This window comes from Coptis chinensis, chromosome 7 (assembly GCF_015680905.1).
Source record: "Coptis chinensis isolate HL-2020 chromosome 7, ASM1568090v1, whole genome shotgun sequence".
Taxonomy (NCBI): domain Eukaryota; kingdom Viridiplantae; phylum Streptophyta; class Magnoliopsida; order Ranunculales; family Ranunculaceae; genus Coptis; species Coptis chinensis.
The window spans coordinates 7,202,325-7,274,413 of record NC_141462.1 but is presented as its reverse complement, the minus strand read 5'-3'; the positions used below and the strand labels follow the sequence as shown (position 1 = coordinate 7,274,413).

Sequence of the window (72,089 nt, the reverse complement as noted above, 5' to 3'; positions counted from 1 at the left end):
CAACTTTGATTTTTCAAGTTTTTCGTGTTCTAACTTGTTATATACACCTAACATGCGTAAAACAAGACGTTATTCATAAGCCGAAGCAAGGACGCAATTAGGTATTCCTTTCTTCCACACCTCGCATCTCCTGTTAGAGGTTTATACTAGTATATTAGGATTGTTTGGAGTGTTGACGTAATTAGCTAAGTTTGGTTTTAGCCTTGTATGAGATTAAGGTCTGGTCGAACAAAAACACCGAGCATAATTACACATCAACATCAACAAGCACGCCTATCTAGTATACCACTCATTGCACCTCTAGCTACTATTCCACATACTCTACCTGACACAATGCCCGACGAAGGAGAAACTCCTCTCTCGGACTTTTATAAAGCCTTGAGCGATAGCCCCAAATCTTGCATCGTTCTAGTAGACCCTGTGGGGGATTTCCGAATTCCCCCAAATATTTTTAATTTGTTACCCGTTTTTCACGGTTTAGACCATGAAAAACCTTATTAGCACATGCATAGGATTGAACAAGTCCTAATAACATTCCACCATCCTACGGTTGGTGCGGAACAAATTAAACTCGTGGTATTCCCTTTCACCTTAGCCGATAAAGGCGTCTTGGTTAACCTGCCTGCCTTTAATTCTATGGACTCGTGGGCTAAACTTGTTCAAATGTTTATGGAACATTTTTACCCACCCGTAAAGACGGATGAGATGCTTTCCAAGATCCATTTCTTTCGACAAAGTCCTCATGAATCATTTTCAAAGGCTTGGAATCGTTTCACCGATCTCCTTATAGAGTGTCCACATCATAACTTAGCGAAAGACACGTTAGTTCGTGCCTTTTTCAAAGGACTTCTATACCACCATAAAGAAGTCCTAGACATAATGAATGGGGGTAGTTTCTTAAGCAAAGGAGCCTCGGAGGCTTATAAATTTTTAGAGGATCAAACTAAGCGAAATAACAACCGGGGGGTGATGATATCCACCACTCCGCTAGTTCATCAAATACGCTTAAGGTCGCCGGTATGTTTGAAATTAAACACGATCCCGAGCTTAAAACTCTAATCGAATCACTCACTAAAAGGTAGAGGTCATTTCTGTTCAACAAAAGCCTATCCCCGTCATGAGCGTAAATTCAAATCCATGTAGTTTCTGTTGAGCCCCGAGCATCCCGACTCCCACATCGTCTATATAGCCTATGAACAGGCTTGTTCCATTAATAGTGAACCTAACGCCCTTGGAGACAAAATCCCAACTTCGGTTGGAGAAATAACCAACACGCCACACCTCCGTGGTACAATAATCAATATGTTAGGCCAACGCACGGTTTTAACCAAGTTCCACCACGAAGGAGGACGGTCGGGGTAATTTTAATAATTATAACAACCAAGTGCAACCTCGACAAAGTCAAACACAAGGTCAAGGTAGTTATAATAATTATAATGCTAATAGAGGTATCGTTCGGTAAATAATAATTATCAAAATCCACCCATAAATAATTCACGTGAAATAGTTCCAAATACACCACCCGTGACTACTACACCCACACAACCGGATCGTCTTGACACCTTCATAAAAGTGAGCCAAAACTTTTCCAAACCATGGCTCAATCTAACCAACAAATTTCTACAATCCGTTAATAATTTAACCCAACAAATTGGCTCAAGATAAAGCCCAACCCAAAGGTACACCGGTCGAAATACCTAATCCTAAAACAACAAACACGTCTTTGAGGTAACCGATAATACTAGTAATGAATATGAAAATGTAGGTGAGCTAAAGGCCATCACCACTCTCCGCTCGGGCAGAGTGGTTGATAACAAAGTAACTATGCCTATAGTTACCCCACCATAACCCTACACCTCGCTATTTTACTAGATACCAAATAGAAACCGAAGAGCCTACAACCGTAGAGGTACCCGGCCACAACACAACCTAAGAAACGAAAAGCCACGGTTAAACATCCGGTGATACCATTGCTAAATATAGACGAAACCACCGTTTCCACAAAAATTAGCCGTGTTAACTAGGGATACTAATTACTAATTAGGAGATTAGGGGCGTTTTCAAGAATCTAACTATAAATCTTCCCTTCCTCGAAGCTATTAAAAGCTACCACACCATGCTAAGTTTCTTAAGGAGTTGTGTACTACTAGGCGTAGGACCAATATACCAAAAGACGCCTTTTAACGAACAACTCTCAACTCTATCGGAACATAATGGAATTGTTAAGTACAAGGACCCCGGTCGTCCCTATCATCGCATAATGCACCTTAGGAGATTCTTATACGACGACGACACGTTATTAGACACGGGGGCTAGTGTTAACTTACTCCCCGTTTTATTTGTATAGACAAATAGGTCTAGGACGATATGCAACCCACTAAAATGACGCGTTGCAATTAGTCGATCGGTCTATTAAGTATCCTAAGGTGTGGTCGAAAATGTGCTTGGTAAAAGTTCGTGGATTTTTACTATCCGGCTGATTTTGTCATCCTCGATACGTAAGTCGTTATCGACTCGTCCCGATCATCTTAGGGCGCCCTTTCCCCGGCAACTGCCAATGCGCTCATTGATTGTCGCGATGGTTCAATGTCCATATCTTTTGGCCATCTTGCTGTTGAAGTCAATGTTTTTAAAACAAAGACACGCAGCTTACCCGATTCGCCTATGGATGGAGAGGTTAGCATGATCGAGCTTTGCTCGAGATTATTTCAACAACACGCTCCCTCGATAATCATATGCCCAAATTTCTTTCCTTTGGAAGTTCAGACTCCAACATTTTCATCCCTACACTAGTCGATACACATATTACGGATGAGGATGAGATAGATGACTTTCTCAAAGATGTAGAGGACTATCATAGTAACGAGGATATGACCAATCTAGATGAGGAATTGATGAGTTTCTTATAGCGGTGATGATTCACCCTATCAAGAACTACTTTGCACAACATCCACCTCGACTCCCCTTCCACCCTTTCAAAGGAATCTCGAAGTTTGCACTCGATCCTTTTGTTTCTTCTACAGGCTTCATAATTTTTAAATCCACCTAATAAACAAATACTTGGAAGAACAAAGCATTTGACACCTTCATTTTCGTGACTTGAAACAATCCCTACACACACCATGAATGAGTTTTGTGCTAAAACCACATCCTCATTGTTTACATGCTGTCCTTCTACAACTTATCCATATCCACCATATTCTCCACAACCATTCACTTTTCCACACTTATTTACTAGAACACCCTCTCGTTCAAAAATGAAAAAGAAGGTGCATGTTAGGTTACGTAATAGGGTTATCTGACTTTGCTTTCATTTCACTAGGTTGCGTCATAGGAAATCTTGGTGCTTGATTGTGTTTGGATATATTTTCTATGATATTTATTTATGGAATAATCCACAACTATTTCGGTTGTTGATATATGATAAACTGCATGTTCATACATATGTTTAGATAAAGTCTCGAGTATCTGACTATAAATGACTCAACTTTTGTGTTTGGTGCATTTCCTTTCATTTCCATATATTGGTGAGTGCACCATTAAGGTAACCGGGCCCTCCCTATGGAGTGTGTGGCTGTAAAGTACCGGATCCTAAGTCCACGCTTAACATAATTCACGCTTTCTACTCTTGCATGTTTTCTCGGATTTTTGAGTCATGTTTCTCTATGGGGTGAATTATATCTTTCTTGTTTATTGTTTTTCATTATAAAAGTATATATATATATATATATATATATATATATATATATATATATATATATAAACATAGTAATCTAGGAAGTCTCGAAATCGACTTTAAAAAGACCCATCATAAAAAACAAATTTTCTAAGCTTTGTTGTAAAAAATTTGTTTGGGGTGGGGTGTTAAATGTTCCGCCCCTAGAATGTTTTATGTCCCATTAGAGTTGCTTAGGCCGTTTAATTGTATTTCGATCCGGGTTGACATAATCATGAATTTATAGTTCATCCTTCGCATAACGTACGTCATGCACGCACTTCGAGGTGTTTTCCACTATCTTATATGTCATTCATGGTCGGAATAGAGTGTTTTATGGATCATTGGATTGGAAATTCTCTCCTGATCATTTCCATATCTCATTCGCAAAAATCGGACCGTAACAACGGCAATTTTGATTTGAAGTTTCGCGAAAAATCGAAAAATTCAAAAATTTCGAATTAGGCTTGGGCCCAACCAGCCGCAGACCGGCAAAAGACCCGCTCCCCTTACCTTTGCCCCAACAATCGATTCATCCTTCCAAACCGCCATTAACGCCCACCAAAGCTCCAAAACCTAAAAAAAAAAAAAACCAAATTAACCCACGCGGTTCAAATCCACTTCCAATCTAATCTAAAATCTTTCCACCACCACCTCCACCAAATTAAATCATAAAAACCACCGGAAATAAAAAATTGAACTGCCGATCTACCACCACACCACCACCACTGTTTGCTTCAAGTCGGTCGATTCAAATTCCAACACCACATTCCATTTAAACCCCCACTACATTCCAAACACTAAAATGGCTCAACAACGCCGAATTTTGCGGAGCAAGCTTTTATCGACCACTTCGCTACCGCTTTTACGGTGACAAAATGATCGATAGAGAGATCGAATAGCTTGTGGTACTCGACCGAAGCCTTTTACCACGGCGACTTAGTCGACGGTTCTACAACACGGGGAGTTGGAGGGGACTAGAATTTTGTTATGGTGGCGAAGAGAAGGAAGGAAGTAAGCACGGGTTTGTTGGCGAGATTCTAGGCATTCCGCCTAGAATCCATCCGATGTCATGTTACAGAGTCCCAATATAATGGGGTAGAGCCGTTGATGCACGTGGATGCTTACCGAAGGAACTACAATGCGAGATCGCATTATGTTCGCCAGCATCCTCGAAACCAACCACCGGTGGCTGCGGCTCGATGGATTGGTCGGAACGTCCCGGCAAGGAGAAGGTCGGCGACATCGGTTTGAATCCCTCCACATTTTATGGATACTCCATGAGCAGAAGTACGAAGTTCTCAGATCTTGGAGTTTTTGCTTAGCATGATTAGGGGAGTAGGGAAGGCTATTGCACCTCTCCCCGTGTTGATAACCAAGATCATCTTTTGAAGTTGAGAGCTCCCGATCATCGATAGGTCTTACATCACCCCCGCACCAAATCCTCGCGATCTATAAGGATTATGTCCAACGAGTTTGGAGGTTGCCTGAGGATAGGGTAGAGGGCGAGGAGGATGGGGAAATGAAAATGCCGAGGAGGATGGGGAAATGAGAATGCCTCGGAGGATGAGGAGGACTTGACTTGTTTTGATCGCGGATGCCCGGAGAGGTGTTGGTCGGATGCGTAACGCATGGCCATAATTTATCGTGGGCATCGCGTTAAAACACTATATCGCGAAGACCTCGGACTCGATAAGCTACTATCCATCATAACTTCGAGATCCGATCCCAGCGGGAGGACAAGCGGTGGGAACAGATGAGGGTCGAGCTAGAAGCTCAGCCCGATTCGGGCCGACATGCTTGCACGATTCCCACCTCACGGGGGATTCTCCTTCCGAGGACACACCATCGAGGCACGAAGTCGCCGCCCGAAGGGCGATCTAATGGTGTCGCCCATCGGGGAGCTCGGGAGCCATCTCCTGAAGCGTGTGCCCTCCGCTACCGATGATCGGAGTGGTTAGGGATAGTATCGTTTGATGTTTTTATTTGTTGTTTCATTATTGTTATTTATTTTAATATAAGTTTTATTTCCGTAATTTGCATTTTATAGTGAAATGTACTTGAATGAAAATTTTAATATAATGCGGTTATTTTCATTGTATGGTGGTTGTTTAATATTGATCCCACCTTCCCAAATTGTTTGGGGGTGGTGTTATCTATTCCAAAGATGATTTTTATATGGCCCTCGCCTTAGAATTTATTATGAGTCAAGGTGAAAATATGGCCGTTTAAGCATATCTATGAATAAGTATCATGGTAGGATGAAATCTCGATTAAATAGGTAGATTCTATCATAAATTCAACCTAAAAGATACTAGGTTTGTTTTAGAATCAAGAAAATGAGTTGTTTCCGTTTTGGGTTTGGAAATTTTGGTATTTTCTGAACCGCCCGAAAAACTTTTTGCCAACTTCCCCGATCCGTTTTAGCAACTTAAAACCTATATAAACTTCATACATTCTACACTCACAACTCACACTACACCTAACCTCCATCACTCACCTTTCACTCCCACGATTCCCACGCTTTCATCTCATTTTCCGATTTTCAAGATTCTCGAGAGCGGCGCTGCTCCAGAGGAGCCGGCGCACTTTCAGCGCTCTACAATTTTTCAGAATTTTTGTCGAGCGCGCACTCATGCCAAGGTGAGCGCGACCAGGCCAAACACCGGACTTCAAAATCTTCTTGAGCGACTCTTCAAGTAAGCCGACTTCCGCTGGACTGGACCAGAAAAATCCAATTTGTCTCATGGGTTGTTCCCGGATCATTCGCAGCTATTTCAGAGCATAATCTTGAGATGACATCTCCTACATTGATACCGAACAGTCTTTTCAAGATTTGTTCCAAAGCACTACTTAAGGTGCTTGGTTTCACGGAGCGATCACATATGTAGGCGGGAACCGCTTTATGGTAAGACCTCGATGCACTTTATTCTCCAACACTAGCATCTTATTTTTACGATAACTGCATTTTCTTTAAGAGACCGGATGGAGAACAAGTGTTCTCCATCAACATCGATAATGAACCAATGGAAATTACCAGGTTCTTGCTAGCATTTGTGCTTGGACTTGCTATGCCCACTGAAATACAAGACCCATGGTGTTATTGGGTAGATAATATGTATGTCTACACTTATATGAGATTTTGCATGAGTCGTATGGCGCAGCATTTTCCGTGATAGAGGACCAAGGGGAATATAACGTCGCTTTGGTAGCTTGTCTATGAACATAGGAACTGTTATGTTTTGGATTATGCTAAATATTTTAGGGGAATGATGTTTTTCTTCCTCGTGAATGATGCCACTTGCGTCTTCCTTGCTTTAGCCACTGGACGTATGTGTCATGACCTTCCCGAACCTTGATGTCTAGTTTAGCTCGATCCCATAGCATGAGGCATAAGTACCCTCTTATGCCTGTTCTAATTTCCCCGTATTATGCTATGTTTCTTTTCCTGTTTTTGTACACGCTTTCACGGATTGGATTACGGTCGACAATCGCATCGACCCACCAATAGTATTATTCGATCTTTCCGCGTAATGACTTGGCAAGGGGTGGAGGATACAACCTCATCGGTTGCACCCTACACCCGTCGGACTAAGTGGCTCTTAATAGGTTAGCAATAATAGATGATAAATGGCGGAAGCCCGACAAATTATCATGGCATGGCAGACGCCTGGGAACCTCACTTCTTTATAGAAGAAGAGGATGAGGAAGATGATGAGTAATGCGGAAGATAAGGTCAGTTTTAATTCTAGTTAGTGTCTGCTTATGTCCCAAGCAATTTCATTCTTGTTAACCCCATAATGGGTAGAACTTCAGATAGAGTTCGTCGCTTTTATTTCCTATATTAGTACGTTCTAGCTTTGTTTTGCGGATGTTCCCGAATTTCACGCGTTTGATGGTATTTTTCCTACCCTCTTTATTTAAAATACTTTGAGGAAAAAGCATGTTTATTGTTTGGGGGGCATAGAAACACGTGTAATTAAGGCATCTGTTAGGATATAGATATGTATAATATGCATTTGTTTTCTAGTCAAAATTTCAAAAAAAAATTCAAAAATATAAATAAATAAGTTCATGCTATACACTTAGGAATATTGGTATTATTTTCCTTCTCTATGATCTTAATAATCTAGAAGTCTCACGTTGCTTTTGCATTAGAATAATTTTTAGAAACTTAGGTTAATATATAGGTAATAATATTTGCATCTATCTATAAATATATTACATGAGTATCGATGATTGTTAGCAATAAGTTTCAAAATCTAGGCTAGAGTACTTATTCTAAAATCCTGTGAGAATATAGCCTAAAGCCTTACATGAGCCAAACATTTGAGAAATGACACAAGGGAGAAGTAAAATCCGGATAGAGAAATCACACGCCCACTTGCTTGATCACTAAACCATATCCTAAGCGAGAATTTAGGCCCTCTTTGGATCGATATAGCCAGAAATTCAACCCTATGAATTATTTTCCGCTAGTCACCCTCCTCGAGCCTTTCTTTAGCCTTTCATAAACCATAAATCTTTTTACCCTATTACAAAAAACAAAACAAAATAAAAAAAATTAAACCTACCCAATTTAGATAAGTTTGATAATAGAATGAGGAAGAAAGAAGAAGAAGAGAAAACCTCGTGTATACAAAAAGTTAGTTAATTGCTTCCGAAAATAAAGAAAAGAAGTTTCCATCCAAAGAAAAGAAAAATAAAAATAGAAATAAAATAAAAACTCCAAAATAGAATAAAAAGGAGTCAAAAGCCAAAGAAAAAGAAAAAAAAAAAAAATATGGCTAAGGATGGAAACAAAGTATAGAAGCAAAAGAAAATAACAAGGTTTTCTAAGTTACATAATATGAAGACTCTATTATCTCGACTTGTCTTTTTTGAATATCCATTTCCTTCCTTCTTAAACCATCTCCTAATCCCCAACACCTAATAAAGACCTCTAGCTCAATTAGGAATAGGTTAGTGTGATAGTAAGTGGCGATGTGTTTGATCGACTCAGCTTCCTTGTTGTCATTGAGATTGTAAGGTAAAGTGTGCCCACCGCACAATGGAGTAAATAAAACTTGAGTGGAAAAATCGAGTGTGTCAGATCTTGACTATTATTGTGAGAACCTACTTAAGGACGCTTATTCCGAATTTCGTAAACTAACCCTGCTAGGCATTTCATAGTATTACTCATTGTGTATATGTTTATTGTGGATGATTGATTATTATGCATATATTAGCTTAGGTTTCACTTGATTACTCTATATGCATTGCTAGTGAGAGGAATAGTTAATTTAGAGCATGAATAAGGAAACAATAGTTTTATTTCTTAGTCGCTGTAGTATAGATGAAGTTTATGAGTACCTTCACCGGAAAAACTCTCAAGAGGTTATAACTCGTCCCACTAGGGAATTCCTAGTGGTTTAAGGCCTTGTTGCATATGGTCAATGCAATCGCGACTCAAAAAACGGTAGTTAGAACTCCATTTTTGGTCACTTATTCTAATTTCGCCTTTCTTTGCTTGAGGACAAGCAAAATGCTGTTTGGGGTGGTTTGATAAGAGCCCAAAATTGTAGTTTTAACCCCGAATAGTCATACTATTAGACCAATTATGTGAGTAATAATTAAGAGTTAACACCGACACGTGTTTTATGCATTTCAGCTTCAAAGTCCATTATGTGCGAAATGTGTCACTTTAGCGAGATAAAGGAGCAAAGGTCGGTTACTAAGGAGTTCCGTGATTAAAGGCCAAGATTCAAGAAGACAAAGCCTTTCTAAAGCCCTATCAAAAGCTGAAAAGTCGACGGGGCGTAAACATCACACAAGTCGTCACAGAACTTCCGGGCGTCGAGATTGGACTCGGACCTCGGAATGGGGCCTACCTTATGTCAAAACGACCGCTCGGAAAAGACCTTTCCAATGGTTTAAGCCTTGATCCAATCAGAAGAGTAGAAGTGGACGAAAAGTCTGTTGAAGACAACTACAGCTGAAGAGGCCTTTTTTGAATTTGAAAGAATTGGGTTTTGGGCCTGATTCTCTGGCCCAAAACATGGCTCCAAGCCCATACACGATTTTTGGATCTGAAAGTATAAAAACCAAAGCTTAACTCTTTGTTAATGGTAGGTAGTTAGACCTAAAACTATAGATAATTATAGATCTAGTTTTCATGTAATAAAATTAAGTTTAGTTTTAAATTCAATTCTTGTTTTAGATTAAACTCTTAGAATCATTATTCTTAATTAGTTTGATAAATAAAATAGCTATTTGTCAATTTCAATTCGGTCATTTACAATTGTTTAGATCTAGTTCCATGTTAAATTAATTACTTTAGAACAAGTAGATTATTAATTTAGTATTTGAATCATTGTTTTATTATTCATTAGATTAAGAAAATAGTGTTCTCCATAAGTTAGTTTCATTTCTATTAATTGTTTAATTTCAATTCGTAGATTCAATTAATTGTCATTATTAGTTTAATTCAATTATTGCATTAGTAGTTTTGAATTGGGTTTAAACAAGCAAAGTTTCAATCTTTATATCATGTCTTGTTTGAGTTCCATTGGGAATGATAGTGTGATGATTCTCGGCTAAACCTCCATTGAGGGGGTTGAGAAGCCTTGATGAAAGCTTGATTCCGATTATCGTAGAGTCGTCGTAATTTCCTTTCCACTCTAGAAACGATTAGTTTACCATGAGAATGGGTTTAATCGTTCACATACTAGTTATGAATTGGTAGAAATATCATGTGTAATTAGGGATTAGGAGTAACCATATTGTTCTCGCTAAACAGTTCAATCCGGATTCTGACGATTAAATCGATTAGTAGGATTAAGTCGAGTTAAGGTGGAATCAATCCCCCTCTAACTCCTTATCATAGAATCAACATAGCATTCCCAGAGTTGTTCTAATAGTCGACTAGTTGCATTTTGTGGGTAGTTGCATCGTAGTCTAGTTGCCACTTCAGTAAATCTCTCATTAGACTTTTTGAGTTAAGAGTACTTATACGTAGAGAACACAAAGATGGAAGGACTAGGAGTGGAACGAACTTCCTACTCCACTATATCTCATAGGATTGAGAGTAGAATTCTTTGATAAACTAGGCACGTAACATAGTTTTAGTTTACTTACGTTATGAGTTTCATCGTTCATTTCGTAGGTAAACTTTTATAATTTTATGTTTTATCAGTAACTCATAATCTTTTCTTCTTACCGTTCTCCTCTTTTTTGAAGTATTCCCTTCTTCCTCCGTATCACTATTACTATCTTCATCTTCTATGATTATTCGCTTATTCCTAGTAATATTGTTTTGGTATTTGATTTTATTTTGTCTAATTAATTGTTCACTCATAACTTTAAATTCTTTAGTTCGCTTTTTCTCCACACCTTTTTTATTGTTTTTCCTTTCTACAACTTTACAACTCTCATCTTCATCCTCTCCTTCAACACTTCCTTTTTCTTCTCCCTCATCACTTTTTTCTTCACTCTCTTGCCCTTCACTCCCATCCTCTTTTTCCGCCTCTTCCTCCACCTCACATAGAAAGTCCACAATATCATATGGGAAACTTAGGTCAAATACTTCAGATGGTATTTTTCCATGGAAGTAAAATTTTAAGTTATCTTGTGTTTTGCTATCCATGTCTACCATATCAATTGGCGGATTTTTTTCTACAAATACCACCAACAACATAAACACAATTAGTAGTTAAGTTATTACAAAATATTCCTTTCCTAACACAAACATAATATCACCTATACGTAAACACAATACAGTTACTTACCTATAAAATTGTTTGGAACGTCCCTTCCTGTCGTGTTCCACTTCCCTCGTATGCGATACGGATAATCTTCCCAATGCTTGTAGCTATCCGGAAGACCACTAAACCTCTCCCTTCTATTTTAAAAGTGCACGCCAAGCAGTATGAAATTGTCTTTCAGAGTGACACGAGGCCTTGCAATTGCGTAAAGCTCTTGACACCCAAATCTTCGTTTGTATCGTAATTGTAATCTTCGCATCCTTGAAATTATTAACCAAAACAGAACTGACATCTGTGCAGGTGTAACATGCCACCATTCTAAGATCTTTGCAACGATATTATCCAAAGGAAATTTCAACCCATATGATAATTGGTGTCATGTTGCTACTACTTCATCTTCTTTGATTTTTTGTAAAACATTTTTCACACTGTTCACATTGAATTCTTATAATGCAAACCGTTTTTTCATCTCTATTATTGAAGTCTTTCTTAGTTGACCTCGTATGTATAGAGTACCTTTTATTTTGGTCCATTTTCGTTAAAGTTGAATTCTCACAATTATTGTATTAAGTTGTCGCTTCTAATTTGTTCACTCAGATTATTTAATCTCACCTTCCTATTGTTTTTAAATTCCTTCACTGCGTTTTATCCATATTTCGTACCTTCTTTTTTATAATGATGGCATCTTTTGTTTGAGTTAGACTAGAACAATAAGTCTGTTTCCCTCGTGAAATAGGACTCTTAAATTCGAACCGTTTCGCACACTTTTTTCTTGGTTTTCTAATCAACATATAATTTGTCACATATGGGTCCTCCCACCATTCCTTCCGCTTTTTTAGAACAGTAAAATCGCCCACACATTCCTTATGACCAAAACTTTGACTTTTCTCAAAAAGTGAAATCGCAAGTGCAAAGTGTGAAAGTTGTATTTGCTCTAAACTAGGCCGGTCTAATATATTTTGTCTCTTCTTAACCAAAACCAACATACAACAAGCCGGTCATACTATATCTATCACTACCCCATTTCAAGACAATAAAGTGTGGCACGTCCCACTTCCTTAGATATATATTATAGCTCTACCCGACAATAAAGTGTGGCACGTCACACTTCCTTAGATATATATTATAGCTCTACCCTCTTGGCTCTATTTTTTGAGCATTCACAGAGTTTCCAATATTTGTAAAACTCTTTGACTAATTACGAAAAAGTAAGAGACTAATATAGAAAAATCAGACAATTGACAATCACATGACCCAAGTTTTTTCTAAACTCTATTACTAATTACATATATTATAGCTCTACCCTCTTGGCTCTATTTTTTGAGCATTCACAGAGTCTCCAATATTTGTAAAACTCTTTGGTTAATTACGAAAAAGTAAGAGACTAATATAGAAAAATCAGACAATTGACAATTACATAGACTCCAGTTTTTTCTAAACTCTATTACTAATTACGGAAAAATATGATATAAAAAAGGAAACAATCTCATCTAGAGTTTCATAGATTCTCCAACTTTTCCTAAACACTATAGCTAATTACGAAAAAATAGAAGACAAAAAAACTAAATTGCTAAAAATAATAGTTTCCACCGAAAATGATTTTCCTAAAACTCTTACGTCACAAAAAATAGTTTCCACACTAATCTTAGGTGAAGTTTAACATAATAAAATTTCTTTATAGAAAAAACAATGAAATAACGAATGAAAAAATGAATTGAGTTGCTCTAAACATTTACTTTATACATTTGTTAATCTCACATGATTTGGGACAAAAAAAAATAAAATAAAAGTCAACTAATCATAAAATAAGTAACAGTTAATGCGCCCAAAACTAAGTGGATAACAAATAAAATTGTATTGTATAAACTATATGTCTATATGGGCCTAAACAAATAAACTTGGATAGATTTAATGCACCATCCACTTTGGGATTTATACATTTAGTCATCGTTAAGGATTTCAAAAACCACAGTAATTACGACATATTCCAATTAAATTTATGAATTTATATTTTTTTTTTCAACACTATAATGTAATTTCCAATTATATATATATATATACCAAACCAAAACAAATTCCAATGGAAAATTAAATTATACAAAAAATAACATCACAAAACATATAATAGAAAATTTTTGCATTCATCCTAATGCAAGCTCACATGTATATAAAAAATAAAAAATAACGCAAACCAATAATGACAAATATTTTAAAATATATATAATACTACATGAAACTAAGTTCAAATAACAATTAATGGGAAATCGAAAATTGGATGCAAATACATCGAACTAACCTCAAATAATATTTAACGGAAAATCAGAAATTGGATGCAAATGCAAACATTAAACTAATCTTAAAATGTAATTAATGGAAATCGGACTATGGATACAACTGCATTAAACTAACCTCAAAAAATAATTAACATAAAAATCAAAACTTGGATGCAAATACATCGAATTAACATAAAAAATAATTGTCGGAAATCAAAAATTGGTTGGAAATGCATTGAACTAACCCTCAATGATTAAATTAATGGAAAATCGAAAACTGGATGCAACTGTATTGAACTAACATCAAAGAAAAATTAACTATAAATTGGGAACAGGAAATTCATAGAATTAATCTTAAATAATAATTAATGGGAAATCGGAAACCGGATGCAAGCTCAGATGAACTAATCTAAAAAAATAAATTGGATGCAAATGCATTGAATTAACATCAATAAATAATTAATGGAAAATTGAAAACTGGATGCAAATTCATTGAACTAACCTCAAACAATAATTAACGGGGAATCGGAAACTAGATGTCAATGCAACCTTATTGAATAATAAATGAGAAATAAAAATCTGGATGCAAATGCATTAAAATAATCTCAAAGAATAATTAACGGGAAATCGGAAATTGGATGCAAATGCATTGAACTGACCTCGAAGAACAATTAATAGGAAATTGTAAATTTGATGTAAATGCATTGAACTAACCTCAAAAAATAAATAACGGGAAATCAGAAACTATATGCAACTGCATTGAACTAACATCAAAAAATAAATAATGGAATTGAAAATAAAAAACTGGATGCAAATGGATTGAACTAACCTCAAAACATAGTTGTGTTATATGTTGTGGGAATGTCTCGATAAGTATAGTTTTGCATTTAAAATAGTGTTTATTTTATCTATTTTCGTATGGTTGAGAACGCCTTGCTATTCAAGTAGCCCCATTATGAACTTCGCCTTATTAGGCAATCTCACAAAACTTTAATCAAACTTCTATTATTAAACAACAAAATGAAGTTGAAGGGTTTTATCAAGGATGAGGTTTTTTTTTTTAATGGATAATGGGCTTTTCACGTTATAAGAAATTTGGACGAGTTATCAATATAATATTCATATATAATAGTCTCCATATATAGTTGCAAATATTTTTCGAATAATTAATATAACATCACATGTTAAGAGATAATATTTAAAGATCCCACATAGTGAGTCATGTATAATTTAAAGAATAATTAACGGAAATCGAACTAGATAATTTTTATGATCCCACATAGTAAATGAAACATAATTTATTTTTATATCCTGTTTGAAGTTGGTATTACACACCACATTGGATAATTAAAAGAAAATTAAAAACTGGATTCAAATACATTGAATTGAGTTCAAAGAGTAATTAATGAAATTGGAAATTTTATGCAAATACAATAAACCCGGACTCAAAAAGTAATTAACTAAAAATCGAAACTAGATGTAATCGCATTAAACTAACGCCGAGAATAACTAACGAAAATTAGAAATTGGGTGCAAATCCTTGAAAAAATATTTAACAGAAATTGGAAACAATATGTAAATACATCAAACAAACTTCAAATAATAATTAACGGAAATTTGAAACCGGATGCAAATGCATTGAACTAATATAAAAAATAATTAATGAAAATTAAAAACCGAATGCAAATCTGCGTTGAACTAACCTCATAGAATAATTGGTGGGAAATCGAAACTAGATGCAAATGCATTGAAATTAAATAACCTCACGTAATAGTTAACGAAAAATCAGAAACCGAATGTAATTAAATCAAACTAACCTCAAAGCATAAATAATAAAAACTAGATGCAAATATATTGAACTAACCTCAAAGAGTTATTAACGGAAGTCGAAACTCAGATGCAAATACAATGAACTAATCTCAAAGACTAATTAACTAAACATTGAAAAATGGATGCAACCGCTATGAACTAATCTCAATGAATAATTAACGGAAATCATAAATTTTGATACAACTACATTAAACTAACCTCAAAAATGATTAATGAGAAATCAAAAACTTGATGCAAATGCATTGAACTAACCTCAAAAGAGCAATTAACTAGAAATCGAAAATTGGATGCAACTACATTGAGCTAACCTCAAATAATAATTAACTAAAAATCGAAAACTTGATGCAATTGCATTAAACTAAAATTAGAGATTAACTAATGGTAAATCAGAATTTGGATGTAATATCTTGAGGAATATTTAACGGAAAATCAGAAACTTGATACAAATGCATTGAAATAACCTCAAATGATAGTTAACAAGAAATAAGAAATCGGATGTAACTGGTCTAACTAACTTCAAAGTATAAATAACTAGAAATTTGAAACTAGATGCAAATGCATTGAACATCGAACTAACCTCTAAAAATAATTAACTGAAAATCAGAAACTTGATGCAGATGTATTGAACTAATATGAAATAGTAATTAATGAGAAATTGGAATCTGGATGGAAATGCAATGAACTAATCTTAAAAACTAATTAATGAAACATCAAAAACTAAATGCAACTGCACTAAATTAACCTTAATGAATAACTAACGAGAAATCATAAACCTGATACAATAACCGCAACCCAATTAACCTCAAAGAATAATTAACGGAAAATCGAAAACTTGATGCAACTGCATTGAACTAACCTCAAAGAATAAGTAATGGGAAATCGGAAACTAGATACAATAACTACATTGAACTAACCTCAATGAATAATTAACAGAAAATCAGAAACTTGATGCAAATGCATTGAACTAACCTCGAAACATAGTTGTATTATTTGTAGAGGGAATATAATGTCTCGATAAGTATAGTTTTGCATTTTAAATAATATTTATCATAATTATTTTATTATGATTGAGAGTGTCTTGCTATTCAAGTAGTTTCAATATCATTTTCGCCACATTGAACATTCTCATCAAACTTCAATTATTAAAAGAAGTCGATAGGTTTTATCAAGGTTTGGTGTTTTCTTTTTATTGAGAGTTGTGCAAGAAATTTAAATTAGTGATTAATATAATTTTCATATATATCTTATAGCTTTGTATAATTACTAATATTTTTTAGAATAATTTAATATAACGGCACCCGTTCGTAAGACGGGTTTGAAAACTAGTCCTATCCAAGTTTAAAAACTCAATACCGGCCGGCTGGCTCTACAATTCTTTTACCTATTTACTTTTTTCCTTCTTATTTTTATGACCAAACAAATTCCAAACTTCTGCTAATAATTTCTGCTAAAAATTTCCGCCAATAATTTTCACTTTTATTTATGCCAATAATTTTCACTTTTATTTCCGCCTATTTCACCAATAACTTCCGCCAAAAATTTCTGCTAAATTTTTTTTGCTAATTATTTTCGCCACGACTTTCCGCCAATTATTTCCGCCAATAAACTTCCGTCAATAACTTCCGCCAAAAATTTCTGCTAAAAAAATTTCGGTAATTATTTCCGCCACGCCCTTCCGCCAATAATTTTTGCCAACACTTTCCGCCAATTATTTCTGCCAATTATTTTCGCCAATAACTTCCGCTTTTCCGCCAATTTTCGCTTAATTTTCATAATAACTTCCGCCCTTCCACCATTTTTTTAATTATTACTCACAATAATTTTCGCTAATTATTTCCGTCTTTTGTCGCTAATAATTTTCGTCTCCTATCATCGCCTGCTATCGCCTTTGACAATGAGATTACACACGCCAATACTTGATAACATTTATTCAATTTTAATTTTTTTTCTTTTAAATCGATGCTCTTCCATTCTTTTTTCTATATTAACTTCTTTGCCACATGGGCTTTGCCCATCCACCAAAGAGAGGGTGATGTATAGACCCCCACTTTGTGGCTCATTAACCCACGGATCTAGCCCAAGGGTTTAATCCTAGCTACACCTAATAAATGGTCTATTTATAAATATGTTCAGGTTCATTATTCTAAAATATAAGGATAGATGTTCAAAGAGATAAAAAAAAATTTGACAAACAAACACAGTTCTCTTAGGACTCAGTCTCTACCAATTCATAAAAAAACATTCTCTCTTACAATAAGGAACTACGTTGAAACTTGATCCCTAGATAATAGATCTTGGGTACGTAGGCAGCCATTATTTGGTTCAATTTCATCTCCCCCAACATCAAATTCCTCTGTTTCTTAGTGCGTTCTTTACCATTGCTCTCATTGTGTTGAAGCAGGTTACTGCCGAAATAATATATATACAAAAATATGCATTAATTCTCAAAAATCATTCATAATTTAATTACATATTAATGAAAATTAAATAATGAAATATATCTTTATCGAATGAATCAATATGACAGCTAATCCTTCTCTTTTTAGTCATTTATTTTAGGTAGCTGGGATGATAGATGAGATTTTAGATCAGTTTTGGATTGGATTCTTCACAAACAACTTGTATGCAAAATATTAAATATTTCATGAATTTATTTATCAAAAAAACATATTTAAAAAAATATATATGTATTAATTCTCAAAAACCACCCATAATTCAATTACATATCAATGAAAATTAAATAATAAAACTTATATTTATCGAATAAATCAATATGACGGCTAATCCTTCTCTTTTTAGTCGTTTATTTTAAGTTTTTGGGATAATTAAACTTATTTTAAAACAAGTTATATAGGTCACGGGTTGATGACCCGACCTATTAGCCGATAACTAATCGGGTCTACTAACGGGGTTACTCAGGTTAACATATGTGACCCTAACCCAACCCATTTATTTGACGGGTTCGGCGGGTCAACCCTTAAATGACCCAAAAGCCTTTTTCCCCCAATCTAAACCTGCTAATTTCGTATCAGGTTAGCGGGTCGTGTACAAAACTGTCACCCCTACTATTATGTATGAATGAGGTGTTTCACAAAAGTACTTTGATATGGATTTAAAGAAAACAATCGATCCAATGATCAACACTCACAAATATAATTTTCGAAGGCAAACTTTAGTGAAACACTTCTTCCATAGGTGATTCAACATAAATTATTTCATGACAAATAAAAACAAAAATCTAAATAGCACAAATGCTTGGGCTAGAGAAGGAAGAGATAAAAACTAAGTGTTTGGTGTGATTAAATCACATTCCTTGGATTAAATTTTATTGGCCGTCAAGATGACGACACATGGACACCACGTTTTCTTGGGGTGCACCATCTACTTAATGGCAATTTTGTAAATCCAATGTTTGCCAAAGATTCCTTGTATAGGACGGTGACGCATATTATTTTGATCCACTTTTAGTTTCATATAGTCAAGTAGTATTTTGGCAATTCATTGTAAATAAGGGTAAATATGACATTTCATAACTCAAACAACATGATCACAGTCAAAGGTAGTGAACTTCGGTCATGTTGTGAGTCTTTGGTGGAGGAGTCTTAGTGAAGAACTAAATAGTGAAGAACTTGGAGGAGGAGTCTAAATAGTGAAGAACTAAGGGGAAGTCGTTTTAGCAAACTTGCCAAGGGGTAAGTCTTAAAAAATGTTTTTTTACCCACTAGGTTACTAGAGCTACCCAACCTGGTAAATATTTAAGGGCGTGTCACCGGGGGGGGGGGGGTTCATCATGGGGATATCACTCTTTTTGTAAGATATTAGTATTTTGCCCCTGCCCCGCGGCATTGTTTAAAATAAACCCAAAAGAACTCTTGCCCCACCAAACTTTAGAGCCCACCTGATGTAACAAAGCCTAGCCTACCTGATAGCCTTTGATGACCAAATCAGCAAGAATTCAGTACTCTCTTGTGCAGTTGTGCTCAAATGGCAAACTGCACCCTTAGGCCCCACACCACTTTTCCTTATAGAAAATAAATAAATCCCTATTTACAAATGGACAAATTATTATATCATATTTTTCTTCACGTAAAGCAACCAAATTAGTAAATTTGACCACTTTTTCTTGAAGCTCCCAAATGTTGAAGGAGCCATAACTGCTACAATTTCTACTCCTATTAGATTATTTTATTTTCCTAAGTTGGACAACTCCCAGTGATACAACTTGGTAGCTTTGTTTCGATTCGTCTTTTCAAATATAAGTGATGTGTTGTGAGCCATGAATCTTGAAAAAAATACAAATATTAATAGTAAAGCAAGTATTTCCATTAATAATAAAGCATCACAAGACATATGTTATGTTATGTTATGTTATGTTATGTTATGATTTTTTATTTGTAAATTTTTTACTCTCTAAAGCAACACTTGCTAGAGAAAAACATAACTCGTAACAATTTACAAGTTCCTATAATTCTAGTGCACTTGATACTATTTGAACTAAAGTAAATATATGCATTTTTTTTTTTAACAAAATCCAATTTTTAATAAAGTAAGCCATCATATCATATCACTCGTATATGTCTATGGATATATCCTTAACAAAATCTAATTAACAAAAAAGTTTTCAGAATCCTAAACAATTGGGTAAACCATCTCCGAATACATACCCGCAACCCTTGTATATATCTCTGGATACATCATTAACAAAAAAGTTTTCAAAACCCTAAACAATTGGGTAAATCATCACCAAATACATACCCGCAACCTCATGTGGATATTTCACGTATGGGTAAATCATATGAATTTTCATCAGACCTCTTATTCCCCAATCCTCTCCAAAAGTATTTTGCTGAACTAATATTGACTTTTAGAGTCTCTAATAATATCATACTCTACTATAAGTGATACAACTAGGTAGTTTTGTTTCGATGAATCTTTTCAAATATAAGTGATGTGTTGTGAGCCATGAATCTTGAAAAAAATACAAATATGAATAGTAAATAAAGCAAGTATTCCCATTAACAATAAAGCACCACAAAACATACGTTATGTTATGTTATGTTATGTTATGTTATGTTATGATCTTTTATTTGTAATTTTTTTACTCTCTAAAGCAACACTCGCTAGAGAAAAACATAACTTGTAACAATTTACAAGTTCCTATAATTCTAGTGCACTTGATACTATTTGAACTAAAGTAAATATTTGCATTTTTTTTTTAACAAAATCCAATTTTTAATAAAGTAAGCCATCATATCATATTACTCATATATGTCTATGGATACATCCTTAACAAAATCTAATTAACAAAAAAGTTTTCAGAACCCTAACCAATTGGGTAAACCATCTCCTAATACATACCAAAACCCTCGAATATGTCTCTGGATACATCATTAACAAAATCTAATTAACAAAAAAGTTTTCAGAACCCTAAACAATTGGGTAAATCATCACCAAATACGTACCAGCAACCCCATGTGGATATTTCTCATATGGGTAAACCATATGAATTTTCATCATACCTCTTATTCCCTAATCCTCTCCAAAAGTATTTTGCGCGAACTAATATTGACTTTTAGAGTCTCTAATAATATCATACTCTACTATCATTAATTGGTGGTCCCAATTAGGGTTATAATTCACACTATCGTTGCCCTCATATATCTCACAGTGGTAGTTATCATGATGGATGTCCGAAGAATCCACGGCGACTAAAACGGGGCCATTTTGAAGAGCAAGTATAATTCTCAACACCGAAGGAGAGTCGTAAACATAGTCCTTGATTAAAACCCTCGATTTCAACATATTTTTTTGATGACCACAAATATACTTATTAAGTTGCACCCAAGCTAAATTGATGGAAAGACGAGTAAGTTGATCTTTTTAACATTAGTCATTTTCGTAATATTGCCAAATATAATTGTCAAGACTCAAGACGGTGTTTATATATCTTGATTATTCATCCTCACTTCAATTCTTATGTTGTTGAAGAAGTTAAACACGTTAGTGTGTACGAATATGGCTAAATTCGCATAAATTTACTCACTCAAAATAAGTACCGGCGTGTTTCTATGTCAAAACAATCACTTCTATATGCCAATTGATTATCCATTTTGTTTTTCTTCACAATTAGCATTAAAATTATTTATATGGACGAAACCATTAGGTAAAATCATCTTAATGAGTTGTTAAATATCAACTCAAAATAAGTACTGGTGTGTTTCTATGTCAAAACAATCACTTCTATATGCCAATTGATTCCCCATTTTGTTTTTCTTCACAATTAGCATTAAAATTCTTTATATAGACGGAACCACCATTAGGTAAAATCATCTTAATGAGTTGTTAAAGATCAACTCAAAATAAGTACCGGTGTGTTTCTATGTCAAAACAATCACTTCTATATGCCAATTGATTATCCATTTTGGTTTTCTTCACAATTAGCATTAAAATTCTTTATATGGACAGAAACCATTAGGTAAAATCATCTTAACTAGTTGTTAAAGATCAACGGGTGCTTAGTCAACAATATATATTGATATTACACCAAGACTGTTATTTGGTAATACAAGATTAGTATTTCACTGCTTGGTATCATCTATTTCATAAAATTTTATATTAAAATTATTATATTCAAACTAATTTTGCAATTATTAGTTATGCTTAGAAAGGATTCCATACGGCCCATTATGTAACATTAAAATTTTTAAATGAGAGAGCAATTAAATCTATGGCAGTGAACTTCAACCTTTCAATTTTTGCCATTATATATGGTTAGGGAGGGAGTTGGCTCTGCATTTCGATTGTCCCTTCTCTTAGCGTAACCTGCTAGAGGGACTACCGGCTTACATAGTGCAAGCAATTTCATTCAGAGTTTCAAATCAAACCAATTATACAACCCTTTCGAAAGTTCTATGACTAATAATTCTACAAGAAAGACAAATTCATGAGGCCCATGAATCTACTAGGTATAAAGGCATGAAGGAACCTCTTCCAAAGTGTATTGCATCACTAGATTGTGAACTCGCTCAAGTTTCAATTTTAATAATGGTTGATTAAGCAGGAGAAACAAATAAAATATATAGTAACACAATAGTACCTTTTTAGCACCATCAATGAGTATATATATAACAAAAAGAAACCCATAAATATCAAAATGCTAAAAAAATCTCAAATCAATGATTCCCTCACGCGCCTCAACGTGTAAGACCGTACGTGTGAAAATATCTCACGCGTGTCACGTGATCAATGAAGTGAAACAAAGAAACACTCAAAAAGAAAAAACTGTTAAAACTGTTAAAACCTTTTCTTCGGTTTCACACTTTCACTGATCACAGCCCAAGAAAGAGGTCTCGACTTAACCAGGTAATCTTAGTGACCAAGTTTCGATTTTTTCTTTTCTTCCATAATCTTGAAACGATATATTGTTTTAAATTTCGATATATATATTAATTGCAGATGTTAAAGAGAAAAGAAGAAGACGGGTTTGAAGTTGGTGAAGGGAGAAAGAAGAATTATTATGCCAAGGAAAAGAAAATGATGGCATTTCATTTAGCAAGTATACCGAAACCGCAAGACGAGTTTAATATCTTTGTTAATAATTCGAATCAGCCGTTTGAACATGTTTGGTTGCAGAGGACTGATGATGGAACTAGACCTGTTCATCCTTTGGTATGCATTGATTTAGAGTTTTACTATAGACTATTTTACATGCTGTCAGTTACTTTGGAGTCTTGAATTGTTTTTGGCTAAAAAAATGAGAGAGATGTTGTTTCAACATAAAAAACATTTTTTTGACATATAGATAAAAAGCTACGTTTAGGATATATCACATACAATGTGTTTGTGTGTGTCTGATACGGTTGTCAGATTTGAGCACCTCATCCTCTCAAGGTAATGGTTGTTGCGCACTTGCGCTCACGCCACATAATATAGTGCTGCTTCTGTTCATTCTTGGTTTAGTGGTGTGTTGTACATGTGTACTTTTGCGTTGAATATTACTTTATTCTTCTCTGGTGGTTGTTTCTTGAGGAATTATATTTGTTGTATTTCGTGCTTTGTGATAAACAGTTCATCTTTATATGCAGGAAAACCTATCTGGGTCGGATTTTGTTGATAAAAATGTGGGATCAATTGAGCCAGTAAAATCACTTCCTTTGGAGAAATCTCCATTCAAGCTCGTGGAAGAAGTCAGAGAATTAAAGCACTTAGCCGCTAAGTTACGCTCTGTGGATGAGTTTGCGGTACTTACTTACATCAAGATGATTAACAGTTAGCTAGCTTTGTGTTATTTATCTTTATAGTTAAAAGTAACGGGGACACATTTAACCTCCGGGATGTGGAGTTTAGTATCTGCTTCGTCCAGAATTTAGTCAGATTGGAAGTCTATATTATCCATCAAGGAACCTCATCCTAGTTGATAGTATTTTCCTTAAGAGCGTCAATGTAAATTTAGCTTGTGAGAAGCCTTTATGATGATTTTATCCGAGGAAACCATTGAAGTCAGTACATGCCTAAATAATTATGAGTGTAAAGGAGACTGTACTTCCCAAATAATTTGCCCGTTAGCATGTTATTCAATGTAATATAGCTCGTGACGGTTTTGTCCAGTTTGATGTTGGTCATACAGTAGTTCAAAAGATAAATTTTAGTTTTAAGATCACGATTGAAATGACCTTTTCTTGCATTATTCACTTTAGTCATCTTGTTTGGTATAGGTTGATTTGGAGCATAATCAATACCGATCCTTTCAAGGACTGACCTGCTTGATGCAAATTTCTACTAGAACGGAGGATTATGTCATAGATACACTAAAACTTCGTGTTCATATTGGCCCATACCTCAGGGACGTCTTTAAAGACCCCTCTAAAAGGAAGGTTAAATCTCTTTACTTTTGCCTTTCCTTTACTTGTATCTGTGGTATGGTTACACTTACCTGACATGTAATGTATACACTTTTATATTAGGTCATGCATGGAGCAGATCGTGATATAGTGTGGCTTCAACGAGATTTTGGTATATATGTCTCTGCAATTTGTTCGACACTCACCAGGTTTTTCCTTGCACGAATTATAGAAAAAGAATATTTTTTTCTAATATCAACATTGTTTTTAGAACATAAATACTTTCGGTTCAGATGGTGGGGTGGTTGAGAGGTGTTCTAACATTGTACACCTTATCGTGGCATTCATTTGATTACTAGCTATTCATACTTTTTAAAAGTTCGCCCCCGTTGTTAAAATTGCATGTGTTACCCATACCAAATGTTTTTCAATATTGTCTGTCTGAATATTTTCATTTTGGTATATGTTTTTCCCCATCTAGGTGTCCCTCATGGTCAATTTTATTACTCATGGCCTTCTTCGCACATGACTTTGTTGAATTGTAAATGCACGTGAAGTAGTGGTTTCCATGGGCTTTTAATTGCCGACTTCATTTAAATGCTTAGTCAAATAAATCATGTTTCACAAGCCCAACATCAGAGTAAAGGCGTAAGCACTAGTGAAAGAAACATTGTGTCTGCTCACCTGGACAGGCTTACCTGTATAGACGTCCATTCTTAGGGTTTAACAATTACATTTAGCAATGACTTGCACATATGATCTGTATTGACTGCATGAATTGCCGACGATTGCTTTTACGTTTTAGTTCTTCATTTCTATTTCCTTATCACGCTTTTTGTAGTGCGATTTGTTCACACACTGTAGTACCGAAATAGGATGCACCTTCACTTGGTTTACATGTAAATTCAAAGACTAGATCCATTATCTTACCTATTTGAGTCTCCAGTTGTTTTGTTTTGTACGAAGTGAGATCATTCAAGCAGTACATTAGTTACACAGGAAAGCGATACCTTCATGGCTTGTTAACATTGTCCTTTGTCATTTGCAAAAGATATGCCTGGTCACATGCTTCATGGCTAGTCATGTGTAATAGGCAACCCTTGTATTCAACTGATTCTGTTTCTTGTCATCGACGTCCTCCTAATCGTTCTTATTTGTATCTGAGTTGCTATTCTGCTTACTTTATGACCAAAAGGAACATATTCTCATGTGTGCTTTTGGGACTTTGGACATTTCCCCCCTCTTTATAAAACGAAAATTCTGAATAATCTTGGGAATGATATTGATTGGCTTGTTGGATCCATAGGCCTCAAGGGTGTTGGATTTGGAGAGAAACAGCCTAGAGTATCTTCTACTTTACTTTTGTGGAGTTATTGTTAACAAAGAGTAAGTTATTTTCTGTCATGGGCATGTTTTAGGAGATTCCTTTTCCTGTTAACTTTCTGCATTCTGTTTCTCTAATACATCATGCAAATTTTGTAAAATTGACAAGCTATACTTCTTGCAGTTACCAGAATGCAGATTGGAGGCTCTTGGCCTCTTCCTGATGATATGCTCAAGTAATAATCTCAAATGTGCTTTATGATATATTTTCTCTAGTTTTGTTTGGTTGCCTACGTGCTCATTTTAGAGATCACTAATAAGTAGTCATCAATCTTGACAGATATGCTAGGGAAGATACCCATTATCTGTTGTACATGTATGATCTAATGAGAAGACGACTGTTTTCAGCATCTATTGGTTCTAAAGAGGGTAATGATCTTCTGTTAGAGGTATAGTCTTTGTAGACCTTGTGCTTCATTTATTAGTAAAGAATATGTGCAGGTTACTTGCCTTTGGTATGCTTTTGTTGTTTGGGGTGATTATCCTCTTGTCTTCAAAATTGTAGTCGCGTTCAATTCCTCCTGGGTATAGACCACACTGTTTTAATCATGTTAGGATTACATAGAAATAGTAATGGATAAACTTGCCACATGGTGATAGTAGTAATGGCTTCGCTAACTATTTGAATCAATGATCTAAAACTCTGATAGTAGTAGGAAACTTTCAAATTTTAATGATCAAAAAGACAATTCACAAGATATTGAGTAATATAAGTTGGCGGATTTATCTTCTGAAAGACTGAAACATCAGCCTTATGTCTTACTTGTAAGTGGTAGATCCTGTTCATTTAAACATTTTATCTTTATATCCATTTTCTTGTTTTATTGATTTTGAAATTCTTTGATGTGTGATCTTATGAAGTACTAATAGTTGTCGTCTTTCTTTGCAAATAAGCTTTATTTCTGTGTATAGTTTTGTTAGTGGAATCAATGATAGATTTCCTTTCCTTTCCAAGAAATTACACAGACATGCATACAATTTTTCCGCTAAAATTTAGATGTACAAGAATTTTCTTCTGTATATGAATTTTTGCATGTCATTAAATTTCCTTGTGCCTTACAGGTCTATAGGCACAGTTATGACGTATGCTTGCAACTTTATGAGAAAGAGCTCCTGACAAATATGTCATATCTTTACATATATGGGTATGTTGCTCTTAGTTCCTAAGTGTAATCTGTAAGTTAAGCATGGAAATGATCAGGATTTGTTGTGGTTAATGTTTCATCCTTATTGCTTATTTAAATACTCATTTTTCAGACTGTATTATTTTGTAATTTTGATGACAGGGTACAAGAGGCCAATTTCAGTTCGCACCAACTTTCTATTGTTGCTGTAAGTTTTAAACTTCCTTATCTCGTTATTGTGCCTGTAAAAACACGAGGAATAAGTTGTAGTTGGATTCAGACAGTAGGTCGGAAGAATATATCCTACCTGTCGACATATACTAGAACTTGTGCTCAGGGATCAATGTGGAACTGGAAAAGTGAATAAACTGTTAGGCCCAAGTGGATGAATTTCGATGCTAGGTGTTTGCAAATGATATTAGGGATATCTTAAGGAAGTTGCTTTTATATGCGTATTTTTTCATATAGGGTGATATTGCAGGGGCTTTGTGAATGGAGAGACACTGTTGCCCGTGCAGAGGATGAAAGTACTGGCTACATATTGCCGAACAAAACTATACTTGAGATTGGTATTGGGAAATTCATGCAATCTGTCGATAATTCCATCCATACTAATTTTAAATTAATTATGATCAGTACTTAACTTACCTCCATTTTTCCATGCTTTTAGCCAGGCAAATGCCGGTAACTGTTAGCAAGCTGCGGAGATTGGTGAAATCAAAGCACCCATATGTTGAGGTCAATCTTGACTCTGTTGTTGACATAATCAAGAGTTCAATTGAATGGCGCTGCTTTCGAATCTGTTCTTTTCTAACAACTGCAGGAGAGGCCAAGAAATAGTAAGATAAGATATAATTAGTAACTGAATATCATTGAGCATCCTTCATGGACCGTCTTGTTAATACTGCCCAAATTGTCCCCCAACATTGTTATCTGGGTGTTCAGATAGTGGAGGTCCTCTTACATGTGATCCACATAGCACAAATCACAATGTAGGAAGGTTTCTGCTGGATTTATCTGTTGTTTGGAGAACCTAATGACTGAACGCTCCAGATGGGTGTCTTCGGTGAATAGCATTTGAATTTATGGCAGAGTACGTGTAGGATGACAACACTTCTTTTCCCTTGATTTTTGTGTGTAATGGCTAATAATCTGTTTATCCCATATGTAGGTGACTGAGCATAATGTAGAATTGACTTCTACTGTGTTATCTCAACCAGAGAAAGTTGATGGTGTCGGTGGTAATAGAGCAAATGAGAAGACAATTAAATGTTTGTCAACTTCTGGCTGTGTCAAGGAAGAAAATTCAAAACTCGAGGGAGGAATAGTCCAACGTAGCAGAGCACGTGAAGGAAGCTATTTGACGCTATCTCATGAAGGTGGAGAAAACAAGAATGATCAGGTTGCTCTTCTTGCAGAAGTTCAGGTCGAAAGCATTAGCATTTCGGGACAAGAAAGAGAGAAGGCGGAATCATATTCTGCAAAAGCTGTATGTTAAGAACTCCAGCAATTGATACATATGGCACTCTTCTGTTTTCTCTTGGTGACATGATGTGGGTTAACTTAGTTGTCTTAATCTTTGCAGGTTTCAGGAGCAACAGTGGAAGTGCTAAATGAGACCAGCCATGTACCTGGAAGAGAGTACTTAGACTCAGAGTTGAAGTTTGATGCCGTTTCCAAAGTGAGTTTTTCTTTTCTTTCCTCCAAAAGTCAGAAATGAAAAAGTTAGTGCAGGAATGCTTCTACATTTGGCAGTTATGGATTCAAATAATCAAGCTTGTGGAGTTTCTACTTCCTGTTAGGTATTGTGGAGCACCATTATAAGTTTACACTCATCATAAACACACACACACACACACACACCAAACAAATAAATAAATACAGAAAAGATACAGAGTCAAATGAGTTTGCATTTTGTGTATACTGTATAGTCCATTGTTTTCAGTTTGTACTTTGACTGAGGAAAAAAAATGATCCATCATTTTCATTATCTCTTCCTACCTTTTTGGATCTAAGAACAGCTGAGTGGGCGAGTGGCTGATTACACTCTTTTATTTCTCGATAAATGATTGATCTGTCATCCAAATTTTGTCGTACCTGCTCGCATTTAAGTTTCACTTAAGCTCTAAGAGGCGACCTCTAATTAAACAGTCAAAATCAAGAGAGTGGTTGGGCATTCTTAATAGTGATTGTTGTTTCAGTTTTTGTCTTTCATATTGCTCTTCATAGGGGTTCTTCTTCATATCCTGTCTTGGAATAAGAAAAACTTGTTTCAGGGCAAGGTGGAACAGATTAAATCCTCAGTCTTTCCATGCAACTTATCTATGAGCAATAGTGAACAGTTGAAACCGCTTGGAATAAACAACCAGGAAATTCCTTCCCCAAAAATATCCAATGCCATGCCAACTGGGATCTCCAACTTAGAAGATATAGCCTCACTGGGAGCTGATCTTGCTGACCAGGAACCGCTGCAGAGTTTCCCTGCTGCTGTCAATAGCTGTTTCAGTCGCAGGCATGATGTTGACGCTAGAGGGTCTGCACTCAATGCAGGGGAGCACACTGTATCTCTCTCCACCTTATCCGCCAGGTTTTTGAAGTCCTTTAAGTTGAATAAAGAGACGAGGAAGACCAGACAAGTGGATGATGATTCACAATTGAGAGCATTTGATTGTTCAGCAGCAACGAAGCAGACAAGAGTGAAGCTAAGCCAAGAGGAAGAAATGCTAACAGAGGGCAATCAAGGTTTTAAGACCTTACTGAGTTTGAGAGAGGGGTGTAACGGTTCAATCATCAGCCGGTTCCGTAAAGAGTATCAGACATTTCTGCATGCTGGGAACCAGTCGTTTGGTTGACCCTGGACTGCATGTGGTGTGCTGACCTCGTGTGGCTATGCTCACTGAAACAAAAAATGGGAAAAGTTAAAACAAAAATTAAAATAAAACAAAAATGTGAGTAAAGAATAATCATCTGGGAAACCAAATCTATTTCTGTGCAATACAAGCACCTATTGTACTGCGCAAGAACCATATCGTGGTCATTAGTGTGTGAGTTGGTTGTAACTTAAGATGGCTAAGCCAATTTTAATGCATTGATATAAAGCTCCAACAATAGTGAAAATCTTGATAATCAGGGAATCAGTACTGTGCATATGTTCCGTAAGTAAGTACCCAACCATAGTAGGAGACGGAACAAATTTTTAGCTTTACGCCTTTACCAAGGAAAAAAAGGAAAGTAAAGAAAGCAAGTAGGTCTTGTGTATTACCGGTTGGGTGTTTGGTCAGCTCCGTGTATAGATTTTTAATGTTAATCAAGTGACTGAAGCGAATTTTTTTGGGAGGGGTGGGATAGTTTGGTAGGTTTGTGTCTGGCTATTCTCATCTCTTTCTCTCTTCTTCTCTCTTTCTTTCTCTCAACTAAATCCTAACTCTCTTTCTTTTCCCACCCAACCCATCTCTCTCTCTCTCTCTTCTCCACTTTCTGCTCACGCCCCCACTTTTCCCCTACTGCTTAGCAGTTATCTAGTATTAACTTTTTAGGATGTGTTTGTTAGCTGGCAAATGGGGGTGGCTAATTGTATTTTTCTACTATAAGTATTATTTGCTAGTGTTTGAGTGTATTTAAAGGCCCTGACAAACACTATTTGGAATTAGCCGGCAAATCATATTATCCCACTAGAAATGGGAAAATATAAAACACCTCCCCCCAAAGTTGAATTAGTCACCCGGTATTTTCCCACTATGATATGGAAAATAGAAATAACTCTCCCTCTCGATCTCTCTTTTTTCTTTCTCACTGTTGTCTCTCATCAACTTGCTTTCTTCTCAGGTATTCTCTCTCGCTCATCTCTTATCTCTCTTCTCTCTTTCTCTCAATCTCTCTGTCTCACATTTTTTCACTATTTTTTTTTTTTTTTTTATCTTTCTCGATTTAATATTAGTTCTCCAAAATCCACCACCTCCTCTAAATCTCTGGCCCATCCGGTAAGTTTTGGTTTTAATTTCGTTTTTTGGGTTTTAATTTTGTTTGCTTTCATTTTGGTTTTGATTTTAAAGCCCCCACTAATGTTTGAGAGATTGAGAACCAATACAAAGTGATAGAATCTCGAATGGGTTGTTGTTAAGGCCTTTTTTATTGTAGTGTAGTTCACGACTGTTAAACCGATGATTAGTGGTTGTTTTTTGTTCTTGTTTGATTTTTGGATTTTTTTTTTTATCAATGATTTTTGGACTTCGTTTAGTCATTTCTTCAATGTATATGGAGTCGAGTCATTTCCTTTAGTCATTTTGCACTTTGATCTGAGAGAGCAGACTCCTTTTTCACGAACTAGAGCCGCTTTAAAGATTGATCCAAGTAGAACAATCTCCAGGAGAACCATGGCATATCACCTAATGAGAAGTGATAGTCTGTGCAAAAATACTCAGCAATTCCATATCAATTAACAGAGAGATAATTAATTATAACCACATATCCAACCTAAGTTAATTTAGCAAATACATATTCACCTTACCATATAATGGGAAAGCTAAATGAACATGGATGTAGGTGTTGAAAGTCAGCTAGAATAGAAAGCTATGCTTTGGCACAAGATTACTTTAGCATTTTGTTGGTTTCCTTGAGATCTTTACTCATGTTGATCAGTAAATTATCATCACTTTTTTCAGCTCTGTTTCTGTATTCATTAAAAGTTTCGACTTCAAAGTAAACTCCCCTGAATCGGTTAAAAAGCGTTTCTTCAACATTACGGTTAAATGATTAAAAGTTTTTTTACTCCAAGTGTATGCGGTGTGATATTTGCATTTATAAATGCCAAATGTATCTTTGCTTTTCAAGTATGTATACACATTTCACCGTATATGTGTGCTTATATGTTTTATTGGCACTTATCGCACCTTCAATACCATACAGTTTGATAGACAGATTGGTAAATTTAGTGTTGCACACTTGCGGAAAAAAAGAATAATTTGTTCTAGTGGAATGACATTTGAGACTCGAATTGGTTCAATTTGTTTTATGAGTAATAACCTCGTTAGTTCTCCTTTATGATTCGAGAGATTTCTTTGTTACTGCATTAGTCCCCTATAATATTTCCTTTGCATTGTTCATGCATGTATGTTTGTATCAATTTGTTTATTTCGTTAATTGAGTACATGAATTTGTATACTTTATTATTTTTCTTTTTCTTTTTGAGATATTGTAGAATGATTACCGAACGTCAGCGTAGATTAGTAGCATTTATACTTATAGTTATAAGTGCATATATGATGATGACATGGTGGTATAGGAGAATGTATATGGGGAGGTATAGGCCTAGGCGTAGGGCTCCCCCTGCTCTTATTAGAGGTCCTCGTAGGAATTGGGATCAAGTGCGGAGAACTGTATTTTGTAGGATGTATACAAGCACTGACAAATTTTGCCATGAGCAATTAAGGATGAGACGATCAATGTTTCATCGCTTGTGCACTCATTTGCATGGTCATGGTGTACGTGAAAGCAGACATGTTACATTGGAAGAGCAAGTTGCCCTATTTCTCAACACTGTTGGGCATGACATGTGTAATCGGAATGAAACATTTCAATTTTTCCGTTCAGGAGAAAAAGTTCACCGTTATTTCCATCTTGTGTTGGATGCAATCCTTTGTTTATTGAGAGTTAGTAACAACAAATGCTACGGTGATAACTCTCTCCAGCGAAAGTGTACCAACACACATCATTGACATTGTTATTTCAAGGTCGATCAACTTTTAGAAAATGGATAAGATCATTCTCGATTTCAATGTTTAATAGTTCAATAAATATTTATGAAGTTTTTGTGTTAGGATGTTGTGGGTGCGGTTGATGGTATACACTTTTCAATCAATTTACCACTAAGCAAAACAGGCTAGGTATCGTAACGGAAAAGTGTCGTGACCCAAAATGTGTTAGTAGCTTGCACATTTGACATGAAGTTCACATACGTGCTAGCGGGTGGGAGGGATCGACACCCGATGGGCCGGTTGTTGAGGAGTGTTGTGGCTCGTCCCAGGCATAAGCTTCTTGTTCCAAATGGCAAGTACTATCTTGCGGATCTTTGGATTTGCTTTAGTGCCGGGGTTCATCACGCCTTACCGTGGTGTATGCGGTACCATCTTAGAGAGATAGGTGAAGTTCAACCTCAAAATCATAAAGAACAATATAATTTTTGCCATTCATCTTTAATGTCTTGTTGTTGAAAGAACAATCGGTCTCTTGAAGAAGCGATTTGCCTATCTAAGGCAAGCAGTTTTCCACGATGTCAAAACACACACAAAGGTTATCCTTGCATGTTGTGCATTGCACAACTTCTTGCGAGAAGAAGATCCTGATAATACATTGAGTGGCGAGGAGCTCACCGATGATGAGGAAGAGGGCCGACAACTCTCAATACTCCAAATATGAATATTGATATGCAACCAAGTATTGGGTGGACTAATTTTAGGGATGAGTTGTCAATTGCAATGTGGGAAGATAACGAGTGATGTAATAGATATTATGATTATATGAGTGATGTTTTTGTAGTAGACTTATGATTTTATTAGAGTGTTTTTGTAATAGACACTATTATGTTTTAACTACTTATAATGTTTTATTCATATGCAATCTTTCTTATTTGTTACCTTAATATGTTATTATGCTATGTTCTTTGTTGGTCATTGCTTCAAACTAGGTATGGCTGGAAAACAGAAATAAGTTGTGAAAACAAGATCTCCCCAAATTAGATGGTATCCCAACATGGAAGCCATCTTGGTAGAGGTGTTGAATCCTGAGCTTTTCTTAAGGTCGCTTGACTTGCTGGTCGAGAATGATAGGCTTATTAAGGTCTTCTTGGGCCTTAAAGAGGATATCAAGGCTTCATGGTTGTTTAGGAGGCTAGAACAAGCAGGGCGTTGATGCCACACTATTTTTTGGTTTATTTCTATATTTGAACTATATGCTTTTGTGGCATTGTTGTTAAGTAGTGGACCGATATATTATTGTTAAGTGGCATTGTTGGTACTTTTGGATATTTTATTGTGTGTGCTTGTTGAGTCTCTGTGTGCGTGTAGTGGGCTGGTGTAGGTGGTGTGTGTGGTGGAGTTGTGGTGGTGTGATACTGCTGCTGCTGTGCTGCTACTGCTGGTGCTGTTGTGCATTGGTCGCAACACTTGCTTCATCACCTATCCCTTGGTGCATCTCCTTTACCCTTTTATAGAGTAACTTTGGAGTGTTGGTGGAAAATGCGTGTGCTGCCCATTTGTGGATGCAGACATGAGCTTCTTACTATGCTATAAAGTAGACACATTCAATTTGTCTTTCAACCAAATGGTGCAGTCTAAATAAGATTCATTATCTTTTTGCCTAGCTTAAACAAAAACATATGCACCTCATTCATAACATATAATATGTTAACAAATATCTTATATATGCACCTCATTCATAACAAATAATGTGTTAACAAATCTCTCCATGACTCCATCTGTTGATGAAATTATTTGATAGCTGAAAAAATCATTAACCTTTTAATTGTACTTAGCTTTTAAAGACCATCTCTAACAACATATTGATATTCTCAGTAGAACTCCCCTCTGGCAGGTTAGCTTTTAGACCATCTTTGAGGGACCATAAAAATGACACTCCACTCTTTTGTAGAGCTTCAGCTAAGGCCACCCATTTCAGTGGTGGTGGCGTGATCATTCCCAAAGCTGTGATAGACCACGGACATAGGTTTCTTCTTGTCCGGACAAAGGCAGCCGTAAGGATCATTACCGATATCTTGATGTGGAGGTGATCGAGGGTGAATGGTCCTAGCGTTAGACAATGATTAAATTTTGTTTTGAAATCATCAATAACAGATTAGTCCAACTTGTCGAATATGATCACAGGAATGGGAAAATAATTGAACTTGATTTTATGGTTGTTTGAAAAGACACTATTACTATTAATGTTGAGTTGTATTGTCTTTAATTATCTTTATTTTTTTTATTTTTTATTTTTTTAGACTCTATTTCTATTGAGTTTGAAAACAAAAAAATATATATTTCCAAAAAGTTGAAAAATTATTTGCCATCCGAAAAAAAAACCATGTAAACAAACACGGGCAAAACTGGCAAATCCCATATTTTCCCACTAGAAATTTTTGCAAACAAACACTGGCAAACTGAAATTTTCTCACTACTAAATTCGCATCTCCAACTCTCCTTGCAAGTTGCAACAGACAAGGGTTAAAAACAAAAATTGTGCCCACGTTTAAACAAGCAATGTACCATTCGGCCCCCTTGAAAATAGTCCCAAACGCCTCAATTTATTACCGGAACAAATTAGAGATATTTGGTGTGTTTTTTAGCTTTCCCTCCTCAGATGCAAAAGCAGACTCCACCTCAAATTTCCCTCCAATAAAAACCATTTTTCGATTCCTTTGAAATTTCTCTCTCTCTAGGGTTTCGCTTCAAAAACTCTTTCCATTCATTTCTCCCTTCACATTCTCACCATGTCAACCAGGTACTTCTCTCTCTCTCTCTCTCTCGAAAAGAAAATTTATTGTTATTTATTTATTTGCAAGGTTATAACTTTTCTGCACATTTATCATGATTTTAGTATGCAAATTGAGCTTGAAATTCAATTACTGCCATATTTGTTGTACAACTGACTCTGTGATGATTCCTTTACAAAACATTTAAGCTTTAGACTACAAAGACTAAAGATTTTTAGTTTAAGCTGTTTATTTATTGGTAATTGGTAATGCATACATGTATGTGGCCCGAGGCCATATAACTGCATTGTAACACAACTTCTTTTGAGTTTCTTGTACTAATATTGCTTGAGTAGAAAACTTTGTACTAATAACTTTCGGTCGGTTGTATTAATATTAGTAACTTGATATAGATGCTCCTGCTACAAACCTTGAACAAAATTTTAACATCAGGGTAAAATGAGTCCCTTTACAATAGGATAATGAGACACCAAGGCCCTGCTGAAAGGCGGCGATGGAACTCTGTTTATCTGTAGACAAAAACTCCTTAGAGAGAGTCACTATGGCACTATTCTATAAATCAACCATCTCATTCGCACATTGGCAAATACGTGTTTCAGTTGCATGAAAGTTTCGTTGTGTAATGTCACAATTACTAATTCATTCCTTTTTCGTGCTTTTACTGTTTAGATTGTTGTTATTCTCTTACTTTTTTCAGAGATTTATTTCTGTAATGTTTATATCTTTTTACATCAAGTGTTTAAGTATTTCGCTCTGCCTAATCCAAGAAGAATGGTTCCAATATGCTACAAAATCTCTTAAGAGTTGGCTTGGAGGACTAAAATGACATTTCTGCTTTATGTGTGCAGTCGGCATCCAGAAGTTCTGTGGGCACAGCGCTCTGAAAAGGTCTACCTCACCATTGCTTTACCCGATGCAAAGAATGTCTCTGTGAAAAGTGACGCTCAAGGGTTGTTTAGTTTCTCGGCCATGGGAGCACAAGGTGAATCTTTTGACTTCAGTCTGGCACTTTATGGGACAACAGATCCTGAGGTATGCATGCTGACACTCTTTACTTAAAGTCATAGATTGGATTCGGTTTTAGTTTTCCCATGCCTTCATTTCCCTTCTCCACCAACCACTCCACACATCAACCGTCACACCTTGAAAAGTAAACGAAAAAAAGATTTTGCAGGGATGGGATTTGTGGTGGGAGACTGAGTGATGGAAAAGTCCTCTATATAGAAATGTCAAATGAGGGATTTGATCCCCATCCCTCAACACACACACACACACACACTATAGATAAAAGGAAAGAAGAAAAGAAAAGGAAAACGTAAAGCTTTCTGAATAGCTTTACGTTTCACTTCTCTTACTCAATATAGAAATGTCATGCGAGCACCCTTTGTAGAAAGGAAATGTGGGAGTATTTCACTTCTCTTACTCAATGCCTGGGAATATTCTTCTGCCTTCTCTATCAAGAGAGAATCACAGCTGGGGAGGCAGCTATGTTAGTTTGTTGGTTTCAAAAGGTTCCACCCCCACCCACCCAGTTTTACTTTATATATCTCCCTCTCTTTTTAATGATGTCTGATTTGTTCTGGTGCAGGGATGTAAGGTAAGTGTTGGGTCAAGAAACATTATTTGCTCAATACAGAAAGAGCAGAAAGGTTGGTGGAATAGACTCCTTAAGTCAGATGAAAAACCTGCTCCATACATCAAGGTTGATTGGAACAAATGGTGTGACGAGGATGAGGAAGAACTCAACTGTAAGATAATTTGGCATGTCTTAAATGTTGAACTTATGTCCTGTAAAACTTTATTTTGGTTTTCAATAAATAAAAATATAACTTGGTATTAGTTCTTAAAGTTAATATAATCTCTCCCCCCCTCTCTCTCTCTCTCGCTCTCTGCCCCGTCTCTGTTGTCTTCTTTTGACACAGATACATATCTGTCTTTGCCATGGATACGGATTGTCCGACCGGCGGAAATCTCAAAAATTGAGGTATATCACACCCAATATGTGTCGGTGTATAAGTGCCTTCTAGCTTAGTTGGTAAAACCTTTGGGTGATGATACTAGAGGTCTGGGGTTCGAACCCCGTTACACACTATTGAGTTATTGATCTCTTTAAAAATAGGTTTGCCCACACATTTTTGTAGGTGCTGATTAGCAAAGTCGGTAAAATCTTTAGGTAATGATACCAGGTCTGGGGCTCGAACCCCGTCAACATCAAAGAGTTACTGATCTCATTTAAAACAGGCTTGCCAATAAAAAATAAAAATAAAAATAATGTGTCAGTGTGTGTCCGACACGGATGTGTGGATATGTATCCAACATAGATTATTTTTGAACTATGGTGTGTCCATGTAACATAGGTTGTCTTTGTTCTTTTTGTTTGCTCTTGTTTATCCCCACCACCACACACACACACACACACACACAATAATAAATAATAAATAATAATAATAATAATAATAGATTACATGTATTTGATATGTGCTACAGTAGATCTTCAGTTCAAGCATTAGTGTATATTTCTTTTTTCTGAAATCTATACTGTTGTTACAATACATTCATTGATTGTTTACTCTTTTCATTCTTGTTATCTTTCAGCAGTTAGCAATTTCATACATGAAATTTCAATATCAAGTTATCAAGTGCTCAATAAACATCAAGTTGATACCTAACAGACTCTTTTTTGTTACAGCTAATCTCTCTTCTGAAGATGATGGTGCTGCAGTAAGTTGATGCTCCTTCCTATTTATTGCACTTTTTTTTTATAAGTCTGCTGCATGTTATATCTCTTTATGTTTATAATCATGCAGGATAATGGTGAAGATGAGAGCAGCGACGAGGAAGGAATGTTGTGTGAGTTTAGCTTCTTTTTCAACTTTCTGTGTCTGTTACTGGGTGATGTTTTCTTAGGGTCTATGACTTCTTTCTCAGTTTCCTTGCTATTTGTCTCTTTTCTCTTCTGGGAAGTATTTGGATTGGGTTTTGGGACTTGAATTTCAAACCAATAGCCACTTGCAAACTTGTGTCTATTAATAGTCAATTACTGACATTGTTAACTAGACAATCAGTCTGTTACGTGCAGGGCCGGCTCTGAGATTGTGGGGGCCCTAGGGGAGTTTTTAAAATCGGGCCTTTATAAAACCCAAAATATCTAGTGAAAAATCATATGCATATTGTTTATAAGTAAATAAGTAATTGTAAGGCACTTTGAACATCAAAATGAGAGTGATCTACTAGTTATAACCTTATACTTTCTTTATTCCAGCCCAAGTTCGACTCTAGATAGAGGCATTTTTCACAAATTAAACACAAAACTGAGCCTAGTATAGTATTGGTCGCACCAAGTGGAGATCTTTTCAGTGGGCTATTTAGGTAGGGGCCCTAGGCTGCCTGCCTATGCTGCCTACCCCTCAGAGCTGGCCCTGGTTTAGTCAAATAGCAGTTATCAAGGATGTTGACCCTTCTTTTTATATATAATGTAATGACCATCACTAGCAGAAAATGAAGATCTTCTATAATTATCACACCAATTTAGTCTAGCTTGAGGTTTCCTTAATCAATTTGTTTGAAAAAAGTTCATAGATACTTTGACACTTTTTATGAGAAAATATTCTATTTTGTTTATAAAGAAAATTAAGGCATTTATAATTTTTCGCATGCTATTTTGGGGGTAATGCTTCAGTTATTTCTTCCTATGGATAACGAGCAGTTATATTCTTGCATTTTATTCTGATAATGAATCAATACTTGCAGACCTCCCCGACTTGGAGAAGGCTAGAGGGAAGTGATAAACTGATGCTGACATAAGAAACTCGGTTACTTATCATGGTTACTTATCATGGGAGGCATATCTCTGTGAATAAGTCAGACGCAGGGTGAACATGTTTGTACCTGGTTTTTGTAAAAATATCTGACTCATCTTAGTTCACTGTACACCATGTTTCGACTTAGAGACTTCAATAGTTAAATTGCCCCCAAACTCCAGTTAGTAGCTTCTGGATCTTGTTTAAGGTGTTGGGGATCTGAAATGTAGACTTAATCATTTACAGGTTTACTTCTTTAATGCTTGTATAGTTGTAGTTATTCAACATTGATGCTGTTAATCTGTTATCAGTTCCAGGATTTAGGATAAAAAAAATTAGGAAACAAAACGTACTCAAAATATATCTCTCAACCGTTTGAGGTCAAGGGAGCCTTTAACTGGCCCTTATTGCCTGCTACTTCTGTAGGCAAAAGCAAATTAGGGTTGTCAAATGATACCTGTCACCATTCCTGTTTTTGGCTCAGTTTTCTAGTACTGAAGAAATTATTGAGTTCAAACTTCAAACTGTAATCCAAAAGGACCAAAACTGTAGTGTCATTTTGGTTGAGCATATCAGATTAAATATTGACATCAGTTGCAGAGCCCGAATGGCTTATATCAGCTTTGTTTGTTGAATCAAGCACCGGTACACCACACCCTAGAAAAATTATTTACTTATTTAGGTTACAGTTTATTTTGTTGCCTACAATCCACACTGAACCACTAGATATCCTAGGTCAAATATCATTAGTAAGACACCTTTTTCATTAAGTATCATTTTAATTAGCACAAAACGCAATGTCTTGATGGATAGTGTACTGTGGTCACAGCAAGAATGAGATTTTAGTTGCTCAGGGCAAAGGTCAGCAACTCAGCATCTACATAAAGTGGTGACAATGCACTGTTCAATTTGTGACGTTGATGCTATGATCTGAATTCTGAACTTAGACCGACAAAATTATGTCTTTGAAAGTTACTATCCAAGATGTGAATTGGAGTTCTCATGAAGAAGATGGACTCATATACACAGTAAATACCGTACCAATGCACCTTATTCAGAATTTAACAGCTTAGTCCAGTAAAAACATCTCTTATCAGTTCACTTATCCATATTCAGTAGTATGCTACAAAATAACAAGGTAATATAATTAAGTCTGTCGCTCATCCGCTCATGTAGAAGACAGAGGATACAGAAAATACAGAAAGCGCTGAACCAACTTTTCTAATGTGTGTGTTTTCTATGATTCTATCTACCCTACACTATGGTGTCTTGTCTTCAGTCTGTACAGGAATGGCTGGAATTGAGTCCCACCACTCCTTTAGGCGTCTTTGGCTTCTGTCACTTTCAGCATTCTTGCCACGCTTCATGGCATTCGTGATAAAAATATATACTACTGAGCTCATTATGATGATCTTCAATGGGACAACTGCTAAAAAGATTGCAAGCCCAATCATCACTAACATCACCATATCTGTGTGCTGCAATCATAAATACCAGGAAAAAGATAATTATGCCTGAGCAAACCACAGCTAATTCATACCAAAGGAAGTGATAAAATCGTCTCAATCTACAAACCACAGTCAATCAGTCAATCCTAATGATACTAAAATAGTTTAACTGCTAGAGTGCTAGTGTTGTACTTGAGCAATTGCACGCGAATATTGTGGTTTTGATACTAACAAAACAATAAAGAAAGAAAACAAATCCAAACAAGTGGCCACAATGAAATGCAGCAGAGAGAAGACAGCAAACAGATGGAAATTACCTTGGGCGCAAAGGAGAACATTATTGACTGAATTTTCAGTATGGAAATATTTGCTTCTAGAACCCATGCCTGCACACTTTTTAACCCATGTTGTGCAGACACAATGCTCTCCACAGTTGATTGATCAGAACCAGTGTACACCACAATCCCGCTGCATCTGCGTTTTATTCCCGTATGTCTGGCTTGATACATTTTTTGTACGCCCCAAATCAACAGTGCAGCTATTGCCTTGTTTATCCACTCCCTGTGTCATACCAGGACACAAGCCTGTAAGCGACTGATGTATGTTTCATTAAGTATAGAAGGAGATATATCTTACTTATAGGTAACTATCAGTGCCGTGGAAAGCACAAGTAGGGTGGCTAGAGGTCTCTCCCATTTAAGGATTTTTTGAATCCACGGAACCACATTTTTTAGTGGGCTTAGCAGCTCCTACAAAAGAAAATCACAACAGCATTGTTAATGGGTGGCTAAAGCATTACTCTGCAGAATGCAAAAGTGGCCTGACAGAACTCATTTTATGTCATAGCTTACCATTAGAACAATGAAACTATCACTTATTCCTTCTTCTTTCAACCCTTCGACTGTAGCCATGGCAACATCAACTTCCCTTGCTTCCTCTCTTACTTGATTAATTGTAGTTTCCAATGATGAAAGATTTTCAGGCTGAGCTGTTGGGCTCTCATTAACCTCTTCTTTAAGCTCCACTCTTGAGATATTAGGATGAGATATATTCAAATTCTTGAGAATTGAACTTGCACTGCATGGGTGTGCGGTATTAACTTGTTTTAGGGTGTTTGCAAGTTCTTCAAGGACATAGTCTCCCTTGGGTAAGTCATGAAATAATGTGAAAATCAAGAAACTAGTGGGAGCTGGAGGTGAGATCCGTAGCATCTCTCTTGCAGCATGGAGCCTCACAATCGCTAAAATCGTTCTTGCATGCATTTCCCATGCTTGAAGAGGAGAAATTTCCTTGTTTTTTGATAAGAACTGGTGCAGTAGGATAACTTCCCTTATCAGAGTCAGCCAGTGTTCACGTCTAGTGGAACTTGTCATCTCAGGGAACTCCAACACCAGAGACTCTGATCTGCAAAATTAGCAGAAACAACCTTATATAGTTAATCAAAGAGCTATACTATCAACCATGTTGCTAGCTAATTCTGGGTCAATGTGCAGGTCTGAGGCTCCGAGCTAAATCAGTAGGTAAAGTTTGTGGTAAATGTTCCTCGTTGCCACAGACCTGGGTTCAAACTTCATTACCAAACAACATCAGGCAAGGGAGGGTGGTAGAGGTTAAAACCTAAAAGGATCTAACGTTTTAGAATACCATGCTGAATCTTCTACTATAATTGGAGATTTACTCTCTTTTTTCTTTCACATATGTTGAGATGCTTTTTCCTGAATTCACTATGGTATATGTTTCCACCAGTGCTTTCATGCCATAAACAGTGAGTTACAGGCTGGGAATCAGGGATTAATAAGTTTAATCATAATCCTATGCAAAAACACTGCCAAGTAGGTCCAAGGACATAATGAAGCTTTTAATTGCTCTGGCCATGTTGGCACTTAGGGATGTACAAACTACAAAGCTAGTTGGGACACTAATCATGCATAAATTGTGTCCGAGTAAAAGTTCTTACAGTTGAGAGGATTCATAAATCAATGCCTTGTCAAAGATAGGTGCCCCCCAAGGACCTGTAGAAGCTCGTTTCACCCTATGATCTACTTCACTGGAAAGGTCAATCTTCAATGCATCTTCATAAGTGATAACTCCAGAAGCCTCAAAATAAAGTGCGTAATTTGTAAACGTAAGCCTACCTAGAAACAGGGACACCAATGATTAAAAGTAAGGACATATGCGACATGTTACTTGACAATCAACAAAACAGGAGTAGATTGGTCTCGAGGAAAGTAAATTCTATACACACCGGGCCAACTACTTCCTCTGATATGGCGCACTACCCTCAGTGTTTTTGAAGTCCCTTCCACATGCAATACATATTCATCATCTGCTAATACCACGCCGGTTGGCGTAGGTTGTTTTCGCAAATGCTTGATGCACCTGCAAACTTAAACACATAAATGAATGCTTCACGAGTAAAATTAGCTAATGGAAACAAACAGTGTCAATACGTCAAGGGAATAACAGAAGGTCCCGAATAGTATAGATCGAAGTTCGAAAAGTTGCACATCTCAATTTCAATAAATGATAGGTTGTTTTTGCAAATTCTTGATGCACCTGCAAACTTAAACACATAAATGAATGCTTCACGAGTAAAATTAGCTAATGGAAGCAAACTGTGTCAATACGTCAAGGGAATAACAAAAGGTCCCAAATAGTATAGATCGAAGTTCGAAAAGTTGCACATCTCAATTTCAATAAATGATGGTGGAATCATGTCATCTCCAACATCTGGAATGAAAAGCTTGACATCAAAATTAAAGATATCTGAAATTGTCGTTCAATCTTTTTAATTTGTCCTATTCAAAGTTTTCCTATTAAAAACATCGCAACATCAAAACTGAATGGCAGGGCAGCCTAGCACACACTAATTCATGGAAGTTATCAAATTAAAAATAAAGATTTGCTTATAGGGAGCGTCGGAAACAGTTACTTGTGATTTTCTTTGAGAAATATATGGTAAGCAGGAAAATGAAGCCGATTTGCTGCAGCCGCTGTTAGTGTTTCAAAAGTAAATCGTCCGTTCACTACATCAACCACTAATGGGACCAAGGATCCCAACCACACAAACGCATCTTCTCCAACACTTGGTTCATCATCAACCTATAGACGCAAAAAATTGAGTTTAAGAAGCTTATCATTTTAAAAAGCTTATATAGCAGGTTCTAAAAGATCTCAACCGTAAGGGGGATAGCATCTCTTTAGCCAAGCTATATGTGTCATAAATATATATGGCGAGCTATTGTAACTCTGTAACTGTAACCATCAGACGACATGATCACTCAAATTAGTGCAGATGTCAGGATTCAACGGAAAACATCAATACAGTCATGGTAAGAAACTACTTACAAGGAGTGGCATGAGATCTGAGTAGAAAAGTGAGACTTCTTCTTCTTCTTGTCCTCCCACCCTTGAAGGCATCTTTTTGTCCTCTTTCTCCTTTGCTATCCCCTCCTGCAGCATTGAACGTGTTAAAGCTAAACTATAAAGGGGGAATATTAAAAAAATAAAATAATGTTATATGTACACAACTTAATTGATTTGCATAACCACAGTTTCTTCTTTTTTTTTCCTAGCTTAACTGTGTGTTGGTATTAATGGATGTCTTTAGTCTCTGAAATCCAGAATTGCAGCCGCATATTTCAGACAAGCTACCCTGACTCCCTTCCTTCACCGAAATACTAAAGTTTGCGCAATGTCACAGCTGGTGTACATTCCAAGCCCCCTGGTTTAGAGAGTCAAGGAGTTACTATATGGCAATTCTCCTCTCCTGTGTACACAATTTCAATTCTGACAAGAATATACAACACCTATCTAGCTTTCCACTATTTGTCATCATACATAGTTTCCCTTTTCTTTTGTTTGCAGATTTTTTGCATCATACTATCAATCATTGTGAAATATGAACTATTAAGTGACTACTAACAAGAATGATCGTGAAAACAAACAGCTACATGAACCAAGATATAAGATATACTTAGTAGTGGTACAACTCATGTTCTGCCTGGTATTAAGTTGAACATAGAGTAACTAAACTTCATATGAAAAAGAGGTGCAAACCGTGTAAGAACTTGACTTTTCATCTCCGGACCTTGGTCTTTCCCAAGCAAGCATCATATCGAAGGTGAATCGGCTAAATGATCCATCATTTATATTCTCTTCGACATAGCAACATACTCTAGTCAAAGCCTTTGAGCTACAAAACTCAATCAATTTCCTTGAGTAATCACCTGTCTCAAACTTATATCCAACCTCAAACTCTTCCACTAGACCATCTACAGTAGTGTCCAGTGCCCTGAAATTCAATGTCAGCTTACGTGAGCAATGAACCAAAGCTATGCACAAACCATTAATTATATTAAATTAAAGAGAATGGTCTGGTGAACAATTATGTACTTATGTAGTGATCAACTAAATTGATTTTTACAGGTGCTAATGACTAATCTACATTATGAAAAGTAGAAATTAAACAGCACGTACAATTTTTCTTTCATCAATTCAGCTCGAGAATAGTAGTAAACACTTTTGATAGCTAAGTTCTGAAATCAAGGTATATAAGCATTGCAACCAGGAATTGCGTGCAACTTGGATTGATTGTTTGTCTTGGAAACGTTTTTTTTCCCTAAACTAACTATAAGCATTAAATAGTTATGTTAAGGGCATCAAATAATCCGACATTTTGGAGTGAGGAGTTCCTCAAGTTCCTAGATCATGTGTTCTGTTAACATTTTAAGCTTTTAACTCTGGTACAGAGCCACATAGGTCCATCAAGGTATGACTTATTAGCAATTAACATTTGGTCAGTTGCACGTACATGCACATTCTGCACTACAATATCCTTGACACTAGCTTTACTTACCCCACAAATCATGATTTTTTTGTTGGCGGTTTCGATTCCGCCACAGAAATCAATGGGATTTGCTCTGAACGGGGTTTATCAAAGGCTGGAAATGGTCAAATGGATTCGGCCAGACCGGGTTTATATAAAACCAGAAGGGATCCAACAAGAAAACTTCTAGACCCAGACCTATATCTGGACTCATTTGGGCCCATAGATTGAGATAGGGCAAATAGGGATCCCACCCGGATAAAATGTTCGCCGGAGAGCTAAAGTTCGGTTTCGCCTAAAATTGTTTTTAGTACGCCACATCAGCGCTATATAGAGGTGGAACTCGAGGCGGGTTGGGTTGGGTCGGGTTGAGATATAACCCAAGCCCAACCCAAATTTCAAATGTTTCAATCGAAACCAACTTTGGTTGGTCCTTAAATTTTCAGCCAAAATTCCAGCCCGGCCAATTCAGGTTGGGTCGGGTTATCTCGGGTGATTAAACTTTTCGGATTTTTTTTAGAATTATAAGATAAAAAACATTAAAATTGAAATATTCTAATGAAATTAAAGAGATTTGAATGTTTGAAAGATAAATTAACCTTATTGATTACATTACTCTCTCTAAAATAGAGATTTTCAACCTTATTTTTTATTAAAATAGATGATTCAAAGATATATGTATATATACACACGGGCTCAAGTTTTTCGATTTTTGATATTCTACTTCAAATTCAGCCCGAAATTAAACTGGGTTTTGATTCAAGCCCAGATTATGGATCTGACATGTTAACCCAAGACCAACAAAAATCAAATTTTAATCCTTATTTTTTACAAAAATAGAATGATTATATTATTTTTTACAAAAATAGAATGATTGAAATACATATGTACATATATGCACACAGGCTCAAGTTTTTCGGTTTTTGATATTATACTTCAAATCCAACCCGAAAGCGAGTTGGGTTTTGATCCAAGCCCAGACCACAGATCTGACATGTTAACCCAAGACCAATTAAAATCAAGTTTTAGTCTATAGGGTTTGGGCTAACCCAACCCAAGTTCCACCCCCAGCGCTTTAGCAATATTTGTAGATGGTCCCAATGAGATCAGACTGACCCCTGTGTGCCTGATAAATGGAATCAAAATGTGATCAATGTGGTGCACAAAAGGTGATGGTTAAGTATTCTTTTTACTGGTGAAGGGGTTAAGTACGTACATATTCACATTTATTTAAAGCTAGCGCTCTATTATATATGGACCAATTTAGGCTCACAAATGCATCAATCAAGAGTATGCAACAGAATGACAGATGTACCATACACCTCGTGATATGATACGTAAAACTCAGAGAGAGAAATAAAGAGAGAGAGTTTACTCTGCACATTTGTGAAGAACCTTATTACCAATGGAAGAAAGATGTTTCTTCTTCTTCACTGTCATCATCCTTGAAGTTTCTAATGAGCAATGCTGCAATGGATAAGCCAGATTCTAAGTTTATTTTTTACCATGTTCAAACGCTGTTTTATAGTAATGCGGTTTCTTTCTAGTCTGACACGTGGAGTCCATGCGACACTTGGTGCACTGTTCGAGGTTCACGTACTTTCATCGCCACCAAGCCCGAAAATAGTGACAAATCGGGTCAGGAGAAAGTCAACCCCCGGGCCTAAGTGGACTGTGGGCTTGGATACTGGACTCATAGTAGGCTGGACCAATTTAGATCTGTTTCTCAAATTTCATCATGTTGTGATACGCAAGAAGGTGGAAGATTTCTTAAACCAAGTTGTTTCATAAGGTTTGAGATTTACAACTTCTTTGGACCGGAAACAATCAGTCTTGATTCTACTCGTCCTCCACCAAACAACCGTAAACAATCAAACTTATATTAAGCGAATTTTCATGCAATATAATATAATTTGCTAACTTGATTTAATTTTCTGAGACAGGACTTTGGTGCAACCATGCAATGCAGCTAGCTTTATTGATGCTAGGTTGGATATAAGATATTTCATTCAGTCATAGCAAATGGGTTGCTCACTCTTATGGCTAAACTTGCTTATCATGTTAAGTGATCACTCATGATGCTTAAGTTGTTGCACTTGTCACCAAAAATTTCTAAAAATTGTTTTCGGAGTGCACTTGTAAATACCGTCTCAATTCATCCTATTTCATCAGATTCGGGATGTGGTATGGTTCCGAAGGATGAACCGGATATGGACTATTCCAATAAGATTTCATTCTTAAACCAAAATTCATTTTTTGATTTATTTCATCTATTCTATGACCAAAACAGGGGAGGATACATGAGCCCAAAACTGTAGTTTTAACCCCTTTAACAATATCGCTTTTGACCAATTATGTGATTAATAAGTAAGAGTTAGTACTGTTATCGTGTTCTTATGCATTTCAAGCACTGGAGTCAAATATGTGCAGAAATACGCCCCTTTTGCGAGATAATGGAGCAAGGGTTGGTTTCTTTGAAGTTCTATGATTAAAGGCCAAGATTCAAGGAGAAGAAGCCTTTTTAAAGCCAGGTCAAAGCTGAAAAGTCAAAGTCAATGCGGGCAGAAATAGCGCACAAAAGTCAGTAGAACTTCCGAAAGCCGTATCTTTGGACTTAGACCTCGGAATTGGGCCTACCTTATGTCAAAACGACCGGCTTGGAAAGAGCTTTCTAATGGTCCAAGAATTGACCCAATCAGAGGAGAAAAAAATAGACAAAAAGGCTGTTGAAGTCAAATCCAATTGAAAAGCCCTTTGTGGACTGAAATACTGAGGTTTTGGGCTCGATTTTCCAGCCCAAAACAGGCTCCTCAACCCATGCACGATTTTGTGGATCTGGTCTCCTCCATTTAACAAACAAAGACTTAGCTCTTAAGGATGGTTAAATCTAGATTAGAAAAAAAGAGGTTTTAAACTTAGTTTTTACTTAGTCAATTAGTTTTTTTTAGTTAGCTTTGAATTAGTGAATGATCCAAATACTTAGTTTTAATTCATTAAATTAGTTTATATTTTTTAATCTAATTAGTTGTTAGAACAAGTTTTGAATCTTAGAATAAAATACTTAGTTTATATTTCAATCTTTAATTTCGAATTCAATATTGCATTAATAGATTTAGTTGTTTTAAATTGATAATTAGTATTCATAATTTTAGTTCTAGATTAGTTTGAATTTCAGTTGTAATCCATTTTGAATCTTAGACTATTGATAAATTAGATTAAGAAAGTTAATTAGTTATTCAATAATGACTTGTTTTGATTGTTCTTGTTTTAGAAATGATAGTATAATGATTCAAGGCTAAAACCTCCATTAGAAGGGTTTGAAGAAGTCTTGACGAAAACTTGATTGTTGTTAGCGTAGAATAGTTCATAATATTCTATTCTATTTTAGAAAGTAATTAGTTCACCATGAGAATGGGTTTGATTGTTTCACATGCTAGTTGCTAGTTGGTAGAGATTACCATGAACAATTAGGGATTAGAAACACCCAATTGTTATGCGAAAGCATTACAATTCGGATTACGACAATTCCTCGCTAGTTGATTAAGTCGAATTAAGGTGGAATCAAATCCCCCTAATTCATTATCATATAGTCAATTTAGTATTTTCATATTTTGAATTGTCGCATCTTGATTAGTATAATTTCCATCGTTACTCTCATCGACTTTGATAGAACTGATAATCTTAGTTAACGTGAATTCTAAAGAACTAGGAGTGGAACGAATTCTCTACTCCAACTTATTGCAATAGCATCGAGAGTAGAAAACTTTGATAACATAGGCCGAAATTAGTTTTAGTTTTACTTGCGTTTGAGTTTCGTAGCTTATGCGTAGGTAAAACTATCTTTTTACTTTTATTAAATGGCGCCGCTGCCATCTTAGTTATGATTAGAATTATTTTCATTAGTATTGTTAGTCTTCCCAAAATCCCATTAAACCCACCCACCCTTGTTTGGTTCTAACAGTGATTGTTTGGTTCAGAAACTAAAAAAATTTCCAAGAAAAAGCCTGAGCACGCACTTTGCCCATCTAAGGCAAAGTTCGAAGCTCCCCTACCGACACGCTGGAACTCGAAGTTACACAAGGAGCTCGACCTGCGCCCTATCTAGGCTACTTGTGAGCGCGACCCACGCCCTCTTCTGAATAGCCCGATTTTCACCGGTTATTACAAACTTCTATTTATTCAAGTTATTCAGTGTTTCTAATTTGTTAAAAACACTGAGCTCGCGTAAACAAGACGCTATTCACAAGCGAAGCAAGGAGGCATTCAGGTATTTCTTTCTTCTACTCTTCGCATCTCCTGTTAGAAGATTTATTCTAGCATATCAGGGTTGTTTTGACTGTTGTCGTGTTTATTTAATATTGGACTTAGCCTTGCATGAGATTAAGGTCAGGTAGAGAAAAAATGATTAATGTAATCTATCGTGAACGTCAACACACAAACCTATCTTGTATACCACACACTACACCTGAAATAATGGCTGAAGAAAGAGAGTCTCCTCTTTTTGACTTTTACAAAGCCTTGAACGATAGCCCAAAATCTTGCATCGTTCTTGCAGACCCAGTGGGGGATTTCCGAATCCCCCCAAATATATTTAATTTGTTACCCGTTTTTCATGGGTTAGACCATGAAAAACCTTATCAACATATGTGTAAGATTGAACAAGTCCTTACCACATTCCATCATCTTACGGTTGGTGCAAAACAAATTAAATTGAGGGTGTTTCCTTTCACCTTAGCCGACAAGGCGGCGTCTTGGTTAACTGCCCAAGCGCCTAATTCTGTGGACTCATGGGCCAAACTTGTTCAACTATTTATGGAAATTTTTTACCCACCACTGAAGACAGATGAAATGCTTTCCAAGATTCATTTTTTTCGACAGGATCCTCATGAATCCTTTTCAGAGGCTTGGAATCGTTTCACTGACATGCTTATAGAGTGTCCACATCACAATCTTGCAAAAGACATGTTAGTTCGTGCCTTTTTCAAGTGACTTTTACACCACCATAAAGAGGTCCTAGATATAATGAATGGGGGTAGTTTCCTCAGTAAAGGAGCCTCAGAGGCTTATAAGTTTTTAGAAGATCAAACAAAGCATAATAATAACTGGTGGGGTAGTGACGATATCCCCCGCTCCGCTAGTTCTTCTTCAACAATTAAGGTTGCCGGTATATTTGAGATTAAACCCGATCCTAAGCTTAAAACTTTAATCGAATCTCTCACTAGAAAGGTAGAAGCTATTTCTGTTCAACAAAAGTCTGTCCCCGTTATGAATGTCAACTCTAATCCATGTAATTTCTGTTTGAGTCCTGAGCATCCTGACTCCTATTGTCCTCTCGCCTACGAGCAGCAAACATCACAAACAGATAATGTTTGCTCCATTAATAGCTATCCTATTTCTAACGCCCCTTGGAGACAACATCCCAACTTCAGTTGGAGAAATAATTAACAAGTTACACCTCCAGGGTATAATAATCAAAATGTTAGGCCAGCAAACAATTACAACTAAGCTCCACCACGACAAGGACAAGGACAAGGGAATTATAATAATTATAACAATAATAATTATAATCCACCCATTAATAATCAACGTGACATAGTTCCTGTCACATAACCTGTAACAAACACTCATCCACAACCGGATCATTTCGACGCTTTTATGCAAACCCAACAACAAATTTTACAGTCCATCCAACTTTCCTTACAGCAGTTAGCCTCAGAGAAAGTACAACCCAAAGGTGTGTTTCCAGGTCAAGCGATACCTAATCCTAAAACAACAAACACAGCCTTTGAGGTAAACACTAATACTAGTAATGAAAATGGAAATGTAGGTGAGCTAAAGGCCATCACTACTCTCCGTTCTAGTAGAGTGGTTGATAACGCCGTAACTATGCTTGTAGTTACCCTACCAGTAGTCCCTACACCAGAGATTTAACTAGATACTGAAGTAATAACTGAAGATCTTATCCCAGTAGAGGTATCAGTTAAACCACAACCTAAGAAACAAAAAGCTAAGGTTAAACATCATGTTGATCCATATGCTAAATATAGAGAGAAACCACCGTTTTCCCAAAGATTAGCCATGTTAACCAAGGATACGAATTTCGATGAGATTAGGAAAGTTTTCAAAAATCTAACGATAAACCTACCCTTTCTTGAAGCGATTAAAAAGTTACCTCACCATGCTAAGTTTCTTAAAGAGTTGTGCACTACTAGGCGTAAAACAAATATTCCAAAAGACGTCTTTTTAACTGAACAGTTTTCAACTTTAATCGAACATAATGGAATCATTAAGTACAAGGACTTTGATCGTCCTACGGTACAATGCACCTTAGGCGATTCCCACACGACGACCGCGCTATTAGACCTGGGGGCGAGTGTTAACTTACTCCTTTATTATCTATATAAACAAATAGGTCTACAAGAGATGCAACCTACTAAAATGACGTTGCAATTAGCTGATCGGTCTATTAAGTATCCTAAGGGTGCTGTTGAAAATGTGCTTGTTAAGGTTCAGGATTTATACTATCCGGCTGATTTCATTATCCTCAACACAGAAGTCGCTAACGACTCTGCAGTTCCTATCATTTTAGGGCGTTCTTTCTTGGCTACTGCCAGCACGCTCATAAATTGCCGCGATGGTTCGATGTCCATGTCTTTTGGCCATCTTTCTGTTGAGGTCAATGTTTTTAAAACGGCGAAACAGTTCCCAGATACGACTTCGGATGGAGAGGTTAGCATGATTGAGAGCTTAGCTTAAGATTATTTCAAAACCACGTTTCCTGATAATCAGATGCACAAATTCCTTTCTTTTGGAAGTTCCAACTTCAATGAGAACTCCCTGGAAGTTGAGGAAGATTTCTTTTGACTCTTTTACAACTTTTCCTTGCCACTTTGCGAGTCCCTCCTTGTCAACATCCATTCATCTCTTGACGCTATGACGGAAGATGAATTTTTCACCCTCTATCCCAGTGATTCTTTTGACCCACCTATTGAGGAATGTCTTGCATATCTCAAAGTTTCTGATGATCTAGACCTGAGAGCTCTAGCTGAGCCCCATTCATCCACCCCACATCATCCTGTCACTCATTCATCTTCCATCACCAATTTTCCCCACCTTCCATCTTTTCAAAGGAACCTTGAGTTTGCACTTGACCCTCTTGTTTCTCCTGTGCTTCATAATTTTATAAATTCTCCTAATACGGAAATAATTTCCAAGGAAAAAGCACTTGACACCTTCATTTTCAGAATTGAGACAGTTCCTACCTACACCGTGAATGAGTTTTATGCTAAACCCATATTCCCATTTTTTCCATTCTTTCCTTCTAAAACTTATACATATCCAACATATCTTCCACAAACATCCATTTTCTCACGATCATTCACTTGAACACCTTTTTGTTCAAAGATGAAGAAGAAGGTGTATGCTTGGTTACGTTCTAAGTCTATCAGATTTCGCTTTCATTTTACTAAGTTGCGTCATAGAAAATCTTGGTTCTTGTTTCTATTTGGGGGTGCATTCTATGTTAATTATTTATGGCAAGATCCACAACTATTTCAGTTGTTGATATATGGTAAACTGCATGTTCATTATATACATATGTTAGAGATGAAGTCTCGGGAATCTGACTTTAAAAGACCCACATTTAAAACAAATTTTCTAAACTCTGTTCTATAAAATTTGTTTGAGGGTGGGGTGTTGGTCTTTCCATCCTAAACTCTGTTATATAAATTTGTTGTTTTGATGTTGTTTTTATTGTTTTTAGTAGATTGGATGTTAAGTTGTTAAATTCAGTAGTTAAATTTGAATTCTGTAGTTAATTGTTATTTGAATTTCTATTTTAATTTAACTTGGGTTTTGTCTAAGCATGCGATAATTTTTGCGTAAATCCCACATTCCCGAATTGTTTGGGGGTGGTATTATTATTTTTAGCATTGCTTTTATCTGATCCACTATTTTAGAAGTAATTTTGCAATGAGTTGGTTGAGAATGTTGCCAATATTGGTGTGGCTAGGATTAGATATTGTGGTAGGATGAAATTTCAATGAGTTAGGAAGTTGTTATTCTAAATTCAATCTAAAAGATATTAGGTTTGTTTTGGAATAATGAATCTGGGTTGTTTCCGTTTTAGGTTTTGGAGATATTTTGTTTCCGGCAATTGCCTTAAAATTTTTGGGCAACTTGTTAATTTGTTTTAGAAACTAAAACCCTATATATACTTGATTCATTCTACACTCACAACCCACATCTCACGTCATCTCTTGAACCTCCTCTGAATTTTTCCTTTTGTTTTTCACTTCATCTTGCTTTCGAGCACCGCGGGGAGCTTAGCGCCATATATAGGCTACTTCGAAGCTAGGCCCCCGCCGACACGCCTGGAACTTGAGATAGAAAGGAGCGACCCGCGCCTATCAAAGGCCATTTCGGAGCGCACCCCGCGCCTTGACCTTCGCAGCCACTATAATTTTCTAATTTTTTGTGAGTTTTCCAGGGTTGTTTGCAGCTCTTCTAGAAAGTGTTTATTGTGATGACATCTCCTACAATCATACTGGAGCAGTCTTTTGAAGATTTGTTCCAAAGCGACACCTATGGTGCTTGGTTTCGCGAGGTGATTATACACGTAGGCTAGGAACCGCTAATGGTAAGACCTGATGAACATTATTCTCTGGCACTTACATCTTATTTTTATGATAATTGTAAGTTTTTTGATAGACCGGATGTGTTCTCCATCACCGGAGAACAAGTGTTCTCCATCACCATTGAGGATGAACCAATGGAAATTACCAGGTTCTTGCTAGCCTTTGTTCTTGGACTTGCTATGCCTGCTGAAATACAAGACCCATGGGGCTATTAGGTAGATAATATGTATATCTACACCTATGAGTTTTTGCATGAGGCTTATGGGGTAGGAATTTTCTGTATCGAGGACCAAGGGGAATATAACGTCGCCCTTGGTAGCCTGTCCATGAGCGTGGGTACTGTTATGTTTTGGATCATGCTAAACATATTAGGGGAATGACATTTTTCTTCTGTGAATAACGTCACTTGCAACGTCTTCCTCGCTTTAGCCACGGGACGTATGCTTTATGACCTTCCCCGAACCCTAGTTTCTAGTTTAGCGCGAGCACATAGCATGAGGCATAAGTACCTTCTTGGCTTCTTATGCCTATTTTAGTTTGCCGTATTATGTTATGTTTCTTCCCTATTTTTTGTACCCATTTTACGGATTGGGTTGGGACCCACCAATTTTATTATTCGATCTTTCCGTGCAATAACTTGGCAAGGGTGGAGGATACAACCTTATCAGGTTGTACCTTACACCCCATCCAACCAAGTGGCGCTTAACAGGTTAGCGATTGTAGATGATAAATGGCGTGAAGCCTGGCAAGTTATCACAGCGTGGCAGGATGCGAAGGAACCTTATTTCTTTATAGAAGAGGTTGACAACGTTTAAACGCTAGAGATAAGGTAAGTTTTTATTTCAGTTAGTGTTTGTTTATGTCCCAAACATTTTACTTCTTGTAACCCCATAACGGGTGGAGCTCATATAGAGTTGTGTCTATTTTATTTTTCTATATTAGTATGTTTTAACCTTGTTTTGTAGATGTTCCAAAATTTCACGCGTTTCTATGGTATTTTTCTATCTTTTTTATTTCAATACTTTAAGGACAAAACATGCTTCTTGTTTGGGGGTGACATAGAAATACGCGTAATTTAAGGCGTCTGTTAGGATATAGATATGTATAATATGCATTTATTTTCTAGTAAAAAAAAAAAATTCAAAAATATAAATAAAAAGTTTATTATACTTAGGAATATTGGTATTATTTTCTCTATGATTTTAATAATCTAGAAGTCTCACATTAGCTTTTGCATTAGAATAATTTTTAGAAACTTAGGTTAATATGTAGGTAATAATCTTTGCTTCTTTCTATAAATATATTACATGAGTATCTATGATTGTTTGGCAGTAAGTTTCTGAAATCTAGGCTAGAGTACTTATTCTAGAAATCCTATGAGAATATAGCCTAAAGCCTTATATGAGTGAAATATTTGAGAAATGACACAAGGGATAAGTAAATTCCGGATAGAGAAATCACACGTACACTTGCTTGATCACTATATCATTTCTTAAGCAAGAATTTAGGCCCTCTTTGGATCGATATAGCAAGAACTTCAAACCTTATGAATTATTTTTCTGCTAGCTGCCCCTCTGAGCCTTTCATAACCCGCAATGTCACACCCCGAATTTTGACAGAATTCGGAAAAACAATATTTGTTCTCGACTCTTCGATTTTCGAGGTGTGATGCACTCTCAACTCCCAAAAACCCATAAACAGTTTAAATATGTGGATAATTAAAAACCAATAAGAATTTCACATTTAAACAAAAGTCATCTTCATTACAAAAATTCACAACTAAGATTAGGTTACAACTCTCCTTTCAATAACTCTTTAATTAAAATTACAAATGAAAATACAAAAACATTGTCTAGACTGAAAATCTATATCACCTCATGGGAAAACAAAACATATCCTGAAATGCAACGCTAACGCAAACCATAAGCAGCAACCAACCTTCTTCAACACTAAACCTGTCAAGACTTATCAACTATATTCATTTAATGAACACACCCAATAAGCAAACATGCAAATCGGGTCAACATTATAAACAATGCTGGTGTGAGTAGCCCTAAAATACAAATCATACTAATACATATATATACCCAATAAATAAGGCAGTTAGTTCCTCCACTGAGGCGCCTTAACTTCCAACGACTAATACAACATCCTTAAGTACCATAATTAAGGCAGGTAGTTCTTCCACTGAGGCGCCTTAGCTTCCAATAATAAAAACAAGGGTTAGATAGACTTACCCCGATTTTCAAAAATATTAGTGATACCCCTCCATTTGTAAGATCCAACGGTAAGATTTCTTCATCCTAAAAAAAAAAAAATCATCTTGTAGGCATTGGATCTTGCAATGGGGAGGGGGTATCACTAATATTTTTGAAAATGGGGTACGGGGTGTAAGTCTAACTAACCCTAAAACAATCATATCGATATGTACATACCACATATAAGACAGTTAGTTCCTCCACTGAGACGCCTTAACTTCCCACTAACCACACAACAAACCATGCGCATAATAAAAAGGCATTTAGTTCCTCTACCGAGGTTTTAGGTTCTAACTAAACTAATAACCACCAAATATATTCTATACTTACCGCATTTCATGCTCAATTACAGAGTGGGTCGCTCGCGCACAAGTAATTAGTTTGACCCACCCTTCACGAAAACCATATACAATCATATATTTAAAGATATATCATTAACCAACATATTACCATAATTATATTATTTAAGGCTTTCTTTGCGTGTCCCTAAAATCACATCGTATCTATGTCTTACCTAGTTTCCCTGGCTACCACAATCGCTACCCAATGCCGAACATGTACATCCACATGCCTCCTCTCACACAATGAACCACTCCGTGCGCAGCTACCCTAAGCGGGATATCGCATACCAGGTAACCCTCACACGAAAGCCATTATGTGAGTACTGCCACTATTCGATATAAAATATCGCGCGTCTCGTTCAAATTTTGCGAATGGAATAATCAAACCACCATTCGGCTACGCCAGAAGGGCCATTCAGCTTCACTGAAACACCATAAGGGCCAATCACATTACTTACGCCAGAAAGGCCATTCAGATTCACTGAAACGCCCGAAGGGCAAATCATATCACATACGCCCATCACTAGGCCCACATATCCCAAATCCAATCCAGCGAATTTTAAATAAATAATTAAATTAATTAATTAATAAATAAATACGTATTTTAAATGCGGGCGTTATAGCTATACACATCTCAAAAGAATCTCGTCCCGAGATTCGGAAGTAAATTTATACGAACAAATAACATTGGTTATTAAGTTAGAACCTACACAAGAATGTACAGAGATTAAACTTAAACAAGATAACGTTGATTTTAATTATTTTAAATAATTCCAGAATATATGTCCTCATGCCATTACAAAATCTATTATAGTTTAACTGTCTATATTAAAACAAATTATTACTGTCACTTAAACGCAAGATCATTTCTTTTTAGCATGTAGTTTCTTGACACGTAGCAAACTCTACGAAAATTAATATTCTACTTAACTACTCAATAATATGGAGTAAGTTTATCCCTGCATAAAACATTATGGAGTCTTTTATTATCATGCACCAAAGAAAAATTAGTACCCTGATACACTTAAAATAAAAATCACTCATGTCATTGATACTACAATAAAACTTTATATTTACTTTAGTCATGCTATCAGAAATTCTTTTATTTTCTTATTTTATTGTATCTACAAATATTATTTACTTGCATTGTTAAACAAATTATTAAGGAACTCTAACTCAACTTCATGCAACTATGATTCATTAACACGAGAGGAAGATAAACAATCAAATATATAATAATCTCATTTCAGCAAAACAAAAATGAATCATATATAGCTATAGAAATCGGAAATATTAAATTTATAACGACTATCAAATCCTAATTCAGGAATGCAACTGGATCAAATATAACACGTATTCAAAAAATAATTTTTCACATTTATCTATCAAAACCATATAGACTGAAACAAAACACTTAAGAATAAATACTCGACGTTCATTGCTATTATTATTATTACTAATTATTTTAAACGGTGAAAAGATTCAAAAATTAATCTCCATATACAATGACAATTAAAATAAGACTTGCTGCTGTATAACACGAATTTTTAAAATTTTTAAAATAATACAAACCCACTTCTAATATATCACCCACAATAAGTTATATTCTCAATATAATATTTATGAATAATAAATCAAGGCATATGTTTTAAGAATACTCGAATATACAAAAATCAATGTGAAACGAATGTAACAATAATAATTCATCATGTCATAATTTATAGGCACGAAACACACTTATAAAACAAAATAAAAATCTGTTTGTTGTTGAAATAAGATCCACATTATATTAAGACATCCTTTACAAAACTTCCAATATGGTTTATGACCACCGATTACCACAACTATTTTAATTAATCATTAATAACGTGACCTTAGAAAAACAATTGTACACATGTCATGTTGGCCGAACAATATTATCATCATATACACACGGTAATAGTTCATATATATACAATAATATAAGAAAGCATGTATACGCAAGTATACACATCTCAAAAGGAATACACGTATATTTTATTTATTTTTCTTTCTATATCTAACTAATCACATCTAACAAATTAATCTCTTATACTTTAAAATATTATTCATCCATTAAAGTGTACGAGTGAGGCGAGGTAGTTCCTCCAACACCGAGGCAATTAGTTCCTTACTTAGTACGTCACAAAGTCATCAGTTAATGCAGCTCATTCAATATAGATAAAATATCTTCTTGTTTCTTAAATAATAACATAACACTCAAATACAAAGTTCACAGACATGTTGTCGTACTTAATCCATACTCCATGTGAGAATGAACACTAACAATAAAACAACATTATAACATCACACATCATTTTGATCAAATCCGTTAATAAGTAACATCCTACAAAGGTAACTACTCCTCGTATGATAAGGAAAAATAAAATTTCATTTTATATCCACTCCACAAGTAACTAATATAAATATACACATTACACATACAATCAAATCAAGAAAAATATTGACTAGCTTTATTTATGTATCTCTTTTCTTTTCTTTGTAAAAATAAAACGACTAGCGAAAATAGTTTTGAAAATAATACTTCCTAAACACTACCCATAAACCACGATCCGAGAATCACTTAGACTCACCTAAGTCTAAGATAACTAAATGCTCTGATACCAAACTGTCACACCCCGAATTTCGACAGAATTCGGAAAAAATAATATTTGTTCTCGACTCTTTGATTTTCGAGGTGTGATGCACTCTCAACTCCCAAAAACCCATAAACAGTTTAAATATGCGGATAATTAAAAACCAATAAGAATTTCACATTTAAACAAAGTCCTCTTTATTACAAAAATTCACAACTAAGATTAGGTTACAACTCTCCTTTCAATAACTCTTTAATTAAAATTACAAATGAAAATAAAAAAACATTGTCTAGACTGAAAATCTATATCAACTCAAGGGAAAACAAAACATATCCTGAAATGCAACGTTAACACAAACCACAAGCAGCAACCAACCTTCTTCAACACTAAACCTGTCAAGACTTATCAACTATGTTCATTTAATGAACACACCCGATAAGCAAACATGCAAATCGGGTCAGCATTATAAACAATGCTGGTGTGAGTAGCCCTAAAATACAAATCATACTAATACATATATATACCCAATAAATAAGGCAGTTAGTTCCTCCACCGAGGCGCCTTAACTTCCAACGATTAATATAACATCCTTAAGTGCCATAATTAAAGCAGGTAGTTCCTCCACTGAGGCGCCTTAGCTTCCAATAATAAAAACAATCATATTGATATGTACATACCACATGTAAAGGAATTAGTTTCTCCACTGAGGCGCCTTAACTTCCCACTAACCACACAACAAACCATGCACATAATAAAAAGGTATTTAGTTCCTCCACCGAGGCGCCTTAGGTACTAACTAAACTAATAACCAACCAAACATATTCTATACTTACCGCATTTCATGCTCAATTACAGAGTGGGGCACAAATAATTAGTTTGACCCACTGTAATGCCCGTATTTAAAATACATATTTATTTATTTATTAATTAATTAATTAATTAGTTTAAAATTCTTTAGACTGGATTTGGGATATGTGGGCCTGATTTCTGGGCCCGAGTCTGTGTTGGGCTTAGGTTTCAAACCCAAGTATATATTCATATTTTTCTAGAGAATAGGGTTGGGAGATAAAAAAAAAAAAATGGAGGCGGAGATAAAAGCTCGTTGGCTAGAGTGTTGGAGCGCAACGATTCAGACTAGGAGGGATTCGTCGAGTTGTTAATAAAGGTGAGTAGTTTAATTAGTTTTCTATTTCATGAAACATGTTAATTATTCTGTTATTAATATTCGTCCAGTTATTGTTAAAACTTGTTAAAACTATCGTTATTAAAACTGATTAAACTCTATTGAAACTCGGAAATTGGATTTGAACTGTTGAAGCTCGAAAGAGCGTCAATGGCGACTAAAGCCCAAAGAAAATATCGTTCAGTAAATGGGTTGAACTGGTATATAGTTTGATGTCGGGGTTTAGGGATGAACGTTGGGTTGTGTTGGTACATTAATAGGGAGCTGTTCAAGCTCGGAGAACTCGTTAATGGAGGCGACAGCCCCATTAGAAATCGGTTCTGTATGTTTATTATGAACTATTATGTTGTTGGGTTGGTAGACGCGGTTGAATTGTTAAACTGATTACTGTTATATATGGTTTGTTGCTCTTACATTATTAAAATTATTGAACTGTCGAAGCTTTAAGGACGCGACAATGGCGGCGCGAGCCCAAGAATCGTCCTGTCTGTTTTTGTTTGAACTCTTTGCTGTGGTTTGAACTTGTAGTGTTGTGGTATGATTGAAGAGTGTTGGGTTGTTATTGTAAAGGGTTGGGTATGTGAATGGAGGTTTGGTTGGGTTACGGCTTCTTCGAAGCTATTAATGGGGCGAAAGTGTGTAATGCTGATATCGCGGGTGGTGGTGTTGGTAGATTAATTGAACTGTTATATTTGTGTTAGGTGTTGGTTAATTAACGGTTGGTGGTCGTGGGTGGTGGATGGTGGCTGGAAGTGGTGGAGGAGAGAGCTGCTAGAGGAGGAAGACGACCTGTCTTGGGTCAGTTGGGCTTGGGCCTTAGCTAGTTTAAGTTGTTGGGCCGAGCTCTATTTTGTTTCTTTGGGCCCGATTCTATTTGGGTTGGTTGGGCCAATTCTATTTTGTTTCTTTGGGCCCGGTTTTAGTTGTTTGGTTGGGCCAGTTCTATTTTGTTCTTGGGTCCGACCACTTTAGTTTTTTTTTTTTTCGAACCAATTAAAGTTTTGGGCCAGTTTCAAGTTTGTTTTGGGGCCGGGTTCTAAGGTTTGGGTTTGGGCTCAGCTAGTTGGGTCCGAACCATTTCTTTAGTCATGAGCCCATGAGCCATGCACCTTTGCCCTTAGCCATGAACCAGGGCTATGACCCTGAACCAGTTGAACTTGGAAACGACAGTTTGACTTTGTCAATGACAGGTTGACTTTGACATTGACCGTTGACCATTGACTGTGGAAATGTTGGCTTTTTTCAGATTTTCACACATTTAAGAATATGGACAAATGTAGCAATAAAATATTGTCAAAAATTGTATAACTTTGTTTGTCATTATCTAATTCAGATTTAACGTGAGTAGTGTGTAAAGAATATAAGTACTGACACGTAACAAAAGGGAAATTCTTATAAGACTTAGATATATACGTTTTTACGAGAATTAAACTACACGTGGACTCAGATTCATGGACTTTAGTATTGGGCTTTGATGGTGACTTGAGTTCACCTAAATATATTGAATGAATACATATCATGATTGATTATTATTATGAGTTGCTACTTAAATGAATTATAGTATTTATGAAGGCTTGAGTTATTCCATATGGTGTAGTGCAACATATAATTGCCACGTGAAATAATAAGTTTCGAGATTTGATATAAAGATATTTGGATATCGTGTAATGAATAGTATTGGCACGTGATAATGTGGATTGTATTATAACGAGAAACGTTGAGCTTCAGTACAATTAAGTATACTGGCATGAGATAGAATAAGAATTATTCTGAAATATAAATGTATGACACTTGAATAAATTACGTAACGAAAATCCTAGAACCTAGCTACCACAACTCATGTGATTTGGCCCTTGTGATGGGCGTATGTGATATGATTGGCCCTTCGGGCGTTTCAGTGAATCTGAATGGCCCTTCTAGTGTAAGTAATGTGATTGGCCCTTCTGGCGTAGCCGAATGGTGGCTTGATTATTCCGTTCGCAAAATTAGAACGAGATGCGCGATATTTTATGCCGAATAATGGCAGTACTCACATAATGGCTTTCGTGTGAGGGTTACCCGTGTCGCGCATCCCGCCGAGGTAGTTACGCATGGAGTGGTTCATTATGTGAGGGAGGCATGTGGATGTACATGTTCGTTGGGAAGCGATTATGGTAGCCATGAAAACTAGGAAAGACATAGATACGACGTGATTTTAGGGACACGCAAAGAAAGCCTTAATTAATATAATTATGGTAATATGTTGGTTAAAGATATATCTTTAGATAGATAATTGTATATAGTTTTGCAGAAAGGTGGATCAAACTAATTACTTGTGCAGAGATGACCCACTTTGTAATTGAGCATGAAATGTGGTAAGTATAGAATATGCTTGGCTGGTTATTAGTTTAGTTAGAACCTAAGGCGCCTCGTGGAGGAACTAAATGCCTTTTTATTATGCGTATGATTTGTTGTGTGGTTAGTGGGAAGTTAAGGCGCCTCAGTGGAGGAACTACCTGCCTTACTTATTGTAGTTAAGAATGTCGTATTAGTTGTTGGAAGTTAAGGTGCCTCGGCGTAGGAACTAACTGCCTTATGGATCGTGTATGTATATGCATAAGTATCTTATATTTTTAGAGCTACTCACACCAAAGCATTTTTATAATGTCAACCCGATTTGCATGTTTGCTTTATCGGTGTGTTCATTAAATGAACGTAGTTGATAAGTCTTGACAGGTTTAGTGTTGAAGAAGGTTGGTTGCTGCTTGTGGTTTGCGTTAGCGTCGTATTTCAAGATAGGTTTTGTTTTCCCTTGAGGTGATATAGATTTTCAATTGAGACTATGTTATTTGTATTTTCATTTGTAATTTTAAATAAAGAGTTATTGAAAAGAGATTTGTAACCTAATCTTATTGGTGAATTTTTGTAATGAAGAAGACTTTTGTTTAATTTGAAATTTTTATTGGTTTTTTTATTATCCGCATATTTAAACTGTTTATGGGTTTTTGGAAGTTGAGAGTGCATCACACCTCGAAAATCGAAGAGTCGGGAACAAATATTGTTTTCCGAATTCTGTCGAAATTCGGGGTGTGACACCCACCCTTCTGCAAAACCATATACAACCATATATTTAAAGATATATCATTAACCAACATATTACCATAATTATATTATTTAAGGCTTTCTTTGCATGTCCCTAAAATCACGTCGTATCTATGTCTTACCTAGTTTCCTTGGCTACCACAATCGCTACCCAACGCTGAACATGTACATCCACATGCCTCCCCTCACATACTGAACCACTCCGTGCGTAGTTACCCTAAGCGAGATATTGCATACCAGGTAACCCTCACACGAAAGCCATTATGTGAGTACTGCCACTATTCGACATAAAATATCGCGCGTCTCGTTCAAATTTTGCGAACGGAATAATCAAGCCACCATTCGGCTACGCCAGAAGGGCCATTCATCTTCACTGAAACGCCATAAGAGCTAATCACATTACTTACGCCAGAAGGGCCATTCATATTCACTGAAACGCCCGAAGGGCCAATCATATCACATACGCCCATCACTAGGGTCACATCACATGAGTTGTGGTAGCTAGGTTTTAGGATTTTCGTTACGTAATTTATTCAGGTGTCATACCTTAGTATCTCATAACCATTTCACTCTATCACGTGCCAAATAAATTATTGCACTAAACCACCATATTTGGAAAATCTCAATAATAATTCTTCTTCTATCTCATGCCTGTTCCGGCCCCCACAAATGTGGCCCAATATAAGCCCAATTCAATACAAGCCCATGCTCAGAGCCCAACTATAAACAAGCCTACGCTCAGAGTCCAACTATAAACAAGCCCACGCTCAGAGCCCATGCTAAGAGCTTAACTATAAACAAGCCCACGCTCAGAGCCCAACTATAAACAAGCCCACGCTCAGAGCCCAACTATAAACAAGCCCACGCTCAGAGCCCAACTATAAACAAGCCCACACTCAGAGCCCATGCTCAGAGCTTAACTATAAACAAGCCCACGCTCAGAGCCCAACTATAGGCAAGCCCACGCTCAGAGCCCATGCTCAGAGCTTATCTATGAAAAAGCCCATGCTCAAAGCCTACATTCCACGAACTGACAGTTCTCCCGCCAGTTCTCCAACTTCATTCCACGAGTTGACAGATGTCCCGACAGTTCTCCAACTTCAATCCACGAACTGACAGTTCTCCCGCCAGTTCTCCAACTTCATCCTACGGGCTGACAGTTCTCCCGCCAGTTCTCCAACTTCATCCCACGAACTGACAGTTCTCCCGCCAGTTCTCCAACTTCATCCCACGAGCTGACAGTTCTCCCGCCAGTTCTCCAACTTCATCCCACGAGCTGACAGATGTCCCGCCAGTTCTCCAACTTCATCCCACGAGCTGACCGATGTCCCGCCAGTTCTCCAACTTCATTCCACGAGCTACAGTTGTCCCGCCAGTTCTCCAACTTCATTCCACGAGCTACAGTTGTCCCGCCAGTTCTCCAACTTCATCCCATCGAAATGACAAATGTCCCCGGCCAAATTCCAACTTCATCCCATGATTGGACAGTTCTCCCGCCAGTTCTCCAACTTCATCCCACGATTGGAATATTGGAGAACGAGGAAGTAACTATCACCAATGCTACCTATAAAATCCAACCTTCGTCATTTTTCCAGAACTACGCAATCGAGACTTGATCCCAAGCAATATCTTTGGGTACGTAGGCAACTTCAAAACCGAAGTCCAATCTCATCTTTCCCCAATCACCATCTCCTTCACCATCTCCAAAAATCATTACTCACAACCCTCAACCCGTGTTTTGGCAAATCTTCTTTGAAACATATTTGGCCCGTCGTGGGGATACTCTCAACCACAAAAAGTTGCGTCAATAGCTTCACAAAGAACAAACAACAAGTGGAAGGCTCTCCTTTGCCGCTCAAGTTCAACACTTAACTTCGCGAATGAGAATTCCCTTTCCAAGTCGATGGTTCTCACCATCTGCGACCGGGAGAGTGAGTATTCATATTGCAGATCTAATAACTCAAGTCGACCGTTGTCTCCGAAAATTGAAGAAACATATACATGTATAGTTGTCGGGCGAAGTAACTACAGAATCAAATTACTTCCTCATGCACCAAAAAGAATCGTGCGATTAAAGGAAGCAAACAAAACTACAATATGAAGACGCATAGTTTCAAGTGTGATCGTGAGTGAGTTCAAAAACTCTTCTGTTAACTTTAATGTCGACCACTCATGGAGGGGTAGACAACTCATCGAAGATAAAAAAAAAAAATGTTAGTGTAGCGAATCCTAGCCAAAAGGCTATAAGAGATCGGCTCTTTCCTAGAAGAAATTATCTGTATGTATCACTTACCATGCTTTAGTAGTCCAACCTCTTTGAAAGGTCCCTCTCAAAGTCGTGGTCCCAACCCTCGAGCTCATTGTCGACCAATGCATGTTTCACATTACATGGTCAGTTGACAGTAGTAGTTCTGTAGATGGTGACTCACTTACGAGACTACTACAAAAAGAGTGATTGATCCCAACCTTCCGTCCATATACTCCAAATGTTCACCCTAGGCTAAGAAAGAACCAATCTTCATAATTGGCTCGGTCTTTTCCATTGCCAATTTGCAATATCTAATTTTACCTACCTTAAAAAAAAAAAAAAAAAAAAACTTGCCGACCAAATGTTTCAGAGAATATTTTGCTGATCCAAATGATCGAAAAAAAAAAAAAAAAAAAAATCTATCAATTTTTTTTTTTCAATTTTGGCGCTCCAAGAATTTTATTTCTAAAAGCTCTTTCAATTTGGGCATCAAGCAAAAAGATTCAATTTGATGACCAGTACACTAGTTCAACAATTCCAATCTGTTTGCCATCAATTCATATTTAGCTCGATCATCAAGATATAACTACGAGAAATTGGTATACAACAAGGACAGTAGTTGACCTCGTCATGGAACTCGCACAGTTGATAGTAGCCCAAACCTTAGGGCTCATCGACGTGGCTGATCTGTTCCATATGATGATGTCGATAGCATTCTAATTGTAGCCTCACTAAAGAATGGATCGGTATATAACAAGGAGTGGTTGACTTGTCATGGAACTCGCACAGTTGATAGTAGCCCACACCTTAGGGCTCATCAACATGCTGATCTGTCCAAATGATGGTCAATAACCCTTCTATTTGTTGCCTCACTGAAGAATGGATTGGCATATAACAAGGAGTGGTTGACTTGTCATGGAACTCGCACAGTTGATAGTAGCCCAAACCTTAGGGCTTATCAACATGCTGATCTGTCCATATGATGGTCGATAACCCTTCTAGTTGTTGCCTCACTGAAGAATGGATCGACATATAACAAGGAGTGGTTGACTTGTCATGGAACTCGCACAGTCGATAGTAGCCCAAACCTTAGGGCTGATCAACATGTTGATATGTCCATATGATAATGTCGATAACTTTCTATTTGTTGCCTCACTAAAGAAGGGATCAACATATAACAAGGAGTGTTTGACCTCATAATGGAACTCGCACAGTCGATAGTAGCCCAAATCTTAGGACTGATTGACATGCTGATATGTCCATATGATGATGTCGATAACTTTCTATTTGTTGCCTCACTAAAGAAGGGATCGACATATAACAAGGAGTGTTTGACCTCATAATGGAACTTCGCCGCGGTCGATAGTAGCCCAAATCTTAGGACTGATCGACATGCTTTGATATGTCCATATGATGATGTCGATAACTTTCTATTTGTTGCCTCACTAAAGAAGGGATCGACATATAACAAAGAGTGTTTGACCTTATAATGGAACTCACAAAGTTGATAGTAGCCCAAACCTTAGGGCTCATCGACATGCTGATATATGTCCAAATGATGATGTCGATAACTTTCTATTTGTTGTCTCCTCAAGAATGGATCAACCATACGACAAGAAGCGCTTTTACCAATTGTTGATACTTACAATCATTCTGCCTCAAAGTCATATTGATTCACTAAAAAAAAAAAAAAAAAAAAAAAAAATCTTGCAATAACAAGTATCACTTTGTCATCAAATAAAAGACCTTCCATTCATACATGGGGCGCCTTAAATATCTTTTACATTTATAATTCATTTGTCATTCATACATACATGCATACATTTAAATTAGCATTCATAACATTTCATTATATTCATACATTTTAACCATTAAATTAAATCATTATATTATCATTACACTTTGGGGGCGGCGATACCCCAAATTTCATTACGTTATCATTACACTTTGGGGGCGGCAATACTCCAAATTTCATTACGTTATCATTACACTATGGGGGCGGCAATACTCCAAATTTCATTACGTTATCATTACACTATGGGGGCGGTGACACCCCAAATTTAATTACGTTATCATTACACTATGGGGGCGGTGACACTCCAGATTTCATTATGTTATCATTACACTATGGGGGCGGCGACACCCCAGATTTCATTACGTTATCATTACACTATGGGGGCGACACCCCAAATTTCATTACGTTATCTTGGGGGCGACCCCCAAATTCATTACGTTATCATTACACTATGGGGGCGGCGACACCCCAAATTTCATTACGTTATCTTGGGGTCGGCGACCCTCCAAATTTCATTACGTTATCATTACACTATAGGGCGACACCCCAAATTTCATTACATTATCTTGGGGCGGCTACCCCCAAATTTCATTACATTATCTTGGGGCTACTACCCCCAAATTTCATTACGTTATCATTGCACTATGGGGGCGGCGACACCCCAAATTTCATTATGTTATCATTACACTTTGGGAGTGGTGACACCCCAAATTTCATTAAGTTATTATTATATTATGGGGCGGCGACACCCAATTACGTTATCTTTAATTCTTATATCTCTTTTGCCGATCTACATCAAGGCCAGATTACCAGGCACTTATATCTTTTGACCGACCCCTTATATTTCGATCTATTTTGATTTCCAATCTAATAAAAAATAAAATAAATACAAAATAAATAAAATCCAAATATTATGAATACAGTGGAAAAAATAATCATAATCGGGAAATAAAAAACCGTAACCTAACCTCACATCATCCTAACAATAAACAAAAACTTCACTCAAGAAGTTGCGGCATAATGCTATCCTCCAATGGAACTGGAACACCTTTTAGATCCGACGGTGATACATCTTCCAACTTCCTATAACACATAGTATAATAATCTAACAGCTGTTGTAATTTTTCCCGTTTATCGAGAATCTCGATTTCCAAAGTCCAAAGACTTGCCGATGCTTCACGCAACAACGCCCAGATTTCTTAGTTTCAACTGCATGCTTCTCAATCATATCATCATTCTCTTCACACCCAACCCTAAAATAATCCACCTTTTCATGATATTCATCTAATATATGTAACAAGAAGTCGGTCTTGGAGGCAAGCCGGATCTAGTATATGTAACAATTTGAACCACCTTCTATATCAAATACCTTCTCCACATCCAATTAGTATTGTTAAACTCGGACCAAATTTATTCAAAAATTGACCGACCGCTTCAAGTTGCCGACCAACAACGATTCAAAACCCGACCTACTTTATGGCCTTGTTTGCCGATCAAAGATAATGATCTAATGTGAATACCCAATTCCTAATGGATTTTGGAAACCACTTATGCCCCGATCACTTTGAATTACCACCATCGATTTGCATGAATGGCGCTACTTTCGATTTTCCCGCTATAGTTAAATTTGCCACCGGGTCTTGACTTTGACTTACACGCTTTATTTGCCCTCTGGAAATCTTATAGCATTCTCTTGAAAATCGGTGTCACTCACCTCTGAAAATTGTGGAAGCAGTAGTCAATGAGATTGGAGGTGATAGAGTTGGATATCTATCCCATTATTTTGAAGTGAGCCCACAACATTTCCTCATTGCAAGCCGTGATCATGAGCTCACAACTGAAAGAGATGTTGTGGAATGTTGGTTCCAATATCAAAGTAGTTTAGAGAATGTTGATTTGATCCATGAAAAGATTACTTGCTCCATGTTCAGTGTAAACCCCCAATGTCAGCTCCATGAAATTGCATTATTGTCATCGTGCGGGTTTGAAGCAAAAGATTTTCTCCTTTTCTTTTGCCTTTACCTCAATTTGATTACTTGCCAATCAAATTCAAATCCAACAAATCAAATTCATCTTGCCTATCAAACTCAACTTGCCGATCAATCACTACACACTTAATCATCAACTCAAATAGCCGATCCCGATTAAAAAAAAACCCACGCCACTATTTTTCAATCAATGCTTCAAATTGAATTTGAATTCCAATTCTTTGTTTTCTACCCGATCACCTTTGGTTGGTTGCCTCTATATCTCTCGACCAAAGCGGCAGAGTCATAGAGAATTGAACTTTTCTTTTTGAGCCTTGCAATTTGTATAACTCATTTTTGCCGATCAATTAATTTTCTCGATCCTGTTTCTCCCTTTCTTCATTCGAATTTTTGTCTAGCAAAAACACCGATCCTTCAATATATTTAGGCTACCAATCTTTGTATGATAAAGCCCATTAACAAAAGCCCACTTCAAATGGGCTACCCCTTTGATTTTAAAGGACCATTTCTAATTCTCTATTACACCCCTTAAATTATTTACAAACTCTGTCATAAAATTTTACTCATCCAAAAAAGTCTAAAACCCACCTTTGCTCTTTAACCCTGCCTAACATCTAAATTTCCGATCATTTAATCTAATATCTCAAATAGCCCTTGTCATTTCTACCAAATTACCCGACTCTTCTATCTTTTGGCCGCCCCTATTTTTCAACAGACCCTATTAAACAAATCACTACACATAATTAACTTACCACTCAATTTGCCAATTCAAGAGTTTCCTATCCAATAATTTTTCGAGCTATTAAAAAAGCTAAATAACCCCAAGTCCCAACTGATGATACACTGATCAATTATAAACAGCCGATCCACTCAATTCAATTCGAAATGGCCGATCAATTAAATTTGGCCGATCCTCTTTGATATTAATTCTATCTCGATCGTTTGCGTAAACAATTTGAGTATGCTGGTCAATCCTTAAATAGCCCGATCTATATAATGCCGATCCTTATGCCAATCAAATCTGAAATTCTTGCCGATGGTTATTCCTTTTCCATTTTAACTTCAGTTAGTTGCAGAAAGTATTATTAAACTTTATATACAAATCAGCTTGAAACTTGGCTTTAATACAAGCTAGATTCCGAAGCTTTGAACTGCCGATCCCTTTGAACCGTTGTGTATTTAATTGCCGCTGAATGAGTGTCGATCCTTTAAAATTGCCGCTCGAGTTACCGATCCTTTGATTTGCCGCTCGCGATCCCATAAATGCCGCTCGTATTGCCGATTCCATAAATGCCAATCCAATTTTGTCAACCCTATTCTACAATAAAAGAACAAGAAAATCTATTCTAGCTGATTTGAATTGCCCTGTTGCCGATCTTCTAGCCTCGTACTGTTGCCGATCCCTTTGAACCGCAGCTCGATAATGTTGCAAATCACTTTGAATGCTCAATTTTGAACTTTCAAAAGTAAATTTGCCGATCGATCAACTTACCAATCAAGTTAGCTTACCCGAGACCCAATTGGGAATTTATCAATCTCGATGGAAACTGATTCGAACCCGATCCTACACTTTATATTGCCCAAACCCAACCTACCTTATGGGCTTGTTTGTCGATCAAGTTGCAGATTAAACTGATCTTTGGTAACTAGCTCACTTTAATTTGCCGATCAATTTTCTGCCTGCTCCTGCCTTTTCTCCTTTGCCAGAATTAAGAAATGTCGATCCTTGTGTTATGTTGTGACTACTGATGCTATTATTCTTTACATCATATCAAAACCGATCAAAGGCCTATCAAGTTACCGCACACAACCACCTACTTCTTTCAAAATAAATACCATTTTCATTAAGGTATTGAATACCCAGGCAGTTATCCCGATCAATAATTCATTAACCCACCTATATTCAGTTTCTAACCGATTGAAAAATCGAACAAGTTTTATACATACCTCAATCAGTTTTAATATTGCCGATCACTAAAGTCATAACCCGATCATCAGCTTGAATGGAATCTTACATTACCAATCAATAACATATTTCTTGCCTGCAACACGAAACTTGATACTAAAAACTACAACCGATCTAATTTAATTACACAATTCCCTACTATTTTGAGAACCAGTATGGCATTTGCCGATCCTCCTTTTGCCGATCCTTTCGCCGCCCAGTCTTGTGATATTCTTTCATTTCTTTTTTGCCGATCTTCTAAATAAGCCGATCAACAAAATCCAAAGGCCCATTAGCAAAGCCCAATATACCATTTTCTTTTCTTTGATATTTACCAAACTACCATCACTAGCCAATATTGAAACTCCAAAAAAAAAAAAAACGGATCCTTTGATATTTTCTTACCCACAATTTACCCAACTGTTAATTACATTTTATTAACCAACTTTGATTTCACATATCAATTAATATCCAACTGTTCAGATGTTTGTTTACCATTTATACTTCACTAATCAATTTAATAAAAAAAAA

The 72,089-nt window shown here is 36.4% G+C and overlaps 2 protein-coding genes and 1 pseudogene across 6 annotated transcripts; 2 read left to right on the top strand and 1 right to left on the bottom strand.

Moving 5' to 3' along the window:
- The first annotated feature begins 22,780 nt into the window (after positions 1–22,780).
- Positions 22,781–30,036, top strand: LOC147485660 (protein RRP6-like 2; annotated as a pseudogene). The gene is made up of 16 exons (XR_015202743.1): positions 22,781–22,922; positions 23,016–23,228; positions 23,645–23,800; positions 24,275–24,433; positions 24,524–24,609; positions 25,707–25,786; positions 25,908–25,959; positions 26,064–26,172; positions 26,846–26,928; positions 27,070–27,115; positions 27,389–27,476; positions 27,578–27,746; positions 27,853–27,929; positions 28,079–28,396; positions 28,493–28,588; positions 29,184–30,036. The product of XR_015202743.1 is annotated as a protein RRP6-like 2 (transcript).
- Positions 30,037–35,175: 5,139 nt separating this feature from the next.
- Positions 35,176–39,479, top strand: LOC147485659 (HSP20-like chaperones superfamily protein). Of its 2 annotated transcripts, XM_086570836.1 has the most exons (6): positions 35,176–35,400; positions 36,241–36,424; positions 36,981–37,140; positions 38,082–38,113; positions 38,200–38,242; positions 39,143–39,479. In XM_086570836.1, exons 1-6 carry the CDS (start codon positions 35,390–35,392, stop codon positions 39,175–39,177), a joined length of 465 nt encoding a protein of 154 aa, XP_086426962.1. In that variant the 5' UTR covers positions 35,176–35,389; the 3' UTR covers positions 39,178–39,479. The 2 variants fall into 2 exon arrangements, with proteins under 2 accessions (XP_086426962.1, XP_086426963.1); XM_086570837.1 differs by lacking the exons at positions 35,176–35,400; positions 36,241–36,424 and adding an exon at positions 36,730–36,903.
- A 735-nt stretch (positions 39,480–40,214) lies between these two features.
- Positions 40,215–46,964, bottom strand: LOC147485658 (uncharacterized). 3 transcript variants are annotated; one of them, XM_086570833.1, is made up of 10 exons: positions 46,844–46,964; positions 44,700–44,934; positions 43,989–44,093; positions 43,573–43,742; positions 42,886–43,019; positions 42,598–42,775; positions 41,492–42,044; positions 41,277–41,389; positions 40,958–41,201; positions 40,215–40,670 (listed from the first exon to the last, which is right to left on the bottom strand). In XM_086570833.1, the coding sequence occupies exons 1-10, from the start codon at positions 46,909–46,911 to the stop codon at positions 40,452–40,454; spliced, it is 2,019 nt and encodes a 672-aa protein (XP_086426959.1). In that variant the 5' UTR covers positions 46,912–46,964; the 3' UTR covers positions 40,215–40,451. The 3 variants fall into 3 exon arrangements, with proteins under 3 accessions (XP_086426959.1, XP_086426960.1, XP_086426961.1); XM_086570834.1 differs by lacking the exon at positions 46,844–46,964 and adding an exon at positions 45,120–45,253; XM_086570835.1 differs by lacking the exons at positions 44,700–44,934; positions 46,844–46,964 and adding an exon at positions 44,222–44,364.
- Positions 46,965–72,089: the final 25,125 nt, after the last annotated feature.

What these genes read in the sequence shown, in the direction of transcription:
- LOC147485659 (XM_086570836.1), top strand. An exon ending in GGATGAGGAAGAACTCAACT is followed by an intron (nt 37,141 to 38,081) that starts GTAAGATAATTT and finishes TTTTTGTTACAG; the next exon opens with CTAATCTCTCTTCTGAAGAT. An exon ending in CTGAAGATGATGGTGCTGCA is followed by an intron (nt 38,114 to 38,199) that starts GTAAGTTGATGC and finishes ATAATCATGCAG; the next exon opens with GATAATGGTGAAGATGAGAG.
- LOC147485658 (XM_086570833.1), bottom strand. Translation starts at nt 46,911, where the DNA reads ATGATGACAGTGAAGAAGAAGAAACATCTTTCTTCCATTGGTAATAAG. An exon ending in GTTCTTCACAAATGTGCAGA is followed by an intron (nt 44,935 to 46,843) that starts GTAAACTCTCTC and finishes ATTGAATTTCAG; the next exon opens with GGCACTGGACACTACTGTAG. An exon ending in GCACTGATAGTTACCTATAA is followed by an intron (nt 41,202 to 41,276) that starts GTAAGATATATC and finishes GGTATGACACAG; the next exon opens with GGAGTGGATAAACAAGGCAA.